At 40.4% G+C, this 72,089-nt stretch overlaps 3 protein-coding genes and 1 pseudogene across 3 annotated transcripts; all 4 read right to left on the minus strand.

Moving 5' to 3' along the window:
- Positions 1–3,296: 3,296 nt before the first annotated feature.
- Positions 3,297–10,387, minus strand: LOC106098852 (ADP-ribosyl cyclase/cyclic ADP-ribose hydrolase 1-like). Its single transcript, XM_019362858.2, is given in 8 exon segments — positions 3,297–3,514; positions 3,616–3,699; positions 3,849–3,935; positions 4,217–4,290; positions 5,102–5,184; positions 5,794–5,932; positions 6,029–6,155; positions 10,341–10,387. Coding segments are annotated over 8 exon segments (699 nt in total). The 3' UTR covers positions 3,297–3,456.
- An 89-nt stretch (positions 10,388–10,476) lies between these two features.
- LOC109203482 (uncharacterized) lies at positions 10,477–14,651 on the minus strand (annotated as a pseudogene).
- A 5,347-nt stretch (positions 14,652–19,998) lies between these two features.
- LOC109194449 (ADP-ribosyl cyclase/cyclic ADP-ribose hydrolase 1) lies at positions 19,999–30,977 on the minus strand. The gene is made up of 10 exons (XM_019363038.2): positions 30,816–30,977; positions 30,338–30,450; positions 30,100–30,223; positions 28,545–28,671; positions 28,286–28,421; positions 21,799–21,881; positions 21,594–21,667; positions 21,423–21,515; positions 20,936–21,022; positions 19,999–20,727 (listed from the first exon to the last, which is right to left on the minus strand). The coding sequence occupies exons 2-10, from the start codon at positions 30,435–30,437 to the stop codon at positions 20,628–20,630; spliced, it is 924 nt and encodes a 307-aa protein (XP_019218583.1). The 5' UTR covers positions 30,438–30,450; positions 30,816–30,977; the 3' UTR covers positions 19,999–20,627.
- A 19,770-nt stretch (positions 30,978–50,747) lies between these two features.
- LOC102077908 (ADP-ribosyl cyclase/cyclic ADP-ribose hydrolase 1-like) lies at positions 50,748–56,296 on the minus strand. The gene is made up of 8 exons (XM_013277627.2): positions 56,118–56,296; positions 55,451–55,577; positions 55,216–55,354; positions 54,247–54,326; positions 51,912–51,985; positions 51,234–51,320; positions 51,001–51,084; positions 50,748–50,899 (listed from the first exon to the last, which is right to left on the minus strand). The coding sequence occupies exons 1-8, from the start codon at positions 56,219–56,221 to the stop codon at positions 50,776–50,778; spliced, it is 819 nt and encodes a 272-aa protein (XP_013133081.2). The 5' UTR covers positions 56,222–56,296; the 3' UTR covers positions 50,748–50,775.
- Between the last annotated feature and the right edge of the window lie 15,793 nt (positions 56,297–72,089).

Below are 72,089 nucleotides of genomic sequence, written 5' to 3' on the forward strand. Positions count from 1 at the left end.
TTGTATTGTTGGATCTTTTTGCTGCCTTTGACACAGATGGTCAAGGTCTCCTGATTGAGAGACTGAAAATGTGGGTAGGAATCTGGTTTTCAGTTTCTTTTACTAAAAAAGGTGTACTTGTCATTCAAACCCCAGAATGTAGCTGCCCTTTATGACTGCAATAATTTGGTAAAGAACTGGATGGCAGCCAAATATGTGTCCTTCCTATCTGTAACAGGGTGGCCCTTAGCGGCTGGGATCACAGTGAGATGGACCAAGGCAAGTGCAGTGGAACAAAAAGTATTTATTTGCCATACACCTTTCCTTACAAACAATTTACTCATCCAGCTTCTTCACAGCGCATTCAACAATCTCTAATGACAACTGGCAGGCTTAAATACTTTCAGCTGTCATAGACTAAACTATTATTCCACTCTCAGGTAAATTCTTAAATCCCAACCTTCCACCACAGTATACAATACATCAACTTGAATAAATAAATATATTTCACATATTCATGTTAATAAATATTTTATAATTCAATGTTACACCAAACCCAATATTATATCTGGACCCCTGGGGAAACATTTGCCCAAACACCTTGGAGACAACACAGGAAAGAAGGTGAGTAATCACATCTTACAATCACTTCTTTGCACCCCCTATAATTCTAGATTTTTCACACACACATTTGCATTAGTTCCCCTTACTGGTAAACCTTATTTTCTCTCAATCACCATTCCTTTTCACAGACAACACCACATTCCTTGATGAGGAACAGCTGTGCAGGACCTGAAACAAGGCTACCAACTGATTTTAAAATCCCCAATAAATATTCAATAAATAATTAAACTTCTTGTGTGCAAACGTTCTTCTATGCAAGTCCATGCTTAAAGTGCTATGCTAAATAAAGTGTTTGATAAGGTGCTTTTAATAAAGTGGAAGGTGTGCTCCTAAAGTGCTACACTGCAAAAACTCAAAATCTTACCAAGAGTATTTGTCTTATTTCTAGTCAAAATTATCTCATTACACTTAAAATAAGACAAAATCAGCTAAAGAGCAACATTTCAGTAAGCTAAAGGAACTTGTTTCAAGACAGTAAATCTTAAAACTAGAAAAAAACTAGACAATTTTCACTTGTTTCATTGGCAGATTTTTTTTACTTAATACAAGATATTTTAGCTTGAAATAAGTGAAAAAATCTGCCAATGGAACAAGTGAAAATTGTGAAAACTTGGACATGAAACATGACAGATAAACACACGAAGACTTAACATGACAAGCTGACACAGAAGACTTCACACAGGGATGAGACAAATGGGGAGCTTGATAAATAATGAACTAAAACTGTAACCTAGGCATGACAGTATGTAACTAGATAAACTGAAATGAAACTAGACTCAAAAGAATAACAAAAACATCAAGAAGCTCAGAATACTGGGTCGCACGACCCAGTACCATGACAATAGTCTTCAGGAAGTGTTTTCAAGGCTTCTTCAAGGACATTCAAAGCTCTTCTTTGGATGTTGGCTGATTATTGTTCTGTTCTCTGTCAAAATGATTCCTACACTGCTTTACTAATGTTGAGGTTTTGGGCTCTGGGGAGACCAATCCATGCCTGATAGTGTTCCACTGTGTGTTTTTATATCTTGGTATGCTTTTACTGCATTAGCAGCAGTGTTGGTCGAGTTAATTGAAAAAAGTAATTAGTTACAAATTACTTCTCCAACAAAGTAATCCAGTTACTTCACTGATTACTTATTTTCAAAAGTAATTAGTTACTTTTAACTAAGTAACTTTTTAAAAACATGACACACAACCTGAATAGGTTATAAAGCAATAAACCTTTCAGCCCAATTCTATTTTTTCTGCATAATCCATCTTATAAAATTGAATCAAATGAAAAAGTCACTTTTAAAAATTGTTTTATTAGTTTTAATATTTTAATTTTATGCACATGGCATTAAGCAAAAAAATCCATCAATAAAATCAAAGACTCAGCAGCACTGAGTCCTGTCGCTCTTAAATATATTGTCACCTGTGTAGCAGGAGTGGGGGGTATGTCCGGTGCTGCAGCGATCATGTCAGTGGAAGGATCCGGGGGTTTTTCTGTGAATTTCACATTCCTGTGGCAGCGTGCTTGGTGCTTGCTCAGATTTGCAGTTAAATTTTTTGCTGTGGAAAGAAGTTTTCTTTCCATGCAGAGTCTACAGCAGACGCTAATGGTTTTGTCACTTTTTACAGAATCAAACTCAAAGTAATGTCAGTACTTCCAAGCTTTAAATGCTACATGGTTGTACTCTCTCCCGCACTCCATAATATCTATTGTTGATCTACACACGTGTCTGTTGCTATCACGCTCGAACGTCGTTGTAACGAGACACTCTCACAAACAAAATCACGGTTTAATAATGCAGTAAAGCAGTGTGCTTATAAGAAAGTAACAGTAATCTAATTACTTTTTTGGCAATAGTAATCCCTTACTTACTTAGTTGAAAAAGGTAATTGATTAGAGTTTGCAGCAGGGGCGTCCAATTCCAGGCCTCAAAGGCCGGTGTCCTGCACGTTTTGGATATCAACCTAGGTGAACACACCTGAATCAAATGATTAGTTCTGGAGAACTTCAAGACATGTTGAGGAGGTAATTTAGGCATTTTTAATCAGCTTTGTTGGATCACATCTAAAACCTTCAGGACACCGGCCCTTGAGGCCTGGAGTTGGACACCCCTGGTTTACTGTAGCGCCTAACTTGTAACACCTTACTGCCAATCTCTGATTTGGATTCTTCCTTCATTAACACCCATTGCCACTGATTTTCCATCCAGCTTTTTCTTAATCTGCCAAACAATTTTTTAGATTTTTCTAAATAAACTGGAACAAATGATGCATTTATGAGAAAGTCTGTTAGTAACAAAGTGCCTAAAGATCCAATTTATATTTGGTTCTTTGCGAATTGTCAGTGTTGTGTCTACACTGGTTCATTCCCTGACTTCAGCTGCCTTTTTTATGCTGAAGGATCACTGTTAGTAAGTCACTCCAAAGAGCGTCCAAAGAAAAACTGACAGGCCTTCAAAAAAAGCCCGGAGAATTATTGCTGAAGATCTGAAATAACAAGAAATCCTGCCTTCTTGGAAGCAAGAAATAAATAAAAGAATCTCAAGACTTTTGCACAGTACGGCATCCATTTTTAAATTATTCCTGCTGGACAGGAATTTAAAGTCTTTAAAATGACTAGAAAACAACAAAGACATGGTGCACATGGTGCTGGATTAGGGTGTGATTACACAACAGTCAGTATTACACTTTGGAGTCCAATAAAGTTTACAATCTCGTATGTTAACATTTATTTTGACAATAATACATATTCTGCCAACCAGGAGATAGCAGCTGTGTTAGAGACGTTCATTAGACAAATATATTTCACATGTACAAAAATACTCAGTGGTACTGTGTTGTGTCTGATCTAATCACACGTCTTCACCAGCAGGCTCCACACGTTATCTCTGGTTGGGACCCGCATTGCTCAACCCGATGTCTGTTTGAAAGCATTACAAGATAATAAAAAGAGATCAGTTGTGCTTTGTGAGGACAGGTACAAACAGGTCGACAGCTCCTCTGTAACACACATGTACTTACTCAGCCACGTCTTTGCAGGTGTATGTTATGTTTGGATCTAACTGATTCTGTAAATTCTTCAAGGATGCATTTGTACAGTCTGATCTGAAGATGTTAGAAACCTAAATGGAACAGAAGCAGTGAACGTAGGATCAGTTTTAAAACATTCATGCACCGATTGGCTTCACTGATTTAAATCAAACAAATAAAGGACAACATGTGATGACAGATTTGTGTAAAAAGAGGAAATCTACTTGGTGTTCTTCTTCAAGGCCATAACAACATTCAGGCTACTGACCCCAGGGGCTTTAAGCCTCATCACCTCAATGCTTGCAAAAATACTGAAAAGAGGAAAAAAAAAAAAATTAAACCATAACCAGACCACAATTGTGGCTGTCTACAATAATCTTGCAGTCTCGTTGCTTTTAAAATGATTGCTCTGAAGATTAGGATCAGGTCTGTGACCGCTTCCTGCTAGTTGCCATCTTCAAAGCAGCAAAGCATCAAGACGGCGATAAAACAGCAATAAGACACAATCACTGTGCTATCATTTGCTATCAGAGATTTCTTAACTTTTCTACTAAAAGTCATAAAACTGTTAGAGAAGCAGAAGCAGTCCTACCTTGTAGGATCAAATGGTGTGGTGGTGGACCCGCTTAGCATTGCCGTGACATCACCACAGGCAGCATCTGCATACTATGAACACACAGAGGGGTTTTTGAAGAAACACTCACTCGTCTTGTAAGAAAAAACTAAAAACAAAAAACTTTCTTCCAGTTTTTCTTATAGTTCACCTTTGAGTTTACCCAGTCTTTACTGGTCAATACACTCTTTAAGAAACAACAAAATCATTCCAACAACAATTCTAGAGATTTGCTAAGATTATCATGCACATAAGGAAATGGTAGATTGATGAGAAAAACATAACAAATTCCAAGCATAACAATAAAAGTCCTCGATTGTCTTGGGAGAGTTCACTGTTTAGTAGGCAAAAACAGCATTTCATTCATAAAAACATTTAATATATTCTTGCACTCAGCTTTATCTCTTCCTTGCTTTATGGTATGTGCTCTCTAAATTAATGCCAAAGTCAAAAGCTACTTTATTTAAAGCTATGTAGGCCTTGCATTTGCACTCAAATGCATTCAATTTATAAATTCAAGTTTATTATACACAGTGGAGCATGTCTACCAGGGAGCTGAATCTGTTTTAGGGGGGATATTCCCTTTAACTATTGAAATGCATAGCTATTGGTCTCAGGGCTCCTTTGAATGTGTGGGCTGCTGCTCACTCAGGAGAGCGCTCCATGGAGACCGACACAAAGACTCATTGACAGACAACAAGACAGCGTGAACATTTCTTTTCTCTTTCACCATCACTTATACTCAGGAGGGATTTGCTGCACTCTGCAGTGCACTTATGTGCTATTTTAACCAATGCACGACCTCAGGAGTATACTGTTTAAAAGAGAGAAAGAAAAGAGAGCAAATTCATGTTGAAAACTTACAGCAGCAGAGGCACTTCTCCAAAATGAACGAACAGGGTTGTTTTCACACTCTGACCATTCGGGGCACCCACTAGAGAAAGTACCTGTGACAACAACATGCATATTTTCTTGGATTAGCTCTTCAAATAAATCACAACTAAAAAGAAAAAAAAGTAATCTCACAACATTACATAAGACATACATATTACTATTGATTGATTCATTTATTATTATATATCACTGTGAAATAGTCATGCATCTTCCAACAGTATCTGTGCCCTATCTCGTGAGCTGTTTCCTAATGTTTCTGCTTTAATATTCAGTGTACAGATATAATGGCAAGTATAACTCTCAGGGAGAATGAAAACATGTGTTTCTCAAAACATTAAACTATTACAAAAAGTTTATTTTTTGAAAAAAGTGCTATTAATGAATCTTGATATGTCTGTTCTACTGTGGTTTGAATTATTCTTTTTAAAAGAGGAAGCTAGAAAGATGCTCTGCTGACATAGAAAGGCTTGTAGAATTCTATGTTTCTGTTTTCTGTAGCCTGATAGTGTTTAACGTTAGAAGGTTTCTTTATCATTCTTAAGGGACAGCCTAGTGCTCCAGCATGATTTATATAAACAACTGTCGGTGCTCTTTAGCTTGTGTGTAGTTTGTGAACTGTTCAAATAATAAATGTTTCTTATCTACTGCTTTGAGAGTGTTACCGTTTTTGCCTTCTTTTCCACACCACATCAGACCATCCAGGACAGATCCCAACAGAGTGTCCTCCAAAGTGAAAAAACAGTCCTTTCTCTTCTCAGTTAAATCATGGACCAAATCCTTCATGTCGCTCCAGAACATCACCTAACCCACAAACACAGATATCTATGCACTGTTAAACAGATCATGCATGATTGTGGCAGATGGGATGATTGAGATGGTGTAATCATTGATTATTACTTTGTTACAGTCTGGTTTGAAGGGGGCTGCAGCAATCAGGGGATCATAAGCTTCCATTGGAACGTTACATGGATCCTTGTTCACCTAAGCCTTCTCAAAGAGATCCCATAAATTTTGACAGTCCTGTCTGAAAAATAAATAAAGTTTGTTAATGTTTAAGTGTGTTTATATTTAAAGAAATGCTAAATATGCTAAATGGATGGAGATGGAGATGGAAATTAGCCTTTGGGCTATAATCTGGTATGTTTACATTCATGTAATTTTTTTACATTTATGTTCATTAACATGCACTGTCCTAAATAAATAAATTAAATTAAAAAGTGCAATGCATTTACATAACTCGGATATATTTGTTCTTAAAAAATCCAAAACAAAACAAAAAAACAAAAACCTGCTGTCAGCAAAACCAGATGATTAAAAATATTATTGAAAGAAGTTCATGGCAGGATAATTGCCATGGGGTTAGACCGTGGACGCTGAATGTGCACTTGCAGATATCATATTGTGTAACAAGCAAAATTCAAATATCAAAAAAGGAAACAGGCAAAAACACCTGACGGATAACCTGCAGTTTACATCTCATTTACTCAAGACACATTATCATTATGTCTATGTACTGTATGTGCAGTGGTATACATTACTATTAGATATTAACATCGTGCCAACCAGCTGACTGGATACAGAACATCAGCAGATCAATCACTGACTATAATACCGATCCTGCTGTTAAGCAGAGCAGCCTTGCCACTTGATGAGTTCAAATGCAGTCAATCCTGCATTTGTCAAGACTGCTCAAACATGCAAGTGCACATGTACACATTCATTGAGTAATCCTTAACTATTTGAATATTTTTAATAGATATTAATGTATTGATAATGTGTATTGTATCATATGTGCATGCATGTGTGTGTGCTTATCATCAGGCTGAAGCTGCCTTTCTCTTTACAGACATAATAAAAAATGTAAATAAAAAAAGTGTTGAAATATCATCACTTACTCTTTAAACTTCTCACACCTAGAGAAAAATGTAGATTTAATTTTCGTCTGACCGAGAGTCAGTCCCAATGACAAGGCGAGGATTAAAGTAATAAGAGCAGTGATGCCACCCCCAATGAGTACTTTCTTCCACAACACCATTTAAAATGTGTAAAAAGTCATAAAAATGTAGACTTCTGGAGAAGTATGGCCAACAAAATGTTGTTTACTTTCACTATCGCGCGAGCTCGGACGTCTATTTATGGAGACGCAGAATGACCGCGCACACAAACTATTCAAGCTCTCTCCAATCAGAAGTCTGGTACAACCATAAAGGAGGTAAAAGAGCAAAGGACACGTACCAAGTGCTCATAAATGCATGTCATAAAAAACAGTAAAACAGTTAATCTTATCAGAAATATACTCAACTTATTTTATTTCTACTAAATTTTCAACCTGTTGTGACAAATTAATCAACATTATTAGTGTCCAACCCAGCACCAGACTCTGTTTGCATTCAGAACTGCCTTCATTCTTCATGACATACTTTCAACAAGATGCTGGAAACATTCCTCTGAGATCGTGATGACAGCATCTCACAGTTGCTGCAACTTCCATGATTTGAATTTTCTTTTTCACCACATCCCACAGATGCTCTTTTAGACTGAGCTCTGGTGACTGTGGAGACCATTTGAGTGCAGCGAACTCACTGTAATGTTCAAGGAGCCAGTTTATATTATTTGAGCTGCCCATCCCTTTACATATGGGGTTTAGTGAGGGTCAGTACTAAGTTGTACAGTTTTGGTACAAAGTTGTCAAAAATATCCCTCACATCATTACAGCAACACCATCAGCAGCCTGAACTGTTGACACAAGACAGGATGGATTCACACTTTCATGTTGTTTACCAGAGAACTACCGCTCTCTGAATAGTTTCTGTTTTTCAGATCACTCTGTGTAATCTCTAGAAATGTTTGTGGGGGAAGAATTCATAGCCTTTTATATTTTCTTTGTGAGCCCTTAAAGATAGATGCCCAGAATGGTGTTTCAGAGATTACAATGCTGAGGCACCCTGTGTCAAAAAAGAGGCTGAACCCAGTTAAATCAAATATACTTTTTTTTCTATGCCGTGAATATCTGTCTTGTTTTAAGACAGAGCGCTAGTTTTCACTTTTCAGTTAAATTAACACAACCCTGACAGTGAAACAGGAAATTTTGTTTTCAGAAAGCACACTAACCCTGCTAATTAAATGGGATCAGTGCAGTTCAGGGGGCAGAGGGGACTGGAGCACACTGATTAACTCGCAGGTTTTAATTCTACAAATAGACGAACGTTTCTAATGAAGTCACAGCAATACTGACAGATGAGTCTGTTTGCAACATTAAAGGTAGTAGACTAAAGTAGATTAATCAGTTCTAAGGATGACAGTGTTTCCAGTATTCATTATTCCTTTTTTTGGATTTACTTTGAAAGTGACACTATAACCTCTGTGTAAAAAAAAAAGTAGCAATAAAGCACATTTGATGACTTATACCACATAGGGTTAACCAACAACTGTCACATGATATGATGCTTTGGTCTAAGACCACTATTCCAGATTCATAATTAACTTTGATGTCATGAAACTTCCAAACACTGAACATCAACACTGGTCATTGTCTGTACAGGTCCAGTGAAAGCCTCTGGATTGGAGGATTTGGATCAGGTCTACAATGGATCCTTGACTACATGACTCTCTGTCAAATAAAAAATAAAACGACACAAAAAAATAAATAAATTGTGAAGCGCTTTGACTTTTTTTAAGGATCAACACTATTAAGTTGCAGTGACCTTTGACCTCTCAGGCCCACTGCAACTTTCTGATAGGTTGCTATTTACAAGCTTTAAAGGATAACAATTTCACTAAGCAATAAAAATCATATCAGTTATTTGCCAAACTTAAAGACAACCTTTGGGCTCTGAAAAATAGTTATCCTGTCTATTTCAACTGTGTTGCCATTATACAACTGCATGACAACATAGTCCGGTCACTGAGCTCTAGTGCAGTCATAAATGATGTGTAACTGTGGGTTTCAAGTTTCAGTATGTCGTCCTAACATTTAACAGTTGAATATGTTCGATCTTTTGCTGCCTTTGACACAGCTGATCATGGTCTCCTGATTGAGAGACTAAAAACTTGGGTGGGAATCTGCTTTTCAGTTTGTGTCATCTTCTGTCACTTTATCTTGTGGTGTGCCCAAAGGTTAGGTCCTCAGGCGCATCTTATTTGCCTTGTCTATGCTTTCACTTGGACACATCTTCAATAACTTTGAAGCCATCTCATACTACTTTATTTATGCCAATGATATCCAGTTGCAAATGTCATTCAAACCCCAGAATATAGCTGCCCTTTATGACTGCATTGTTATAAAGAAGTGGATGACAGCCAAGTATCTGTCCTTCTTATCTGTGCCTGCGCAATTTCACTTTCAGTTTTATTAACTGTCAGAAATGTTGCTTTTGATCAGGCAGTCAGCTTTGATAAGCATCTTTACCGTTTTGTAGAAACAGTTCTTCTCTTTTGTGCAACATTGCCCATCTTAAACATAGCACAGTGGAAACAATTATTGCCCCCTTCCTGATTTGCATATTTGTCATACTTACGTTTCAGATCTTCACACAAATTTTAATATCAGAAAAAAATTCCCCAAAATAACAATTGAATAATGTGCAAACCAGCACCTTGAATGGTGATGACCAGAAGAGAAGAAGTCATGGTTCAATCAGTTATGTCAAGTTGTCCAAGTCCCAAAGCAGCAAAGGAGCTCTGGAGCATCACACTATAATCACCATATTTGACCGCTGGTATGATGATCTTTTTATGAATTGCTCTGTCTTCCAAAAAGTTCAATCTTTGATTGAAACTATTTAATAATAGTAAATAAACTCAATGAGAGAAAATTCAATTATTTTCTAATTATTTAATTGAATGTTTTTGGATTTACTTAATGAATTTCACTTTCATGTTGACTTGAATTTATGCTCAAAGAAAATCACACGAGACTTTGCTGACACTGCTCCCAATGCATAGATACTTGGAGAGTCCCGTCTTGTTTCAGGAGGATTCTGAAGAAGAATCTCCAAGCTAAAGGCCCACTGGCAAAACCACTGTGTTTCTACCTGTGAGGTAAATACTTTAAAGATGAGGAATTTGTCCTCAGTGTAGTTTTATTCTAGTTCAACCTGTTCCTGTGTCAAATCAATTACAGCTTGCAAAGCTATGCTTTCAAAGTAGCTCTGAAACATACACACACTAAGACAGTTTTGTCCACTCACATTAGCACTTGATGATACACCCTCTGGTGCCCCTGGACACATCATCAGTGATGTAACCTGGGGTCATTGGGGGTTTCGGGTCTTTCAACAATCAGACCCCCTCTCCCAGGTGACCCAGCCAGGGTTGATCAAGCCCCAGCTTGTGTCCAGGTAGCGCTACCCTACATGCCATGCCTCTCCTCTTTTAATCCATAGCCACCTCAACGCTGCTTCTGCTGCATTGGTGACCAACTTGATAGCTCTTCGCTGGTTAGCCCCTACGATGCCTAGAATTTTGTATGCCCTGCAAAGGGATTGACCCGCGAATCCTCAACATCCCACTTCTATGGGTTGGCATCTTGCCAGCCATTACTCCAGCACTCTTCCACTAGCTCAGAATACTTTGCCCTCTTCCTCTCATGAGCCTCCTCCATACGGTCTTCCAAAGGCACAGTAAGCTCCAGAAGGATTACCTGCTTGGAGACAACTGATGTAACAACTATATCTGGCCTCAGAGTTGTCTTGGCTACCGCTTTAACTGCTTTGCCAGGTCAACTCTCAGCTCCCAATCGTGCACCGTTGCCAACAGGCCAGGCGAGGTATTTCGGACTGGTGCTGCTGGCTTCTCCCCAGCTTTTATAAACGTGACTGTATTCTTTACTGGGCAGACGCTGTTATTGTGACTGATCCCACTGCAGATGGACCCTGGTACAGCCTTCAGGACTCGATCGTGTCACCAGCGATGGGCTTTAACGTAGCAGCTTAAAATGTGCTCTAGGGTTCCTCTCTTCTTTTCTTTTTTTTCCGCCTGTCCCGTTTGGTTCTCTTGCCATCAGAATTATTGTCTAAAGGCAAAGAAAGATGCCCAACGGATTTACTTTACCAAATGGACCATCCCGGCCTTGCCGTATTGGTCTATTTGATTCACCTTTGCTTTTATTGTTTATTTTGTTTTATTTTCACTTGCTACACACGGGACAGACATCACTGGGGGAAAGAAAAGGGAGAAAGAAAGAGAGGTAGGGAAAGAAAAACAGCGGGGAAGAGGAACAGTGATAAAGGGCAAAAAACAACAAAACAACAAAACAAACAGACAAAAAATACATATATCAATCACCTGGATCACCTGTTGAGAAAGAAAAAAGAGAAAACAAGCAAAAAAAGAGAGCAATATAATAAACAACATCATCGCGATAATCTATGTGAATATAACAGTAAATACTAAATATCGAATATTAATGTGCAGCATGTAGGATCGACAACGCACAGTGTGCTTTGAGGTAGGAGCCAAAAAGGGTGTAGTTTGTGTCTGTGAGCACCCGTGTGTACACCTGTGAGAGTGAGCCCGCTTGTATTTAAAAGGTTCCTTCATGTAATGATCTGCTAGAGGGTGTGGGGAGCCATAGCCCCGTCCTCCAGGGCATGAAGCAGGTATGGAGGAGATCCAGGCTCCAGACATCCAGAGGCCCCCAGAGCACAAGAGACCAAGGAAGACCAACTGGGGCAACCATGCCACTCTCCTGGAAAGAGCTGAGGAGAGCCCCAGATGAGGCGTCACTCAGCAGCCGCGGAGCAGAAGCCAGGGGGGGTTGCAGTGACGTGCCCATGAGCTCCGCTGGCAGCCAGCTGTGCCAGAGTGACCCAGCCCCAGGCCGAGAGGCCGAGGGCACCCCACCCCCCGAAGGGGCCCGAGTGAGCCCTAGGCTCCAGGCCCCGACAAACAGCCACCAGGAGTGAGCCGGTGCGTACCTGGATGCCCATCCCCGGACACCAAGAACCACCAATGCACCGATGTCTGAGGGCGTCTGCCACTGGCAGGGGAGTGGTGGGGGGAGATCCACCTCCATACCTTGGAGGGTCTGAGATGTCCCTAGAGAGGTGGCATCTGATACCCGACCTGACATATAGACACAGACAAACAGGCACACACAGATACAAACATCCATTCCCACCCCCATGCTCTCATATGCAATTGCTCAGCACTCACCCTACGTGGAGACAGACATAAATAGACACTGTACACACAATCACACTCCCCAAGCGTACTCTATACCCCAGGTCTAAGTACCCTTGCCCCTGGAGGGAGAAACTGCACCCAGACCCAGGTAGTGTTACCCTCTTCCCTGGGGTGGAGAGAAGCAGACCGCCCCGACTCCACAGCAGCAGGGAGGCCCTCTCTTCTGACAGAGAAGACAGCCTGGTGTCTCCACCTTCCCCCACGTGAAGAGATTCGATGGACTTGGTAGCACATCATATACCGCCTGGATCAGGAATTTTATCCGCTGGGGTTCAGCTTTCCATAGCTCATTCTATGTGACCTTGCGCTCTACAGCTTGCTCCCATCTTGTCCAAGCCACCTGTTGCCTCAATTGCACCATTTGGCTGGCTCGCGTCTCCTCAACTCCTGCTCGCACCTCCTCAAGGATCAGCGACCGCCTCTCTTTTCCTCATGCCTTGTCATAGTTAGGTGTTCTACTGCTACCCTGCTACCTCTCCCCTGGGCCACTGTACCCACCAGCACCCTTTGCTGTAGCCTTGATACTGTAATGTCTGCAGCCTCAGCAGCTCTCCACTTCCGCCCCGTCCTAACCTCTATTCCAGCCAGTGCGACCCGGGGGTCACTGAACTCCTGATATTGGAGCAGCTCCCTGGACTGACTCACCATGAACTCCTCACTTAGGCTGCTAAAGGGGAGCTTCAGCTTGTTGTTATAACCATACAGAGCAATGCTGCTCAGGCTTCGTGGCAGTCCCAACCACCTGCGCAGAAACCTGCTGATCCTCATCTTGAAGCCTTCCACTGTTGAGATGGGAACTTCGTAGACTAAGAGGGGCCACAAAATTCAGGGCAGAATTCCATGCTGATAAATCCAGGCCTTAAACTTGCTAGGAAGGCCAGATTTATCCACTGCAGCGAGCCAGGTCTTGAGGTCTTCGTTGGTCGCTTGTATGGAGGCTGCATGTTAAATACCTTACCTAGACTCTTCACGGGCACCTCAGTAAGTGATGGTATCTTGATGGTGCCTAGTGAAAACAAATATTTATCAGTAACGTTTCCTTTCTTCAGCACAAGAGACCTCGACTTGGTGGGTTTGAACCTCATGCGTGCCCAAGAAATCATCTCCTCAAGACCCTTCAGTATCCACCTGCACCATGGAACAAATGTAGTTGTCACCGTCAGGTAGTCCATGAAAGCTCTGACTCCAGACTTCGTGAATGGCCCTCTACACTGGACTTCTGCAGATTTAACCAACATGTTCATGGCAAGAGCGAAAAGGATGGGCGAGATCGTGCATCCAGTGATGAGCCCCTTTTCAAGTTTATGCCAGTCAGAAGTTGTTGTTCCGGAAGAGACTCTCAGGTGGAAGTTGGCATAGTAGTCCAGGATAAGGTTCCTGAGCTTTTCCGGGATGTAGTACCGGTTGAGTGTCTGTTCTACCAGCTTATGGGGTATAGATCCGTAGTCATTTGCGAGGTCGAGCCATAGTACTGCCAGGTCCCCTCTGTTCTCCCTGGGTTCCCTAATGAGCTGTGTGACCACGCCTGTATGCTCCAGGCACCCTGGAACTTTCGGGATCCCTGCTTTCTGGACTGAGTTATCGATGTAAGAGTTCTTCAAAAGATTTTCTGTCAGTTGCTTAGCGACGACACTAAAGAGAACCTTCCCTTCAACACTCAGCAACGAGATGGTCCGGAACTGATCGATGTTTTTGGACCTTTCCTCCTTTGGGATCCACACCCCCTCTGCTTGTCTCCACTGGTTTGCTACTTTGCCCCTCCTCCAAATCACCCTCAGGATTTTCCAGAGTCTAGTCAGTAGCCTCGAACAGTTCTTGTAAACCTTGTAAGGTACCCCACTGGGCCCCGGAGCGGAGCTTGCTCTTGCTCTCTTTACCACTTCCTGGATCTCCTTCCAGCTGGGCTCCTCCCCATCAAATTCCTGCTCTGGTGTCGATGGGTTGATCAGGGCTTTACACGGACCAAGATCTTGCTCTCTACATTCATCACTGTAGGTCTCCTTGAGGTAGTAGTGGACCTCGCTTTTAGGGCAGACAAGATGCCCACTGCACTTCTCTTCTAGCAGGTGTTTTGTGACCCCAAAAAGATTTGCTAGGAGTCTCCTGGCTCTCTCCTCAAGGTCAATAACCTCTTGCGGATTATGCTACGTAATTCTGCAAGGGGTCCCCTCTCCTTTTCACTCGCCACCTTGAACTGCTGCCTTAGGCTCTTCAGTTCCTGCCTTAGCTGATGTATCTTGTTGGCTCTGTTGTTCAAGGTGTAAAGAGGCTTTGCCGTCCGCTTCTCCTCTTGTCCAAACCTCTCTACAGCTAGGCTTACTATTATTGTGGTCATTGTCTTTAGGCGTTGTTCAACTTGTCCTTTGGCAGTTGCTTGCAAGATGGTATCAACGTCTTCATCGAACTGAAGTCACTCATTCTCCTTGTGAGCTTGAGGCCACTTCACCCGATGATGTTCTGATGACCTGTGAGCTTCGGGGGCATGCATCACCTGGAGGCTTCGGGCACTGTGGGGTGACTCCGGGCCTGGTTCCTCCTTCGTCTCACCAGGCGTGTTTCCTGCGCGCTGTGATGCCACATAAGCACTCACTACTTTGCAACAATAAACTTGGTTTTAATTTAGCCTATTTAACCCTTTCATTGCTCTGCATACAAAAAATAAACATGGAAAATATTGTGCTTATATTTGACATTACAAACCTGGTTTCATTCATCTACTGAAAGCTGGAACCATAAATATCAGCAAGGCATTATTATTACTTATGGTCCAGTATACAAAAACATGCTTTGTCCAAATTAAATGCTGCAAACACTTCCGCTCCATGTTGACATTGACTGCATCATTATTTAGGCATTGTTTGTCCAACCTGTCAGTGTGCTCATCCACTCCATTAACACTGTTATTATGAAGCCTTCCATTGATTTAGTTTAGATCTTTACAACTTAAAATAAAAGGTTAACTGCTTTCACTTTCACTCTTAGCACTAATTATAATATATCAACCATCTGACATATGTATATATAAATCCATCTGACATTTAAGCCAAGGAGCTGCATTTACTGGGTGAGTTCCTACAAAAACATGCATATCAACTTCTAAAATAAGGTAAACAGATAATCTTATCTGGATGGTAGTGACCGGCCACTAAACCGTGATTAACAATATGAAAGTATGGTATTCATTCTGCTATATTTACAACTTTAAAGGTCAACTGCTTTCACTTTCACTTTCACCCTTTTTGCATTCATTATAATGTAATGTAACCTTTAATGTAACCTTTAGATAAATACATCATACATTCAAATACAATATATAAGGCAAGAGTTTTTACAATTCTAATGACTTTGAAAGTCAATATTTGGAATGACCACCTTTATTCTTCAACACAGCCTGAACTCTCTTAGGTAAGCTACTTGTTATTTCTTTAAATACTCTCCAGGAAAGGTTTCAAGGCTTCTTCAAGGACATTCAAAGCATTTCTTTGAATGATGGCTGCCTATCATTTTGTTCTCTGTCAAGATTGCCACGCTGCTTTAATAATGTTGAGGTTTGGGCTCTGGGGAGACCAATCCATGACTGATGGTCTTCCACTGTGTGTTTTTATATCTAGGTACGCTTTTACTGCATCAGCAGTGTGTCACTTCTTTTGTCTTCTTTTGTGCTCCACTTGTCCAGGTTCCTCAAATTCTTAAGGACACATTGGCCCACCCTACAGACATGTGCCAAGTTTGCTTTGTGAATCACCTTGTTGGTGCAAAAATACAATTATATTTCAGCCGAACTGTGTTATGTTTGGAATTTGTAGATTTAATATAAAAATAAAAATAAATGGGAACAAAATATATGTTGTTCAGAAAGTCTGCTATGGGTACTTTGCTGATCAGTGTTGTGTCTACACCAGCTCATCCCCTGACTTAAGGTGGCTTTTTTATGCTTGAAGCATCACAGTTAGTAAGTGGCTCCAAAGTATGTCCAAAGAAAAGCTCTGACAGGCCTTCAGAAAGCCTGGAAAATTATTGCTGAAGAAATAAAGAGAATTTCTCCCTTCTTGGAACGAAAATTAATAAATGAGGGGAGTCTCAAGACTTCTGCACAGTACGGCATCCATTTTTAAATGATTCCTGCTGGACAGAAAACACCTAGAGACTTTAAAATGACTAGAAAACAACAAAGACATGGTGCACTTGGTGCGGGATCAGGATGTGATTGCACAACAGTCAGTATTACACTTTGGAGTCCAAATAAAGTTTACAACCTTCTATGTTAAGATTTATTTTTAAAACACTGCATATTCTGCCAACCAGGAGATAGCAGCAGTATTAGAGATGTTGATTAGACAAATATATTTCACATGTACAAAAATACTCAGTGGTACTGTGTTGTGTCTGATCTAATCACACGTCTTCACCAGCAGGCTCCACACGTTATCTCTGGTTGGGACCCGCATTGCTCAACCCGATGTCTGTTTGAAAGCATTACAAGATAATAAAAAGAGATCAGTTGTGCTTTGTGAGGACAGGTACAAACAGGTCGACAGCTCCTCTGTAACACACATGTACTTACTCAGCCACGTCTTTGCAGGTGTATGTTATGTTTGGATCTGACTGATTCTGTAAATTCTTCAAGGATGCATTTGTACAGTCTGATCTGAAGATGTTAGAAACATAAATGGAACAGAAGCAGTGAACGTAGGATCAGTTTTAAAACATTCATGCATCGATTGGCTTCACTGATTTAAATCAAACAAATAAAGGACAACATGTGATGACAGATTTGTGTAAAAAGAGGAAACTGACACTTAGCTGTTTGTATTCACTGAACTGTGTTCTTCTTCAAGACCATAACAACATTCAGGCTACTGACCCCAGGGGCTTTAAGCCTTGTCACCTCAATGCTTGCAAAAACACTGAAGAAAAAAAAAAACAAATAAAAAATTTAAACCACAAACAGATGTATTGTGAGTCTCTACAATAATCTTGCAGTCTCGCTGCTTTTAAAATGATTGCTTTGAAGATTAGGACCGGGTCTGTGACCGCTTCCTGCTAGTTGCCATCTTCAAAGCAGCAAAGCAGCAAAAAAAATTTACATTAACTACTTACATGCAGAGTCCAGTCAGCCTTGCTTTTATATAGAACCCAGAACAAAACCCTTAGGCAAACAGGTGAGTCGAGTCCTCTTTTGGAAAGAGACAGACTTACTGCAGTTTGGTGAGAATCCGTCTGTGTTCATAAGTTAGGTGGTACTTATTTGCAAACCTTTGCCAATCTGTCTGAGTCTGCGACTGTTTAGAGCCAGGTCAGCCACCAGCAGGTGACCTTTGCTAATGCATTTCAATCAAAATTGGTCCCCCAGAGGTTGTGGGCTATGCATCCTCAACCGTCAATCCATGTAATTATTTCCTAGACGCTGCCCTCTTTTTACTCTAGTGTGACTGAGATATAAAAGAAAATTTCTTCTCATGTAACCTAAAAGCAAAACTGGACCATAGAGATAGAGCCCAAAGGAAGCAACATCAAAATGATCCCAAGTGGAGACGGAAACATTTAAATCTGACTTGGTTTGTAGAGCAAGAACATATTTTTTACAACAGCCTTTGACCTTGTGCAACAAAGACAATAATAACTGTTTTTTAATTGCACTTTTCATAATCTACGATGATAAGGCAGACACAAAAGTTATTTTTTTGCACCTAGTCATTGAAAACAATTGTGGAAAAATAAATTGATGAAAAAAGAACTAAGTACAGTTCAGAGCAAATCCTTGCGATAACTTAGCTTAAAACTTGGCGCATATGCCAGTGTTACATTGGTGGCTCTAATTATGATTAAAAGAAAATAAATTTCTTAACGTTTCTCACTAAAAGTCCTCAAAGTATTAGAGAAGCAGTCCTACATTTCAGGATCAAATGGTTTGGTAGTGGATCCGCTTAGCATTGTCGTGACATTACCACAGGCAGCATCTGCATACTATGAACACACAAAGAGGGTTTTCAAGAATCAGTCATCTCATAGTAAACAACTAAAAACAAAAAATTTTTTGAAAATCTCTGAGTTCATCCAGGCTTCACGGGTCTGTACGCTCTTTAAGAAACAACAAAATCATTCCAAGAACAATTCTAGATTTTTGGTAAGATTATTACACACAAAGATTTAGGAGTAAAATTCCAGTGTAAACCCTCTCTAATCTCTGGAGTGGTCACTGTTTAGTAGTAGTGGTATAATCCAACAAAAATAGCATTTCCTTCATAAAAACATTTAATGAATTTTTTTACTCAGCTTTACCTCTTCCTTAATTTATCGTATTTCTGTGCTCTCTGAATTAATGCCAAAGTCTAAAGCTACTTTATTTAACCTGTTAAGCCCCAAAGCGCTTTCTGAGCTTCTTGCCGAAAAATGAATAGACTATTTCTCTGCAATTACAAACTCTGTGTAAAAATCCTTGGTATCAAAATAAAGCTAACACTTGTGAGATTTCATCAGAGGGACTGCACGGCGCTAATGCGTTGACGCTGTGCAGCCCTCGCATATGCAATCCACGTTAACTCGCTAAAGGAGATTTGACGTGTTAATGGGGTTATGGCGTTAACGTCATTTTAACGAGATTAACGCTGACAGCACTAACTGGGCTAAATCTTGCTTGTGCTGGGTTTTACACTGTTTGCATTCAGAACTGCGTCCTTCTTCATGACATACTTTCAACAAGATGCTGGAAACATTCCTCTGAGATCGTGATGACAGCATCTCACAGTTGCTGCAACTTCCATGATTTGAATTTTCTGTTTTACCAAATCCCATAGGTGCTCTTTTAGACTGAGCTCTGGTGACTGTGGAGACCATTTGAGTGCAGTGAACTCACTGTCATGTTCAAGGAGCCAGTTTAAGATTATTTGAGCTGCCCATCCCTTTACATATGTGGGTTAGGCGATGCTCAGTACTAAGTTGTACAGTGTTGGTACAAAGTTGTCAAAAATATCCCTTACATCATTACAGCAACACCATCAGCAGCCTGAACTGTTGACACAAGACAGGATGGATTCCCGAGAACTGCCGCTATCTTGATATTTTCTGTTTTTTCCGATCACTCTGTGTAATCTCTAGAGGTGTTTGTGTGTTAACATCCCAGTGGATCAGGAGTTCCTGAAATACTCAGACTACTACTACTACTTGTCTGTCACCATGCCTAAATGCATAGAATTACTACCATGTGATCTGCGTTGTTATACAGATTTAAACAGCAGCTGGGGTTGATATTCATTCCTCCTTTTTGAACAATTAAATTAAAGCTCTGTTTGCAGTGGTAGCTGCAGCACTAAATGCGTGAACCTCTCATGGGCATTCAGTGTGAAACTAATTCAAAATGCACAAGAATGTGTAAGTAGGTAGGTAGGTTAATAAGAACGTTCATAGCAGCAGTTAAATGTCAATCATCTGCTGTAAGATGGTTATGGGCTCTAGTTTAGATGTCACAGAATAAGTGATACTTATAAACATGTTGAGAAATGCCAATGACCTTTGAGTACAAAGAAGGAAATTCGAAGGAAATGTTTAGCAATGCAGAAAACCTCTTTGTCATCCCTGTTGTGGGCGTATTGGCATATAGTGGCAGACATGAATTGCCTACTGAATTTCTACCTTGGACCACACATAAAGTGATGATAAATGCAATTATATGTTAAACTGTGTATACTTATATGAACACCAACGTATGGCCTTGGCAGCTTCCTGTGACACAACAAAACAAATCATACAACTCATGTTAGTGGGTGTTTAATGAACACTGAGCACGCTACACAGGCAAAATGCTAATAATGAAACCACAATTAAACAGTGCAATAACTTCATAGCTTTTTATATTTTCTTTGTGATCCCTTAAAGATAGATGCATGCACAGAATGGCGTTTCAGAGATTACAATGCTGAGGCACCCTGTGTCAAAAAAGAGGTTATTGAACCCAGTTGAATCAAATATACGTTGATTTCTATGCTGTGAATATCTGACCACATACAGGTCATCATCATGTGTCTTGTTTTAAGACAGAGCTCTAGTTTTCAGTTTTCAGTTAAATTAACACCCTGACAGTAAAACAGGAAATCTTGTCTTCAGAAAGCACACTAACTCTGATAATTAAATGGGATCAGTGCAGTTCAGGGGGCAGAGGGGACTGAAGCACACTGATTAACTCGCAGGTTTTAATTCTACAAATGTACTAACGTTTCTAATGAAGTCACAGCAGTACTGACAGATCAGTGAAGTGTAGTGGGTACGCAAAACATTTACTTTGAAAGATATAGATTTTACAGCAGTCTGTGATTTAATCAGATGTAAGGCTGTTTCTGTTTAACAAAGTGTTTGCATATGTCTGGCAGGATGAGTGTTGCGGGTTCCGGATGCATTGCAAGATCATCAAGGTCCTGTGAAGAAAAAAGACCTGTTACTGATTGATGGTTTCATAAAAGTGTTTCCTTTTAAGGCATGGATCTCTGCGTAAAAAAGGAGCAGTAAAACACACTTGATGACTAACAACTGTCACATGATATGATGCTTTGATCTAACACCACTATTCCAGATTCACAATTAACTTAGATGTCATGAAACTTCCAAACACTGAACATCACGTACTGGTCATTGTCTGTACAGGTCCAGTGAAAGCCTCTGGATTGGAGGATTTGGATCAGGTCTACAATGGATCCTTGACTACATGACTCTCTGTCAAAGAAAAAACAATAAGACAAACCTCTCAGGCCCACTGCAACTTTCTAATAGGTTGCTATTCACAAGCTTTAAAGGATAACAATGTCACTAAGCAGTAAATCATATCAGTTATTTGTCAAACATAAAGACGACCTTTGGGCTGTCACACTCTGAAAAATAGTTATCCTTTCATTTAAGTTCAACTGTGTTGCTGCTATACAACTGCATGATAATATATTCTGGTCACTGAACTATAGTGAGGTCATAAATGATGGGTAACTGAGGGTTTCAAGCTTTATAACGTGTCATCCTATCATCCTAGCAGTTAAGGTGCTAATTAATGAAATTTGGACAATGTGAACTCATCAGTAGTTACTTTTTTTAAAACACAAGAATATCCTTTTATTATCCTCACATATGGGGTCCGTCTAGACTGGTCACCACCTTAATGTTGACATAATTCACCCTTTGTGGATCCAGGCTGTCCAGTTCAACACTTCCAAACATGCTGCATGAGAAAAAAAGATCGATTTAATATGTAGTTCAGAAACTGCACCAACCTACTGAATTATTCATTATTTCTTACCTTTTCCTATTGAAGGCATTAACAATAGATCCATTCAGTAAGATAGTAATGTTGCCACACGCCATCTCTGCAAACTAACAAATGGATGAGGAAAATCACAGAAGAGCAATAAAGCACTGCCGGTTTTGGAAAGGTAGATGATAAATAACACAGCTGTTTGCAGAACAGAGATGGAGCCATTCCAGAGTTTGGATATTAAACTCACATTTTGTGAAGCTTGCCTCCACAGGGAATAGACCGGATGACTTCGACAGGCCGACCACTCTGGACAAGAGCTGAAATCAAAACCTGTGTCAAATTCACAAGTGTCATTACTTTAGATATGAGATATTCAAGAAAGACATGTGCTGTGTTGACATGCAAGAAGACTAGTTATATAAGAAAAGTCTTAAAAGTTCTGTAAAATGTTTGGGAACACAGCTGCAGCTGTCTGATTTATAATGCTTTTGCTGAATCCCGTTGCTACCAAACAATCTTTCTTAATTTGTCATCATTCAATCCACGTAGCGATGTTTAAAGCAAGAGTTTGATACCACTCTTACACCCAGCAGTTTGCTAGCTTTGTTTATCTAAAAGTGTAAAGTGAAACAGCTAAACTAAATGCCAGACACATTTCATAAAGGGGCTATGAAAGCAGTGAAAACAAATTCACCATCTGGAGAGGCTGAGACTGGGAAGCAAACATGGAAACTACCAACTTCAACACCTCATTGGCTGCTTTATTAGATACACCTGTTCAGCTCATTAATGCAAATCTAATCAGCCAATCACATGCTGCTCATCGTGCTGACAGCAGCCACCATCTCAAACTGGCTTCTTGGACTCAACAATGAGTTCACTGTACTCAAATGGCCTCCACACTCACCAGATTTCAGTATAGAGCATCTTTGGGTTGTGGTGAAGAGGGAGATTTGCGTCATGACTGTGCAGCTGACAAATTTGCAGTAACTTTGAGATGCTATCATCAAAAACGGTCTTTGAACAAGCTGTTATTCATCCGCTTTTGAAAAAGCACAGCGCTGGCCCATCACCTCGCTCAGAATTTTATGTTGATAAATTTGCCTTTTATCTCCACAACCAGCTTACAGTGGCTGTAACTAAACATAATGTTTTAGATACATGTTAATTAACATCACATGCACTTTACTCATACAGCTCTAAGAAACAGCTCTTCCTAGAGTTTGAAGTAAAATTTAATTTCATAACGACCCAGTTGAAAATTCTGTTTTTGTACTGTTGGATCTTTTGCTGCCTTTGACACAGCTGATCATGGTCTTGTCATGGTCCTGGGTCGGTGACCCAGCGCTTTGAGTTTGTTATTATCAGTTCTAGTTTATTCTGATTCTGTACGTGTTCTTAGGGTCTAAGTTGTGTGTTTCTGTCATACCTACCTGTGCCTGTCCTCGGTGCTCTGTTCATGTCCCTGTGTGTTGTAAATCAGCCTGTGGGTTCCCTGTTTTACTTTGAAGGTTCGTGCTCTAGGTTTCCTGTCTATTTCTGAAGGTCTGTGTCTGTTATCGTGTTCAGCTTGTATCCTCAGGTCGTCGTGTGTATTAGGATCAGCTGTTCTCCCCTCCTGTTTGTGATTACCCAATTACCTGGTGTGTGTATATTTAGTAGGTGTCGGTCTGTGCTCGTTGTCGGCTCGTCTGCGTTCTTCTGCGTTAGTCTGTGTATCTCTGTGTAGTCTGCGTTAGTCTGTGTACCTCTGCGTCTCTCTGCCCCGCACCCTGTTCCGTATGCTCTCGGGTTTGTTATTTAGTTTTCCCAGTTTAGGTTTCTTTAGTCATTTGTCATTCCTCACTGCCTGTTCTGCCACTGCCACCTGTAAATAAACCCTCACTCATATCACCAGTCGGCTGCTTGCATTTTGGGTCCTCATTCATCCTCAACACGACTGCTGCCCCAGCCGTGACAGTACGAGCCGACCAAACATGGACCCAGCAGCATCCGCATCCTCCCAGGAGTTTCGGGAGGAAGTAATCGACTCTGTCTCACGATTAGTCAATCTGTGGCTCGAACGTGAGGGAGACGAATTACACCGCGCTGTAGAAGCCAGGCTACAGCAGTTAATCTTTGCTCACCACTGGCTACTGGACTGTCTTCATCCGCTCGCACAGGACTTCATTCTGAACGAGCTTCACCTTCACCCTTCAACCGCTACCGCTTCCCAACCCAGCCCGGCGGCGAATGTTTTGCTCTGCCCGCCGGGGAATCTGCGGCCCGGCCCGCCGGATGTGGAATTACCCGGCCGGTCGGTGCTATCCCCAAGGAAGCGACGTTCACGCCACCGACGCCCATCGCCACAGCCGGAGCCCGAGACTTCTGAATTGCCGGCTGTGGTGAGTAAAAGAGACAATAACCACGAACCTTCCAATTTAAGGACTGTTTATTCTGGGGCCGTTTTCTGTGCCGCCAATAAGGACTATGGTGTTTTCCCTGGCTCACCTGCTACTGTCGATTATAAGAATGTGTTTCCTAAGACCGTAGCTGCCCAGCCAGTAGCTCACTTAGCTGCCCAGCCTCTAGGAGCTCACTTAGCTGCCCAGCCTCTAGGAGCTCACTTAGCTGCCCAGCCTCTAGGAGCTCACTTAGCTGCCCAGCCTCCAGGAGCTCACTTAGCCGCTCAGTCGTCACCTCCATCACATTCAGCCTCACAACCCATAGCCCAGTTACAGTCACAGCCAGACCTGTTACAAACTATGTTACAGTCCATTTCCCAGTCTATAGCTCAGTTGATAAAAGAATCATCAGCCTTATCATCAGCTCAGTCTCCAACTTCACCACCATTGTCGTCCCAACCATTATTTCAGTCACCCTCAGTCCAGCCTCCTCTTCAGCAGCCACTAGCCCTGCGTCCTGTGTCTGTTGCTCCACCTGTACAACAAGCGAAGCCAATCCAACCTGAAAAGAACTGTTTTTCATCTGTTCGGTCTAAGCAGAGAGACAAACCACACAATATTGTAATCAGTCCTCTAAAGCTGGTCATCCCAGAGACTGTGACGCACTTCAGGGCCTCCCCAGAGGCTGAGTTTCAGCCCTCAGCCCACTCTGGACCCCTGAAGGCTAAGACTCCAGCTGAGGACTGCACCCAGCTGTCGCTGCCTGAGCAGGGCCAGTGCTCCGCGCAGCTGCAATCAGCCCGATGTGTGCCAGGGGCCCCTGTGCCCGCTGGTTCTGTGACCGTGTCCGCTGGGGGTTCTGGAGAGCCCGGCCAGCCCATTCTAGTCTCCGCTGGGGGTTCTGGAGAGCCCGGCCAGCCCATCCTCACGTCCGCTGGGGGTTCTGGAGAGCCCGGCCAGCCCATTCTCGTCTCCGCTGGAGGGCCCGAGGAGCCCGTCCAGCAACCTGCCTCGTCAGCTGGAGGGTCCGAGGGACCGCTCCGGCCTCCTGTCTCCGCTGGAGGGCCCGAGGAGCCCGTCCAGCAACCTGCCTCGTCAGCTGGAGGGTCCGAGGGACCGCTCCGGCCTCCTGTCTCCGCTGGAGGGCCCGAGGAGCCCGTCCAGCAACCTGCCTCGTCAGCCGGAGGGTCCGAGGGACCGCTCCGGCCTCCTGTCTCCGCTGGAGGGCCCGAGGAGCCCGTCCAGCCTCCTGACTTGTCAGCTGGAGGGCCCGAGGAGCCCGTCCAGCCTCCTGACTCGTCAGCTGGAGGGCCCAAGGAGCCCGTCCAGCCACCAGCTGTTCAAGCAGCAGCTTCATCCACGCTGCCAGCACCTGCAGCAGCTTCTTCCACGCTGCCAGCACCTGCAGCAGCTTCTTCCACGCTGCCAGCACCTGCAGCAGCTTCATCCACGCTGCCAGCACCTGCAGCAGCTTCATCCACGCTGCCAGCACCTGCAGCAGCTTCATCCACGCTGCCAGCACCTGCAGCGCCTCCGTCTTCGGCTCCCACGCTGCCTGCAGCAGCGGCTTCGTCTTCGGCTCCCACGCTGCCTGCAGCAGCGGCTTCATCCTCGTCTGGTCCAGCCTCCGAGTCCGCTTCGTCTTCAGCGTCGCCTGGCCCAGCCTCCGCAACGCCTTCAACCTCGCCAGCTGCAGCCTCCGCAACGCCTTCAACCTCGCCAGCTGCAGCCTCCGCAACGCCTTCAACCTCGCCAGCTGCAGCCTCCGCGCCTTCAACCTCGCCAGCTGCAGCCTCCGCGCCTTCATCCTCGCCGCCTGGTCCGGCCTCAGCATCTGTTCCTGCCTCGCCGCCTGGTCCGGCCTCAGCATCTGTTCCTGCCTCGCCTGGTCCAGCTCCGGCTGCAGCCTCCGAGTCAGCCTCAGCCTCGTCAACACTGCCGTCAGAGCCAGCTCGCCCTGTGCCACCTCATCCTTGTTGGCCGCTTTCCAGGCCTCTAAGCTGGCATCATGGCCATCGAGGGTGGCCTCCTGAAAGAACTCGCCGCCACCGCTGGCTTCGCGGCCAACCTCCGGACCTGCTCTGCCACCGCCGTTGCCGTGCGCACGGTCGGCCACCTGAACTGTTTGCCCGTCGCCGCCGTTGCCGTGTGCACGGACGGCCCCCTGAACTGTTTGCCCGTTGCCGTGTGCACGGACGGCCCCCTGAACTGTTTGCCCGTTGCCGTGTGCACGGACGGCCCCCTGAACTGTTTGCCCGTTGCCGTGTGCACGGACGGCCCCCTGAACTGTTTCCACTTCGCCACCGCTGCCTTCCGCGCGGTCGGCTTTTGGATTTGTATCGCCAACGTGGCCGGCCTCCGGAGGTGAACTGTTTCAGGCTCCTGAGTTGTCAGCCTCCGGGCCGGCCTCCTGAACTGTGTTTTGGGACCCTATTCGAGAACTCCAGTGTATGAGTATGTTGTGTTTTGGACAGTTCCTGTAACTCGCTGGAGCTTCTTTTGTTTGGTGTTGGTCCCTCCGTCCTGGGCCCCCCGCCGCCCGCCCTGGGTTGGTCGTCTGTTTGTGTTTTGGGCTGTCTGGAGCCAGCCCTTGGAGGGGGGTGCTGTCATGGTCCTGGGTCGGTGACCCAGCGCTTTGAGTTTGTTATTATCAGTTCTAGTTTATTCTGATTCTGTACGTGTTCTTAGGGTCTAAGTTGTGTGTTTCTGTCATACCTACCTGTGCCTGTCCTCGGTGCTCTGTTCATGTCCCTGTGTGTTGTAAATCAGCCTGTGGGTTCCCTGTTTTACTTTGAAGGTTCGTGCTCTAGGTTTCCTGTCTATTTCTGAAGGTCTGTGTCTGTTATCGTGTTCAGCTTGTATCCTCAGGTCGTCGTGTGTATTAGGATCAGCTGTTCTCCCCTCCTGTTTGTGATTACCCAATTACCTGGTGTGTGTATATTTAGTAGGTGTCGGTCTGTGCTCGTTGTCGGCTCGTCTGCGTTCTTCTGCGTTAGTCTGTGTATCTCTGTGTAGTCTGCGTTAGTCTGTGTACCTCTGCGTCTCTCTGCCCCGCACCCTGTTCCGTATGCTCTCGGGTTTGTTATTTAGTTTTCCCAGTTTAGGTTTCTTTAGTCATTTGTCATTCCTCACTGCCTGTTCTGCCACTGCCACCTGTAAATAAACCCTCACTCATATCACCAGTCGGCTGCTTGCATTTTGGGTCCTCATTCATCCTCAACACGACTGCTGCCCCAGCCGTGACAGGTCTCCTGATTGAGAGACTAAAAACTTGGGTGGGAATCTGCTTTTCAATTTGTGTCATCTTCTGTCACTTTATCTTGTGGTGTGCCCAAAGGTTAGGTCCTCAGGCACATCTTATTTGCCTTGTCTATGCTTTCACTTGGACACATCGTCAATACCTTTGAAGCCATCTCATACTACTTTTTTTATACGAAGATATCCAGTTGTAAATGCCATTCAAACGCCAGAATATAGCTGCCCATTATGACTGCATTAATGTTATGAAGACGTGGATGGCAGCCAAGTATCTGTCCTTCTTATCTGTGCCCATGCAATTTCACTTTCAGTTCTTCTAACTGCCAGAAATGTTGCTTTTGATCAGGCAGTCAGCTTTGATAAGCATCTTGACCGTCACTGCCCATCTTAAACACGGTGCTGTAAAAACGTTTTTGCCAGGAAGGGTCCCGATTTGCATATTTGTCATACTTACGTTTCAGATAATAAATGAATAAGGTGGGACTTTGCACAACACTCTGCAAGAATTGCGAGAACTGCAATCAAGCATTTGTGATAAAGGAATTTTGGCCCACTCTTCTTTGCAGAATTGTTTAAATTCAGCACATTGGAGGATTTTCCAGTATGAAATGCTTGTATTTTTTTGTTTTGCTTGATGGTTTTTGCGGGTGTGTTTGACTTATGCTGTTGCGTAACTCAAGTGTGGTTGAACTTCAATTTACCAACTGATGGCCAGAAATCCTCCTTTAGGATTTTCTTATGGAGAGGATGGAGCCTCGCTCCATCACACCACCACCACCATGCTTGACCGTTGGTATGATGATCTTATTATAAATTGTTGTGTTTTCCAAAAAGTTCAATAACATATAGCGAGAGAAAATTCTAATATTAATATGTATGTAAAATTCAAGTATTTACTTGATTTTTTAAAATTTACTTGGACCAAGTTAATGCAGTGGCACCAAACCTCGGAGAGGTCAAAACCTTTTGTCTCTGATCATTTTTCTCGTGAAAATAATTACATTACACAATCGTTAATGATTTCCCTCTTGTTGAAACAAAACAAAACAAAAAATACAATACAACACAAAAAACCAAAACACAATCGTCTACCAGAATCCTCTTCTTGGCCACACCAGATGAGGTCGTTGAACATATAGCCAACCAGCGTGTCTTCCAGTGTCCAGAAGTGACGAAAAACTGCAGCATAGCTGTGCATCAGTGTCCTGGTTTTACTCCAGAAGAGGAACTAAGAAAAAAAAGGTAAATACAAAGCAGGTTAACAAAAAGACTTTAATTTAAAGTAGTATAATTATATTACTATAAATAAAAAAATGTATATATAAGGCACCAAAATGCCAACACAGCTCACGTTATCACAGGGCCAGATTTGTGGCATTGCGTTAAACATGTGAAAATAATCCTCGACGGTCACATTGCAAGAAGAATGACTGATAACAGCCTCCTCAAACTGCCTCCAGATCTCCTCACAGTCATACCTACACATAAAAAACAGAAAATGACTTTAAGCTTTTATTTCGAGATGTGTGGCTTTTAAAGGGACAGTTCGCTGAAAGTCAAAGTGTTTTTTATCATTGGCCTGTCGTGCTATTTTTTTCAGTTTACATGAATTCAGCATGAACTGCACAGCTTTAGAGATATTGGCTGTATATCTGTCAGAGGTCTTTGTTCAGTCTTCCTCCCCTCACCCCCAACCAGTCGTGGCAGATGGCCACCCCTCTGTGAGCCTGGTTGAGCCAGAGGTTTCCTCCTGTTAAAAGGGAGTTTTTCCTTCCTTACTTGCTCATAGGGGCTCGTCTGATTGTTGGGGTTTTCTCTGTTTTCTCTGTATTATTGTAGGGTCTTTACCTTACAATATAAAGCATGTTGAATTGTTGTAGTGATTTGGCAATATATAAATACAACTGAACTGAATTAAGTTGAAATGCAGGACTTCTCTTGAATACAGTGGAGCCAAGTTTACAATGGCACTTTCCTTGTAAACTTGGATGCATTAATTAATATGGTAAACAACTGTATGATTAATCAATAATGAAAATAACAATCTTTGATGGATCTGTGCCATGATTTGGGGAAAAAATGAGTCTTATTTGCAATTCACCTGTACATTTTAAATGATTTGTTGACATTCAATCCACATCCCTTCCGAACAACTAACTATTTTATTACTTATGTGGGATTCTTTTTGAAATGAACAAAAGAAGGAAGGAAGGAGAGCCAGCCGTTACTGTGGCTGTTCCTTTATTCACAAGGGTTCATCAGGAAGCTCTGCATAGTTGATTCGGTGAAATTTTTACACAGATGTTCTTCCTGACACAACCACAGAGAGATTAGCGTTTCCTCCTGGGATTAAACGAGGATGTTTTGCTTATTAGGCAACTGTGTAAACAGTTACACTATGAAATTACACAATGAACAAAATGCAAACAAAAATTCAGTAACAGTGCTTCACACTGCTAAAGCGTAATCCATGTGCCTCAGCCTTTTAAATATGCCGTGAATTGCCTCAATAGCGATTTGTTTTTGTATACTTTAAGTAAGCAGTGAAACATATTAGGAATTCCCATGAAATTTATTTGCAAAGCACGTATATGGCCTTTGTCTCAGCTTCTTTCATCCTTTCTAGAAAAGTCAAACCGATAAAAAGAAAGGAACTCACTAAACATCATTTATTGAACCCCACATCAAAACTTCCCTTCATTTGTACTTGAGCGCTAGCCTCATAATGTGCTGTCGGTGACAGCCCAAACTCTTTTGCTCTGGCCTTTAGGAGCAAATCAGATCTTTCAAGCTCTGAGGCTTGACTCAAATCACAGATAAGTTGTGAATTTATGACGAATCTGCAAACTGATTCCCAATCAAGACTGGAAATGTTATGACATGACAACAGATGAGTCCACATTTACCTTAAGCTGGGGTTAACTAGTGTGGTGTAAGTGTAACACCTCCCAACCACAATGTGTTTAATGTTGGGGGTTGTCCCGAGCTGTGCTCTGAGTTGACTCGGACAGAAGTGAAGCATAATAAAACCTTTGAAATGGAGAAAGAGATAAAAGAAAATAGGGTGTAATCTATCAAATTTCGGAGCAGCACATTTAAAGGAAGACAGAAAAAAATGTAGGAATATCAGAAAGAATTGCTTACAAATTGTGATGCTGGTTATTGCAAAGGACACAGATGTTTTTGTGACAGTGACAACTTGCTGTGCTTCATTGCTCTTCAGTAGAGATTCGTGTTTATACATTTTGATTTTCCGCCTATAGAAGAGTCAAAATAAATAAATAAATAAATAAATAACTTATATCACCTTTGATGCAAACCAACCTCACAGAACTAGTTCTATGGTAAATGATCTTGTGTAATGCACAAAACAGCTTCCCCTGTCAAATCTTAGACAACAGTTATATCAGTGGAACAAACTGAGCAGCACACTGATAAAAGTAAGTCAAGCACTGACTCACCCTAGATTAAATTTCTAAGAAACAAGATAGCTCATGTTAAGGCAACTCTAAATCTATATATTTAAATATCACACACAGTAAGATCATCATCTACAGGCTGTAGCGACAATCTTAAAACCTTGTGTGAATAAAAATGAAAAAGTGTAGACATGCTCACTTACTTCTTTCATTGCATAAAGTCAAACTGCAACAAATGGCTCCATGGCTGTGATGCTGTCGGTTGGCTCCGGTCGGATTTTTGCCTAACTGGATTCAGAATGTATCCTCTTTCCACAACATGCTCAAAAGCCTGGTCTTAATGGGTCGGCAGCACATCCCATCTACAATTGAGAACCTTTTTAAAAAAAATAGAGATGTGCATGTGTTTTTTGTCCCTCCAGGCTCCTCTTCTGAAGAGTAGATCCACATGACTCTTATTATGGTGGCGTTAGGAATCTTGATAAACAGAGAGTGCACTGTTCTCTGTGGCATGGTTCCCCTGAGCTAGAGGGCAGAATATGCTGCTGTTTATGTTATTGGACATATGTGAACTTAGTTGTAAGGGTTTAAATAAGCTTTTATCAAAATAAGCCTGACGTAAGAAGTATAAATAACTATCAAATGGCCAGATGGGTGAAACTTTTCTGGCAAACAGATACAGAATAAGAAGCTTTATTAATTTTCGGAAACTTTGATCTCTCATGAGTGTGCAGTTAGTTGTCTATGGGGTGTAACATAATTTTATTTTGGTCAAGAGAAACAGGATGTCTGTGCTCTGTGAAATTATCCTCACAGTATAAGAAAATAACATCAGTTGCAACATAAACGTCTGACGCTTCTCACTGGATAGTGCAACAGTTATGAAACATGGGAACATTGCAAATACTGAAAATCTACTGCAATGTAACAGTTTTGCAGTTTACTACTAGAAAACATAAATGAATAAATCATGCAGAACCTAAAGATAAAATAGTGTTTAATTCTGTTGCAATGCTGCTACTTTTATGAATGTAAAAACATAACTTTATTGCCTGGTTTTGTTACTGATTCATGATGCTAACAGTTTGAGTACTTTACAGTTTTTATTAGGCCTCTTGGTCTGACTGAAGAAGGAATGTAAAGTATGTGGTTAGTTCTCCATTTCTGGCAGTAACACCCACTTTACTCCAGACTGAAATATCTCAACAACTATTCCCCGACTTTACCTTTATGAGTCAGACATTTGTCACTTCACTTGCCAGCTACTTGGATGGACTGACATGAAATATGCTGCAGTGTCCAGGTTTTTTCATTTACTTACTTTGTGGGGTTTTTTGCTAACTGGAAAATTCCACCAGCTAAACACGAACATGACTGTCATCATGAGCCCAAACTAGCCCAACTTACTGTTGTACCCATTTAAGTTTGGAACCATTGTTCCAGTTTATATGAGGAACTGATGCATTTCACTTCTGTTCCCATCCTGTTAGCCAAAGTGACATAGTACAATTAATATTAAAACCATAAATACATGGTGTAAAAGTCTTGAGCCATCTCCCATTTCTTTATATTTTTCTTCCAGGAACCCAAACTTGAATGTATTTTTTTCTAAAGTGTAGCCATAGTTCTACAGAATTTCTGAAGGTCCTTAAGTTCTTCTTTGGACATTGGTTGCTTTTTAATTTTCAGCCCAGTCCTTTTAAAGTTTTTTTTAAGCCAATTAACACTGACCTATGAGTGATTCAAGCATGAAAAGGGTACCTAACGTGAGAGATGAAAATGTTTTGTGCCTGCAAACATCCCATTTAAAATTTATCTTTAGGCACTTTGTTATGTGTGGCTTTTTTTTTAGTTGGATATACAAATAAGCGCCATAGTGGAGGCGTAAAATAGTATTTTTGCATCAGTATTGTGATCCCCAAAGAGCTACTAGCAGAAAACTTGGCACATCTTCGCATTTTTTCTCAGTGTGTCCTTAAAAAATTGAGGTAACTGAACAAGTGGAAGACAAAAGAAGAGATTTCAGGTCTAAAAACCATCTACAGCAGATAAACACTATCTGTAAGTCGTACTCTTAAGAAATAAGAAAAAACCCAGCAAAGACCTAATGCACGACTCGAGAGATGCATCTGGCCTTTCAGCTGAGCCATCCATCGTTCACTGAAGGCTCATCAGAAATGATCCCAGTGACACCGTGACAATGGTCCCAAACACACTGCCAGTGCAGTAAAAGCGTATCTGGGTAGAAGTGATGGATTGGCCTCCCCAGAGTCCCAGTGTCAACATTACTGAATCATGGAAAAAAACAAAAGAAACCTGCAGAACTATTCCTGAAGACTATTTAAAGAAATTACAAAATAGCTTGCCTAAAAGAGAAAGGCTGTTTTAAAGAATAAAGGTGGTCATATCAAATGCTGACTTTCTGCTTGTTGCAACTCTGTTTACTGATTTTTTAAATGACCTGTTTGCTATCAATATTGTCAAATAAATGAACAGTCTTAATGGCCATCTTCTTGTCTTGTACACTGAACGATGTGAGAACTTCCAACAGTGACACACACTGATTCTGTTTAATATATGCAGCATCCACAGAAAATATGTAGGGAGCTGGAAAGTATAATGCATCCCTAACTGTTGCCAGACATTCACATTAACTGCTTAAAGAAAATGATGATTTTCAATTTCTGAGGAAAGGGTCACTTAAGGTTAAATCTTTAAGACAGTATGAATGAGGTTGTGCCCTCGTGCCTCTCAAGCTAATTGCACTGTTAGCACTCTGCACGTGACTGCTTGAGCTTAATGATCCAAAGAAAGAAAAATGCTGAGAAAATGATGCTAAACAAGGCCTAAACCTAATCCAGATGTTAAAGTAAGAGCTGTGAGCTGTGAAAGCAGCAGATGAAGAGCAAGCACTAATTCCATTCCTACATTAAATGTGCCAATATTTCTTAAAGCTTGCTAAAATAAACGCAGACCAAAATAAATATTATTAAATACAGACTACTTCTGTCTGTGCTGCATTTAAAACAGAATACAAAGCAGAATAATCTGAAATCTCTTACATAGATATAGAAAGTTGAGTAAATTACCATATTTTATGCCATGTTTTGGAAAAATTAACATTTTAAAACTGCTCTCTCATCAACTTGATGTGGGTTGTAGATTCTGTAACAACTCACAGAAATATGTCGGTAACAGTTATTTGCATGCAGACAGTCAGTCTAGCGATAGCTCAAGAGACCACAATTTGTATTCTCGATGCATTCCACTCCCCCCAAGGAGGACGGTATTATTTGGCAATTTCTTGCCCTCTTGAGGTAAGGGGCTCCTATCTGAGAATGTGAGTTAGTGTATGGAAATTAGCTGTGGGCTAGAAAGGAACCAGTGCTATAAGGAGACATTATCAGCTGAGTAATTTACTGGCTGACAGGGTGCAAGGGTTGAAGTGTTAACCTGTGTCGAGATGAAGTGTCACCAAGCATGACGCTGAAGTCTAATTTGATCTGTGTTTGCTGCCCTCTTCAGCAGTGGACCTACGGGAAGTCCTATTAAGTATGCTCTTCTTCTTCTCTCTTTTTCTGTTTATGCGTGAAACTGAGACTCAACACGCACACCCTGGACTTCCGAAAGTGCTTTAACAGGGCGGCTACTGCAAACATAGTTAAAAAACTTTGCGAGATGCAGACAAGCAGGCATTTCCTTGGATGTATGAGGCTGCCAATTGTTTTGGATAAGTAAAGCTGTTTCTCAAGTTTGAATGAGAGGAATTGCATGCAGATGTACACCTTAAGCTTTTCAGGCCAGACTAAACAGAATTTGATGTGGACCATTAAATGTAATTCACAATTAGAATTTGCATGCAGCTGAAAAACAAAAATAAACAAACAACTGAAAAAAAAAAAACCCTTAATGTTTGAGGAGTCTACCCTTCCTCATGAGAGCAAGTGCTCTTGCTGGTTGCTGCATCACTTAGAGCACATGTGTCAAAGTCAAGGCCCGCGGGCCACATCCGGCCCGGCGTACATTTATATCCGGCCCGCAAGATCATTTTATATAGATGTATTATTATTGTTATGCATGGCCCGGCGATATGAGGCGCTAATAATATACAAACTACAGATCCCATAATGCAGCGCTACAGCCTCCTAACTGGGAACATTCCAGCTAGCCGCTCACAATGGTGGAGAGAAAAGTTGATTCTGAAAGCAGAGCCTTTCAGCGCCAGTGGGAGACTGGATATATGTTTACAGACAATGCTGGTAAACCCGTGTGTCTTATTAGTGGAGCTAATGTGGCTGTAATTAAGTAATTAAGGAATTTAATTTAAGACGGCACTACGAGACAAAACGTCAGGATAAGCTGAAAAACCTAAATGCAGAGCAGAAACTACAGAAAGTAGAAGAGCTAAAGAAGAATCTGACATTTCAGCAGACTTTTTTCACCAGAGCAAAATCACAAAGTGAAGCTGTTGTGAAAGCAAGTTTTATTGTAGCAGAGGAGCCAAATCAGCCCGGTACCACTCTGAAGAGCTGCATGATGAAGCTGTGCGACGTCTTGTGTCCAGACAAAACACAGATTTTGGCAAATGTGAGCCTGAGGAGAAATACGATTGCTGATCGGGTTTGTGAGATGGCCACTGATTTAAGAACACCGTTGTGTGAAAGAAGCAAAAAACTTTATTGCCTACTCTCTTGCTGTGGATGAAAGTACAGACATAATGGCCATTGCACAGCTGGCCATCTTCATCCGTGGAGAGGAAATATTGAACATTAAATCGATGCACGGGACAACGACAGGAAAAGACATTTTTTAAAACGTATGTCAAAGTGTAACCGACATGAAACTGCCCTGGGACAAACTTGTTGGATTTACAACAGATGGAGCGCCGGTGTTGTGCGGTGAAAAAAGCGGACTAGTCAGCAGGATGCGAGTAAAGATGCAGGAGGAGAACTGTACTGAACTGTGAGTTAACAGCATATATACACCAGGAAAGGCTGTGTGATAAAGTCCTAAAAATCGAGCATGTAATGATCACCGTAACGTAAACCGTAAATTTTATCTGAGCTAAAAGTTTAAATCACCATCAATTTCAGTCTTTTATGTGGGAAATAGATTCAGAGTTTGCCGACATTCCTTATCATACAGAGGTCCGTTGGCTGAGTTGGGATAAAAGTTCTCAATAGAGTTTTTGAGCTCAGCAAGGAAATCTGTCAGTTCATGGACATGTATGATGTATGATGTATGATACGCATTTCAAGTGAAGCTGTCACAAATGCACCAGTGCAACCTGCCTCACTTTCCCTGTTGCCAAGTAATGTTGAACCAAGTCAGCGGACTTTGCTGAACTGCACCTGTGCAGATTCAGATGGGGCTGCAGTGTAACACTGACACTGAATGGCCCGCACAGTTTATTAGTTCCATTCCTGAAGCAATGCCCCAGCTCCGTCTGCATGCGGCTCGAACCTTGTGTATGCTTTCATTTATTTTTTTCTGGGGTTTTTGGCAGCATGTTCATATTTCTAACTTGCATAATTTTGACAGGATATATTTTTATGAAGAGAAAAATATTTAAAGTTAAAGTTTATTTTTTAAGTTTATTTATTCTTGAATTATATTCCTGTCTGTTTTTATTCATATTTATGTTTAAAAAACATTGTTTTAGTGTGTTCAATAAATGTTTATCTTGTTTGGCCCGCGACCTAAAGTTTGCCTTGAGTTTTGGCCCCCTGTGCAATTGAGTTTGACACCCCTGACTTAGAGTGTTGCTGCTGCCACCTTCTGGCCTAAAGGGGCGCTAAATATTTATTGGCTATGATCGATACTAAGAGTGTAACACCATGTCAGACTTTCAGAATAGTAGTATAGTCAACTTTTCTGCTTTAATGTATTTCGCAGATATTTCCAAAGATCTAGGTCCAGCACCTGACCAAATGGTGTTCAGACAACATGGTTCCGAACACCAGCAAGACTAAGGAGGTCATTACGGACACATGTTGTGTTCAGAAAGAGACAACATGCTCCTGTCTGTCCTCAGACACAGGCAGGAGGTGGAACAGGCGAACAACACTAAGTTCCTGAACATTCACATCACAGCTGACCTGGCCTGACCTAGCCTTACATTAATATTGCTTATACTATTTCCCTATTATGTGATATTATTTATTGTATGTTTGTGTATTGTAAATACTGTCTGTTTTAAGTTGAGAAGTAGTGCAAAGAATTTTGCTATGTGACTCCATAATGACAATAAAGCATTCTGAATCGGTTTACCTCCATTAAAAATAAATAAATAGAAAGTGAAGCTGGGTGTAAGAAATATGATCTCACATCAATTTGGAGGGAAATGACACTATTTCAACTGATTTTTCGCTGTCATTTTGCATAGTGAGTTTTATTTCGCGTGAAAGCAAAAGCACCTTGAACTGTGTTCTTCAGATTTAGCAAGTATTCGTTGTGCCTTCTTTGCAGTGCTTCACTGCCTTTATATTTTGTAAGCCGGCGAGGTCAGTCTGGGGAATTGTACTTATTTACAGTTATTATTTATTTTACTTTTTTGTCAGTTTGATAAATTTTCTTTGTCTTCTGAATCTAAAATCCCAAATTTCAGCCATTATTGCTGCCTCTTCTGTTCAGGTTAGAAAGTTGGGTACTCGTAAAGACATTTTCCTTTCTCGAGGAGACCCACTGTTTCCTGTAACAACACGACTGAAGAAAACACATGACAGCCTTCTAGCCAATGACAGCGAAGATTGTTAAATCAAACGGCACAGATTGACCAATTAGGCTGACAGTTCGGTTTAGCCCCACCTTTCAGTGGCGAAATGTCATTGCTGAGAAGTCATTCATCTCTAGAAGTCCGTTAAATTAGCTCCCGGAACTGGTATGCTACTATATCTTTTTTAAAAACACAAATTAAAGTAATGATATTGAATTGTAGCAAAGCCGTCAAGCTTATGTTTGTCATTAGGTATCATTAGCGTTACCTCCCGCGTACATATCCCTCTCTCCCCCTTTAAAAGCTAGCATAGAGGGCTAATTTATGCTATTTGACACTAGCTTTCCAGCAGCTAACTCGCCTCGTATGTCGGTAATTGCAACGTACCGTCATATGCCGGTATATAATTGCACCTTGCTATTGTAAATGACGAAAGTTGTGCTTCTTCCTACAGCTTTCTTCCGTCCATATTTCTGTTCTGAATATCGCCTCATCTTCCCTTTATCAGTATGAGTGATCCGTGGCAGGAATGCATGGATTATTGCATAGAGGTCACTAAACGGGCCGGAAAGGTAAGAGGGCCATGTTACCATATCAGGACTATTTTTTCCTTCCACCTATGAAAATGTATTTAAAAAAAAATAATCCATGCACACATTACTAAAACACACGTTTGTTGAGTCACACATTCTGTGGGATAACATGTAAACCTAGCTGTCAAAAATATTTGAAATGCAATAAAACTGTTGGAAACCCCCGTAAATGGGATTTTTATTTTGTTTCTTGTCCCAACTTATTGATTACCAAACTTCTACCCAAAAAATAAATTTAATATAAGTTACAAATTCAATTTCTTTTGTTGTGATTCTGCTGACACATTTATTATATTTCAAAAACACAATTTTAAGAACAGTGATTAAATTGCACTGCAAGTTGAGTCCTATTATGTATGTGAGACCTTGTCACCGAACCCTATTCAGCCTGGAAAAGTAAGAGACTAACAGTGTGTTGGCATAACAAAGAGGAAGGGACATGATTGAGTTGTGTGCTAACACAACTCTTTGACATATTTTGTACTTTTCCAGTCTCTTCTTACTAGATTGAGTGCGTCACTCTCACCAATGCAACCCTGTTACCCAGATTACCAAAACACAACAAATTCAGTTCATTTCCTTTATCTATGTAACTCCATTTATCCCTGACTTTTGCAGTGCAGTACATTTCACTAGTGATGCGCGAATCATGAACGAATCGTTCAATACTCGAGAATCACTTTACTGACTCGTGAATCATGATTCACAAGCGCAGCTGACTCACTGACTCATCCCTGTTGCTGTTAGCAAACTAATTTCATTAGTAGAAATATATCTAGCTTATAATTCAAATTGTGAAGAAAAACACAACATCCAGTATCTTAACAAAAACATTTCTGCTCTGAACTGGAAGAAAAAACCCTGAGTAGAAGCTCACATCAAGACAATAGCTCCTCAGTTCACAGTAGCATCGCTCTGCTAACATGCTAACAGCACATTTGAGCTACTCACCCCCTCCCTTTCTGCGCTGAATCATAGGGGAAGCAAATCACTCATGACTCACTAACCCCCTCCCTCCTGTGCTGAATCGTAGAGCGAACGAATCACTGGCTGTGTCCGAATTCAGGGGAAGGATGCTCATAAGGACACTACCTACCTACGTCACAAGGTAGTGTCCTTAGACCAGGGGTGTCCAAACTTTTTTCACTGAGGGCCACATACATACAAATATAGCAGGGGCTGGGCCACTTACTAGAAATTAGGTATATAACCTTAACTGTAGCGTATTAAAGTTAGAAAAATCATTTAAAAGTGGTCAAATGTGTTATATTGTTGAATATAATTAAAGACAAAACTGCCTTCATCACAGCTTTCCATAAATGGATCTTTATTGATTTATTCAGAAAAAGCTTTGGTAGCTCATTCTCAGAACAGCAGCAGATTTCTTCTTGGACAGAAGATTTACAGCACAGAGAAAAAACAATAAAGGGGAAAATGGGACGGGTACATTTCAAATTTGTTATTTAAGTTCTTAGGCTTAGCAACACACCTGTTAACGTTCGTTTGAAACGATTATCAGCATTAACAGACTGAACTGGACTTAATAACATGAGTCCATATAATTTTAGTGAATTATTCTGGTGAGTATCAGCTGCGCTGGGTATGTAAATCGGGCCATCCAGCTGCGGTGCTGATCTGACGCCACTCGTGCCAAAAATCCGGACAAATGTCACTTGATCAAGGAGCAAATCTGCATCAGATGAGATCAGCTGACTTTGCGTGTGCGTGCGCTGTGCACAGCGGTGTGTACTCTGTGTGTTAACAAGAAAAACGCATATAAGAAAGTGGTGCGCAAAAGCAGGGTAGTGACAGAATTGATGCGCATTATTGATATTTGAAGCATGTGTACCTGCACATGCATGCTTATTAACACACCGGTACTGTGGAATATATTTTTTACTCACCTAAAGCGCTCGTGCGCTCATGCTCTCGTCCACTCCCCGCAAAAAAAAATTAGCAGCTGTGCGGTGTCTGTGGCAACGGTGCTCGGATCGCATGCGATGGAGTAAAAATCAAAAGCACAAGCTTTATCAGACAGTTGCAGTTTAATGATGGCTGACGAGTCTTCAGTGCGTCGCACAACTGTATTTCTGGACATGCTGACGTTGTTGAAGTCCTGCACTTTTTCCGGGCACATTATTTTGGTGACTTTAACGAGGCAGCGTTTTATGAGGTCTCCATCTGAAAAAGGCTTGCCATGTCTTGCGATGAGTTGGGCGACCTCATAGCTGCTATTGGAGCCTTTTCCTGGACAATTTGAGCACGAAAAAATACTGTTGCTGACCCTTTGCCTTAATTTCTGCTCTCGCTCAGCACCAGTGTAGGATGCATAGGCCTGTTTGGTTTCATAATGACGTACATTATACTCTTTCATAACTGCCACAGTTTCAGTGCAGATCAAACAGACACACGTCCCCTTGAATTCTTTGAAGAAATATTTACTCTCCCACCGTGTCTGAAATTTTCTGCACTCACTTTCTACCTTTCGCTTCTTTGGTTCTGCCATGTTTGGTAACTTGGGGTAAATTTCTTCTGTGATTGTCCTTTTTGGTGGAGCAACTGCCTTGATCAACAGTAGCTCCCCCTGGTGTTAAAACTAAGAAGTGCAATACACTCAAGCAAAAGTTGAAGTGCGGGCCATATTCTATTCTATTTATAAAATTACTTGAGGGCCAATTAAAAATGGGGCCGGACTTTGGACACCCCTGCCTTAGACGGACGGGTAGTCAGGAAGTGAGCGGCTTGGACAGCCCCCTTTTTTTCTCCATAGAAACTTTATTGAACAAACAATGAGTATCCAACATAACAGATGGGCTGTGGACAGCCTCCTAGCCTTCAACTCCGCCCTTACTTGCGTGTTTTTCCGGACGCTAGCGCCACAGCGCGAAAACTTTAAAATGGACCCAGAAATGTCGCTCCGTTGTTTGGACAATTTTATTTCTCGAGGAGCTAGAAAAACCTTATCGTCGTCGCCCGCACGTTTTGTACCTTAGGCTCATCAGAGACAATCATATCCAGGTAAAATAATTTCTTTTAATCTACACGCATTTAGGAATTCCTTAGCTAATTACATGGATAATTGAAATATCGCCGGCGTTGTGCCAAAAAAGTGTTCGCCTGCCAAAACTGATTTCCAATGTTTCCGAGTGTAATATGTGTAATATCTTTATGTATGTTGGTAAATAGACTTAGGTGAACATGGTTTACTAAGGGGTTTTATATATATAATAATTACCTGTTGTTCAAGTATCTTTATAACTGTGGTTATAATGTAGGTACAATTGATATATTTGTTGCACTGTCTGCTAGGGCTGTTCGATATAACGATATATATTGGATGACGATATAAAAACGTCTATCGTTTCATTTTACACTATCGTTTGTTTCGTGGTGTCGCAAAATAAACTGTTTACGGCAATATTTTTTCATTATTTTGATGGTCACTGTAGTGGCTATATTAATTTCCTAAAGTTCTCTCTTTCTCTTATATTTAATATAACCACACTACAGACGGACAAGCGCTTGTTTTTATGCGTTGTCGTTAGCAACAACGCCGGTAAAACCACCTTGTGTCCGCTTGTTTATTTTCCACATAAACCTTTCACAATAAAGCTCAAGATCCTGTTGAGACTTTTCAAAATAAACTGAATCACGTGAAAGATGCAGAGTATTTACGGATGAGAAGCAAAAAAGAGCCGTCAGGTGCTAAAAAATAAACCTTAGACTCAAACGTTAGAACAGGCTTTTCCCCGCAGCACGCTGTGTAATAAATACTCACAAAGAAAACGGCGGCCGTTACAACTAATGTCTAAAAATGTATCGTTTCATGCATCAGTTAAAAAACTCGACTCCAGGTACGCGACGCCCAGCTGGAAACACTTCACGCAAGTCGAGCTGCCCGAGATTCACAGAATTTACAGAAAATGTTACATTTTTGTGATTTATATCGTTATCGGACGATAGATGTCTTAATATCGGGATATGAGATTTTGGTCATATCGCACAGCCCTACTGTCTGCTGTCCTGTTGGCCAGATTACTCTTAAAAAATAAATATCTAATGTCAATAAGATTTTTTTTTTTAGCTGGATAAATAAAGGATATATAAAAGTCACTGCCAAAAACTGATTGCAGCTTCTACCTTGTTACAGGAATGTTGCTGGTGGCTCAGAGTGACTTGATATCATTAATGAGGGACACATTTGATATGTTTCACGTATTATAGACCAACAAGTTATTCATAGCAGGTTAAATACGAGCAATCAGTTTAGGGCAAAAACCGGAAATCAGTTTTTGGCAGACGATCATTTTTTGCCACAACATCGGTCATTCTCACACATGTACTGTATCATATAAAATATATAAACTAAATATCTTTGAAACGTATAGAATCTAATCTTTTGGGGTTTTTTTTACATAGCACTTTATCAAACTGTTGTCTGCTACAGAGTTACAAGTATTATACTAATAATATAGGATCCACCATCTCCTGCTTGCATATTTCTGTAAACATCTTAGTGGTGTGGCAGCCATGAGTGAGCCAGCCCTGCAAACCCTGTGGATGGACAATGCAGTGGACAGTGGGAGGAAGCATCCTAAACTGCCTTTCACTGTTCTTGTAACAGTGACAATAAAAAGCTATTCTATTCTATTCTATTCTATTCTAAAGCTCTCTTTGCAGACACCCTGTGTGATTCTCCACTCGCCGACCAGAAAAGACAAACCGCAGGTCTCAGTTGCAGCAGCCCATCCACGTCTGATCTTGCTCGGGCAGATTCAGCAACACTGCCAGAGACTTCCTGTAATCTATTACAGTTGTTAAAGAAACGGTCCAGGAACAGGTCACTCAGGTTAATCCTGTGTGAACAACTGAAAATATTGTTTTTCCATCTTTACATACTGTGTATTTGAAATATTCTTGTTTAATTGTTATTGTTATTTATTTTATTGCTATCAAATAAATATCCAAGTAACATTGTTCAAAGTTAGCGTTATGTTCACACGTGTTACAAATGCCTGTAAATCAAATTGAGTTCAGTGACAATTACTGTTTGTTTGAATCAATTTATTAATAACATAAAACCTTTAAACTAATGCAACACATAACAATGTAACAAATATATTCAAATAAATAAATTTCTCAATACTTAACTCATTTGGGAACTAATCTTTCTAGAAGTGAAAACAATCTGTCCGTCCTCTCCCTGCTCTCCTCTCCTCAGCCTCTCTTTGCTGCCTCATGTCCTCTCTGATGAGGTCTAGCAGCTCATCATCCCTGTCTCTTTTCCTCTTTCTCCCTGTCATAGGTGGCTGAGCCGCTTCGTCATCACTGTCGTTTTGGTGACCCACTGCTGCGCTTGGCCCTGGAGTGTCCTCAGGGATAGAGGAAATTAGGACAGGAGGCTTAATGGAAGGCATCTGTCCTAGCACCTCATCCATGAGGGCAAACCAGGGCCAAGTAGCAGCAGTGGGCTTCCCACTGACCCCCTCTCCTGAGCCTGGATACTTGCAATCCTAAAGGCAGAGGAAATCAAAAATGACAGCAGGCAAATAAAAACACCACAACAACTCTTAGTAATTGCACATTTATTAACTTGTGTTCTTAAGAATTATCTTCTTGATAACACACATATGCACTTTGTATTCTTTAAAGTTATCTCATGTCTTCTGGCCTGCAAGGGGGTGACTGTCCCCTGCAGGCCCATCTTCTCCAGAATTGTCCTGATCACACACAACAAATAAGAGAAGAAAGGACACCATGGCAACTATGTTAATCCCTAAGCCCAAAGGTTTTCACAGCAGAACACCAGAGGAACACTGTCTGGACATCACAGGTTCTGTACAGCAGCGGTCCGTGAGTCATTTGGTACCGGGCCACGAGAGTTAAGGCTCCGGTGTGAAATTTATGGTTTTCAGGGGTTTTATCGTTAACTCTGTTTCCCTGAGTCTTTCCCTTGTTGTAGTTGTGTGTCTTATTTTGAAAGAAATATTTACACGTTACCATAGCGACCAGAGAGCATTAAGCGGCAGAGAGGAGGATGTTACTGTCAATATTGGTGCATTTTCAGGACGACGCTGCTAATAAAGTTAGCAGACAACTGATTATCAGAAGTGTGAGATGCTCGAGAATATACTCCGGTGTCCTGTTATATTTTAGATAGCAAGGAGCAGACGGCTGAGTTTATTAAACTTCACTGAAACAACTTGCAGATTTCATTAAAATTTAATAAACTATCATCTTGTCTTTATTTTTAGTTAGCACATACCTTAAACACTTAAAGCTGTAACCCAATGATAGTTATTTAAGAGCAGATGCATGCTGGTGCAATAAGCTGTAAGTTTTACGTCCAATGGATGCATGATCTGATTAGTCGACTAATTGCAAAAATAATCGGTGACTAGTCGACTATCAAAATAATCGTTTGTGGTAGCCCTAATTGTCATTGCTTATAGTCCAGTATACAAATAAGATGCTGTGTCCAAATTAACCCCTTAATGCCTAGTGTATCATATTTGATACATACTGTTTTTTGAAAGGTTTTGGGACTTCGACATAATCAGTGTGAATTTCCCCTCCCTGAAAAACCTAAATAAATTGCACAATATATTTTTAAGTAATTAAAAAAAAACAGATAAGCAAATATGATACAAATTAAATGTCATATATGGAAATTGAAATGTGATTTCATTTTTAAACAATTAAATAAAATTAAACAAAAGAAGCTTAAATAAACACTATTTTTAGAAAAATTTTATTTTCTGGCAATTATATCATGATTCAGGTTTTAAAGGGTTAAATGGTGCAAACACTTCTGGTGCATGTTGATACTGACTGCATCATTATTTTGTCATCATTTGTCAAACCCGTCAGTGTGCTCATCTGCTCCATTGACACTGTTATTATCAAGCCATCTGTGGATTTAGTTTAGATCTTTACAACTTTTAATAAAAGGTTAACTGCTTTCACTTTCACCCTTTTAGCAATAATTATAATAGAATGACCTTTGGATAAATCCATCTGACATTTAGGCCAAGGAGCTGCATTTACTAGGTGAGTCAACTGCAAAAATGGGGTATGCAGCTAATCTTATGGAAATGTGTTATGGAAGCCAGTGTTAGATGAACAAGGCATGACACGGCTTAGCTCATTGATGTGAACCTTTTTCAAGCATCTGTCACAAGAATAAAAGAACTTCCAGAGAAATGCAGAATAAAAGCTGGGAGGCTCAGTTTTGGTTGTTTAAATATTTGTTTGAGTAAATCAAAAGTCTTGAGTTATCCCACATTTCTTTATATTTTATAATTTGTTGGGAAAACTGGAAATAGCTCCAGTTATTAAAATATGTTCAAATGTACATTAAAATACATTGGTCAGAGTTTATACAATTCTACTGTTCATGAAAGTCAACACAGACTAAACTTTTTTGCCACTTTTGCTACTTTTTTTCTTTAAATAGTCTTCAGTAGTTTTTTTTTTGGATGTTGACTGCATTTTGTTCGGTTCTCTGTGAAGATGATCCCACCCACCTTTAATAATGTTTAGGTTTTGCCTCTAGGGAGGCCAATCCATGTCTGATAGTGTTCCATTATATGTATTTTTTTTTTTTTTTATCTAGGTACACTTTTACGGCATTGGCAATGTTTTCATGATCATTGTCATGCTGAAAAATGAAGCTATTGCCAATTAGACATTTTCCACATGGTATTACAAAATTTGCTGGTATTTTTCTGTGTTAATAATTTCATCAATGTTGACAAGATCCCCAACATGACTTGCTGAAATGAAGCCTCAAACCATGACAGAGCCTCCACAGCGTTTTATAGATGGCTTTAGACACTCAGTGTTGTATGTCCTCCATACATACTGACAGTGTGAACTAAAAACTTCATCACGCTACAAGAGCTGTCGCTACTGATTTTCAGTCCAGTTTTTGTGTAATCTTGTGTATGTCAACCTTTTCTCAATTTTTCTTCATAAAAATGGCTTCTTGACAGCCACCCTTCCATTGAGACCATTTCTGTCTGTTTAAAAGACGACTCTCTCTGGACCTGTGCCGGGTCTTTGCTGGATTTGTTAATGTTTCTTAAGGACATGATCTTGTTGGTGTAAAAATGCTATTCTATGTCTGACAAACTGTTATCTTTTGAATTTGTAGATTTATATAAAGAAATGGGAACAAATTGTGTGTTTATGAAACAGTTTGCTGTTGACAAATTACCTAAAGATACAATTTGCTCAGTTGTCAGTGCTGTCTACACTGGTTTCTTCCTTAAAGAAACCAGTGTACTCAAGGTACACTGAGCATTTTACTCAAAATGCTCAGGGACAAGGAGTGGGCTTTAAATCCTTAAAAACGCAGCCAATATCCAAAGAAAAGTTTTGACGGTTTTCAGAAAGCCTGGAAAATTATTGTTAGAGACTGTAAGGAAGAGGACTCCCTTACTATATTTATTTATATTATATTATCTGTATAGCACTTTAGAGCACACCTTTCACTTTATTAAAAGTACCTTATCAAGCACTTTATTTAGCATTGCACTTTAAGCATGGATTTGCACACAAGAAGTTTAAATATTTATTGACTATTTATTGGATTTTTAAAATCAGTTGGTAGCCTTATTTCAGATCCGGCACAGCTGCTCCTCATCAAGGAATGTGGTGGTTGTCTGTCAGGAGAGAAGAATGGTGATTGAGACATACCAGTAAGGAAAACTAATACAAATGTGTGTGTGAAATCTGGGAATAAAAGTGGTGCTAATAAGTAGTGATGGGACGTTCTGTATTGAGGCTTCGAAGCTTGTGTCGAGTAATGGAGGGGGCGTTTCCGCGATGCGCGTATCGAGGCATGCTTCATTTATGGGAGGAGCTGAAAATGATGACGTCCGAAGCCTCGCTGCCCGGCTGTACCACGTGACTGGTTCAGGAAGTGGTTCGAACTTTGCCGCGAGCTATGACAGCGATATAAACCCCTCAGACTTCATTCAAAATGTGGGTGTTTGATGGAGAGTTGCGGTTAGTGAGAGTTTGGAGAGAGTTTGGAGGTTTAGGAGAGTGAGGAGAGAAAGTCAGGAGAGAATGGAGCCAGCTAAGAAGAGGAGGATGTCCTCCCCTGTGTGGGAACATTTTGATCTTATTCCTCCCAACAAGGTATGTAAATTTCTACAGAAGATGTATTTTCATAATACTGATGGTGCAATACAATTTATGTTAAGCTGTCTTTACTTTTGTACAAGGTGAAGTGTTTGCTATGTGCCAGGGAGCTGGGATATAATAACAACACCTCATCCATGCTTAGGCACTACAGAGCTTTGCATGAGAATAAGGGGAACACCCATTGTGGAGCAAGACCAGGTGAGCCATCAAATGCCATGATAATATAGCATGCCGTAATGTTACTAAAGGATATAACAATATTATACAACTGTAATAAATTACTTGTGTGATATTTATATTTGTGCTTTGTTTTTTATTGTCTTTCCTCAGGAGAACAATCTCAAATAGATGAAGATCTGGTTAGCATGGTGATTGAGGACTCCCAGCCATTTAGCATTGTGGAGGACAAAGGATTTAAAAGATTTGTTAAATCATTAAATCCTAGCCCACTAAAAAGGTCATAAAAGCAGTGAAAATTTAGTTTTTACAGAATAAAATGTGAACAGGCAGGACTGAGGCTCAAAGCCTCAGTGTGTAGCTGTCCATACCTCAACGTTACAAAAGCACAACCACTGTCCATACCCCAACCACACGTCACCTCACAGTAAGTGATCATTTCCATTTTAAGCATTTCCAAATAATCATTTTCCATACTGCCAGTATAAATATACACAGTATACTGCCATCACTACAATATACATGTTTTACACACTCCTTTTGTTGTTGACATTTACAGGCTGTGTGCAAAATGGCACACTCTTCAAATTCATGCCAACTAATATTTTTACGTCCAGTAGATGTCCTACTAGAGCAAATGAAGCTTCAAGAAGCTTTGCGCTGGGGTGAACCAATTGGATGAAAAGCTTCAGTGCTTCATGAAGCTTCATCTGCCCATCACTACTAATAAGTGTTTGTAAGATAATGATTACTCACCTTTCTTGCCTGTGTCCTCTTCAAGGTGTTTGGGCAAATGTTTCCCCGGGGGTCCAGACACCATTTAAAGGTTCCGGGAGAGACCATTGGTAAAGAGAGTGTAGTGAATCTTTTTGTGCTTGGGTTTCTGGGTTTTTATAATATTGGGTTTGGTGTAAAATTAAAGTGTGAAATATTTATTAATATGAAAATGTGAAATGTATTTATGTATTTATTTATACTAATTGATATATTATATACTGTGGTGGAAGGTTGGGATTTAAGAATTTACCTAAGAGTGGAATAATGGTTAAGTTGGTGACAGCTGAACATATTTAAGGCTGCCAGTTGTCATTAGAGGGGGGATATTGTGCTGTGAAGAAACGCGATAATTTAATTGTTGTAAGGGAGCTGTGTCGTAAATAAATACTTTTGTTCCACTACACTTGCCTTGGTCCATCTCACTGTGTTTCCAGCCGCTAAGGGCCACCCTGTTACAGAGACTTTAAAATGACTAGAAAACAACAAACATATATGGTGCACTTGCACTTAGTGCGGGATTAGGATGTGATTACACAGCAGTCATTATTACACTTTGTAATCCAAATAAAGTTTACAACCTTGTATGTTAAGATTTTATTTTGAAAATAATGCATCATTAATATTCTGCGACAAGTAGAATGATCCTATGTTATGTTTGACATAATTAGGCATCTTCACCACCAGGCTCTATTGCAGAGTTGGAGGTGCAGTTCGTAATCTCTGTTTGAAAACATCAGGCAAAACAGGAACGACAACTAAACTGTAAGCTAAACTGGGAAAAATAAAATGACTAAACTGTGATACTACGAAACTACTATTAAAAACTGTGGCACTATGATTACTATGAATGGTATGATGAGGTGTAGAGGTCCTTTGTCAGAAGATTTCCTGACAAAGAGTAAATGACAACACAGAGACTAAATACACACAACAGCTGATTAGAATGAACATAATGACGACACAGGGGAAGTGAACCTAAACACAAAGAACATGAAAACAAGACTTTCAGAATAAACAGTAAACATAAAAAGACGCAGACATGACAACATGAGAGACCAAATCACAGGGGTGAAGACAAGAGGAATCTACTAAACAATGAACAGCAACCTAGCCACAATAGAAATTAACTTGATAAGCTAAAATGAAGCTAGAACAGGCGTGTCCAAAGTCCGGCCCGCGGGCCCAGTTTTAATTGGCCCGCAAGTAATTTTATAAATAGAATAGAATATGGCCCGCACTTCAACTTTTGCTTGAGTTTATTGCACTTCTTAGTTTTAACACCAGGGGGAGCTGCTGTTGATCAAGGCAGTTGCTCCACCAAAAAGGACAATCACAGAAGAAATTTACCCCAAGTTACTAAAAATGGCAGAACCAAAGAAGCGAAAGGTAGAAAGTGAGTGCAGAAAATTTCAGACACGGTGGGAGAGTAAATATTTCTTCAAAGAATTAAAGGGGAAGTGTGTCTGTTTGATCTGCACTGAAACTGTGGCAGTTATGAAAGAGTATAATGTACGATGTCATTATGAAACCAAACATCAGGCCTATGCATCCTACACTGGTGCTGAGCGAGAGCAGAAATTAAAGCAAAGGGTAGCTATCCTGCGGGGTCAGCAACAGTATTTTTTTTTTTCGTGCTCAAATTGTCCAGAAAAAGGCTCCAATAGCAGCTATGAGGTCGCCCAACTCATCGCAAGACATGGCAAGCCTTTTTCAGATGGAGACCTCATAAAACGCTGCCTCGTTAAAGTCACCGAAATAATGTGCCCGGAAAAAGTGCAGGACTTCAACAACGTCAGCATGTCCAGAAATACAGTTGTGCGACGCATTGAAGACTCGTCAGCCAACATTAAACTGCAACTGTCTGATAAAGCTGTGCTTTTGATTTTTACTCCATCACATGCGATGAGAGCACCGATGCCACAGACACCGCACAGCTGCTAACTTTTTGCGGGGAGTGGACGAGAGCACGAGCGCTTTAGGTGAGTAAAAAATATATTCCACAGTACCTGTGTGTTAATGTGCAGGTACACATGCTTCAAATATCAATAATGCGCATCAATTCTGTCACTACCCTGCTTTTGCGCACCACTTTCTTATATGCGTTTATCTTGTTAACACACAGAGTACACACCGCTGTGCACAGCGCACGCACACGCAAAGTCAGCTGATCTCATCTGATGCAGATTTGCTCCTTGATCAAGTGACATTTGTCCGGATTTTTGGCATGAGTGGCGTCAGATCAGCACCGCAGCTGGATGGCCCGATTTACATACCCAGCGCAGCTGATACTCACCAGAATAATTGACTAAAATTATATGCACTCCTGTTATTAAGTTCAGTGCAGTCTGTTAATGTTGATAATCGTTTCAAACGAACGTTAATAGATGTTTTGCTAAGCCTAAGAACTTAAATAACAAACTTGAAATGTACCCGTCCCATTTTCCCCTTTATTGTTTTTTTCTCTGTGCTGTAAATCTTCTGTCCAAGAAGAAATCTGAGGCTGCTGTTCTGAGAATGAGCTACCAAAGCTTTTTCTGAATAAATCAATAAAGATCCATTTATGGAAAGCTGTGATGAAGGCACTTTTGTCTTTAATTATATTCAACAATATAAGACATTTGACCACTTTTAAGTGATTTTTAATACAGTAAAGTTAAGGTTATATACCTAATTTCTAGTAAGTGGCCCAGCCCCTCCTATATTTTTATGTATGTGGCCCTCAGCGAAAAAAGTTTGGACACCCCTGAGCTAGAACATAAACAAAAAACAAAGTACAATGAAACTCAAAACACTGGGACGCACGACCCAGGACCCTGAGAAGCAGTCGGCACACAGGATCGATTCATTGTTGATACAATCATCAATCTGAGACCTGTTTGAAAACATTACAGGATAATAACAAGAGGTCAGTTGTCCTTTGTGAGGACAGATACAAACAAGTCTTCAGCTTCTTTGTAATGGACATGTACTTACTCAGACACCTCTTTGCAGGTGTAACTTATCCCTCCCTTTAACATTTCCTTTAATTTATTCAAGCATGTATGGCTACAGGTTGATCTGCAGATGTTAGAAACAGAAATGGATCAGTAGCAGTGAATGTAGGATCAGCTTTAAAATATTGGTGCCCTGATTGGCTTCACTGACTTAAATCAAATAAATGAAGGAGAACGTGGTGACAGATTTGTGTAAAAAAGAGAAAATCTTACTTGGCTTTGTTCTCTGAAATAATAACAACATTCAGCCTTTGGACCTTTTTGGGGTCAAGCTTTGGCACCTCAACACATGCAAAAACACTGAAGAGAGAAAGAAAATTCAAACCACAACCAGGTGTATTGTGACCATCTACAATAAACTTGTAGTGTCTCTGCTTTTAAAATGATTACTCTGCAGATGAAGACCAGGTCTGTGACCGCTTCCTGCTAGTTGCCATTATCAAAGCAGCAACTCAAAATTGGTCACCTAGAGCTTTAGGTTCATGCTTAACTGCTGGATGACCAATTATTCACCGGAACTACAGTTCTGGTGAAGACACAATAATTTAAACCCGTATTGGTTTGTGGACCAAGAATATTATTTTTACAACAACCTTTGAACTTGTGCAACAAAGGTCAGTAATGACTGTTTGTAATAGCACTTTGTATGATCTGCAATGACATAAAAGTGATTCTTTTGCACTTAGTCATCTAAAACAAATATGAAAAAATAAGTTAACAAATAATGAACTAAGTACAGTTCTTAGCAAAGCCTTGACATAACTTAGATTTCATCTAAGTGTGTATGTCAGTGTTAAATTAGTGGCTCTAATTACAATTAAGAGAAAAGACATTCCTTTACCTTTCTCAGTAAAAGTCATAAAACTGTCAGAGAAGCAGAAGCAGTCCTACCCTGAGGGATTGAATGGTGGGTCGGTGGATCCGTTTAGCAGTGCCGTGACATGACCAGAGGCAGATGCTGCATACTATACACAGACAAAGGGGATTTTGAAGAAACACTCATCTTGTAAAAGAAAACTAAAAACTAACACAAGATTTGAATTTACTTTTAGGTATTTGTGTCTTCCTGTAAAGTGAGGTTTATCAATCATGAAGAAGTCACTATAAATGGGATAATTGAACATTGGGCATTTCTAAAGTCCCTTATTCTGAGAAAAGACTGCACTTCATATTACACAGATTGATATTATGTGAACATCATTATATTCATAACAGGAAGTATGAGGCCGCAACATATCACTGAGATTTTACCATTATGATGCAATGTTGTATTTAAAATTATTTTACTGTCGAAATGTTGCAATATTTCACAGATGTGATTTTTAATGCGACTGTGGCCATTTTTCCAGTCATTTCTTATAGTTCACCTTTAAGTTCACCCAGGCTTTACAGGTCTGTATGCTCTTTAACAAACAACAAAATCAACAACAAAGGAGCAAAACAAGTTATACTGCCTTGGAAAGATTTGCTAAGATTATCACACACACAAGGAAAGATTTAGGAGGCAAACGTAACAAATTCCAAGCGTAACATTACAAGCCCTCGCTAGTCTCGGGAGAGGTCACTGCTTAGTAGTAGCAGAGTAACCCAGGAAAAAACGGCATTTCATTCATAAAAATGTTTAATTAATTCTTTCACTCAACTTTATCTTTTCCTTACTTTATGGTATTTCTGTGCTCTCTGAATTAATGCCAAAGTCAAAAGCTACTTTATTTAAAGCTATGTGGTACCTGCATTTGCACCATGTGTCCCATAATTAAAGCATCTTTACAAATTAATTAAACTCAAATCCCTACAATGATTGTGCACAATCCAGAATCCCTACTAGGGGGCAGAATCATTTTTTGATATTCCATTTAACAATATAAATGCATAACTATTGGTCTCAGGGCTCCTTTGAATGTGTGGGCTGCTGCTCACTCAGGAGAGCGCTCCATGGAGACCGACACAAAGCCTCATTGACAGACAACGAGACAGCGTGAACATTTCTTTTCTCCATCACCATCACTTATACTCTGGAAAGATTTGCTGCACTCTGCCGCCCACTTGTGTGTTATTTTAACCAATGCATGACCTCAGGACTATATCCCACATAGCAAGCAGGTCTGGCCCGGATCTGGTATCAAGCCGGCACTGCTGGCTGACTTCTGGCATGATAAGACGCATGTCATCCAGATATGGGCCAGGCCTGGCATAGATGGCACTGTCTATGTGTTGGCATGCCATATCTGGCTCGATTGTGATTTGTTTTATGTGCCCCAGGCTCGTAGAAAACAGGTCTAGCCCAGATCTGGCATCAAGCTGGCACTTCTGACTGACTGGTGTCATGGCAGGGTGTATGTCAACCAGATGTGGGCCAGGTCTGGCAATGATGGCACTATTTATGTTCCTATTTTCCTATTTTAGTTAGAAGACCCAAATGCCATGTTGCAATACTATACTGCTATGGTAGCCAATGTCTCAAATGCAGGTTTGACAGGTTTGTGAGCGTACACTTTATCCAAAACCTAGTAACGGTGTAGTCATCGTTGCCAGTGGGTGGCTGTAGCTCAGGCGGTAGAGCATGTCACTTACTGATTGGAAGGTTAGTGGTTCGATCCCTGGTTCCTCCAGTCTGCATGTCAAGAGTGTGAGTATGAATGTAGTTAGGAAGCACACAGTTAAGAGAAAGTGTGTGGTTGGGTGAATGTGGCATGTTGTATAGAGCGCTTTGAGTAATACGGGAGACTAGACAAGCGCTATAAAAGAATCAGTCCATTCACTGTCTGAACAGAGTTTCGTCATGTTACTTTTGCACTGTTTTGCATGTTCTGACACATGTTGTTTTTACATGGCTTGATTAAGGTACACATTAGGCTGACATCTGGGACCAGAGCTGAAACTGTTCTGGGCCAGCACAGGGCCAGCAGTGTGTCTACAACTGGCCCCTGGCTGCACACCACTTACAGATGGCCCACATACCGCAAAGAATGACGGCCCTTTGGTGGCCCAGATCAGGTTTGCCAGAGGTAATCCACACATGGGCCAGCACAGGACCACCAGTGTGTATGCAACTGGCCTTGTGCTGGCCCATGTGTGGACCACCTCTGGCAAACCAGGTCTGGGCCACCAAAGGGCCGTCATTCTTTGCGGTATGTGGGCCTGATCCGGGCCATACTAATTTTGCTATGTGGGTACCGTTTAAAAGAGAGAAAGAAAATCTAGTAAATTCATGTTGAAAACTTACATCAGCAGAATCACTGTCCGAAATGGAGTTACACTGGATATTACAATTGTCCTTTGGTTCGCGCATCGTAGCGAAGGTATCTATGACAACAATGTGCATATTTACTTTGGTGAGCTCTTCAAATAAAATACAACAAAGAGAGAGAGAGAGAGAGACAGAGAGAAAGAAATCTCACAACATAAGCACACTGGACTAAAAATAATAATTAAATAAAGCCCTAGCTGTCCAACCTCAGCCACTTAGCCAAAGGGTAGACAGCAAAAAGATTCACTCATGATAACTCAAAATTGTTTCAGTCTGCTCTGAGTAGCAACTATTAGCATTTTTGCTTAGTCAACGATTTTCACAACTAGAAACAAAGTGTAACCTTTCACACCTAAAACGCATCCCTGATCACTAAGCTTATGGAGATAACATACAATATTTCAAAGCTTCTAAAGCAGCCAAAACTTGCTGTTCCATACACTGGTTGGTTTTTGCAAATACACATAAATACTATATAGTAGTTTGTAAAATTCTACATTTTTACTTTATGTTATGTGTATGTGAGTAAAATTATTGAATTTGTGTGAATTAAATTATTTTGAATTCATTTGCATTTACTTTGATTCTGGAAGAATGGTTTGTGTATCTTAACTTACTTTTGTTTGCTTAGTTTAAAAGGATTTATGTATGTATATGTTGATTGAATAAATGGTAGCTCAGGAATAAGTTTAAGAAAGTTTAAGAAATTCTCCTTTAACGTTAGGGCTCAAAAACTTTGACATGACTTGACTTGCTGCTGCTATGTAAATTTAACAACAGGCCACACAAATAACAAATCATGTCTTGCACAACAAATTACCTATATTTAGAGATTCTAGCATAATTTTTATAAACAACTGTCGGTGTTCCTTTGCCATTGTGTAGTTTTTTTGCACTGTTCAAATAATAAACTGTTATTCTTATCTACTGCTTTGAGAGTGTTACCCTTGCTGCCTTCTTTCCCACACCAGGTCAGACCTTCCAGGACAGATGCCAATGGAGTTTTCAACAAAGGTTGAAAACATTCCGGTCTACTCGCCTTTAATTCACGGACCCATTTCTCTGTAAGGCTCCATAACATCGCCTGACCCACAAACACAGATATTTATGTATTGTTAAACAGATTTTCCATGAATGTGGCAGATGGGATGATTGAGATTGTGTAATTATTGATTATTACTTTGTTGCATTCTGGTTTGAAGGGGGCTGCAGCAATGAGGCGATCATAAGCTTCCACTGAAATGTTACATGGATCCTTGTTCACATGGGCCTTCTCAAAGAGATCCCATAACTTTTGACAGTCATATCTGAAAATTAAATAGAGTTTGTTAATATTTAGGTGTATTTGGATTTAAAGAAATGCAAAATAGTGCAAAACATTGACATAGCTCTTAAATATTTGATTTGACAACGAAATCAAATCATTAAAGATATTGTTGAACGAATTTTATAGCAGAGAAATTGCCATGGGGTTAGACTGTAGACACTGAATGTGAACTTTGTGCTCTCATGATTTTAGTGACGCACTTTGTAAACTTTTTTTTTTAAAGTAAATTTCAAATATCACAAAAGAATATCTCCATTGACTTAATACACATTATCATCATGTCTAGTTACTGTATGTGCAGTGGTATACATTATTATTATTAGATATTAACAATATGCAAACCAGCTGACTGGATGCAGAACATCAGATAAGTCACTGACTATAATACAGTTAAGTTGCAGACCTTCTGCTATTAAGCAGAGCAGCCTTGCCACTTCATGAGTTCAAATGAAGCTGCCTTTCTCTTTACAGACGTAATAAAAAGTGTAAATAAAACAAGTGTTTAAAAAACATCACTTACTCTTTGAACTTCTCACACCTAGAGAAAAATGTAGATTTAATTTCCTGTCCCAATGCCAAGCAAGGGATTATAATAATAAGTAGTAGTATCTTCAGAGACCCCATTTAAAATGTGTAAAAAGTCATAAAAATATACACCTCTGGAGAAGTACGCCCAACAGAATGTTGTTTACTGTCACTATACTGCGAGCTTGGACTTCTATGTATGGAGACGCAGAATGACAGCAGACACTAAATACTTAGGCTCTCTCCAATCAGAAGTCTCGTACAACCATAAAGGAGGTAAAAGAGCAACGGACACGTAGCAAGCTCATGAATGCATATCATAAAAATATAAAAAAGAATCTTTTCAGAAAAATACTCAACTTATTTTATTTCAACCTGTTAACAAATCAATGAACATACATTCTCTTATTAACTCTTTATTAGGTTCACCTTGCTAGTGCTGGCAAGCACAAAGGAAGCTCACACAAAAACAACAAACAAAATAAAAACAAAATGGAAATGGTTTGGGGGAGACAATAGGGCGACGTGGCTTCTGAACAGACAAGATACAGTGAACTTAACAAAAACGTATCTATAGTATTGTTTGTATCACACAATTTAAAATAAACATCACTGTACTTTAAATGCTTTTCTCCCTCACAACACTGGTGAATCTTTCACTTCTTTGAAGCATGTCAAAATACTTTTCTTTCTATGTTTTGATATCTGTCACTCCTGCAGCTCTCCTGCCATGTTATTGTCTCCCCAAAAACACTTCTATTGTGTTTTGTGAGATTTGTGATGTTTTCTACTTCCTCTGTGTATCATTCAGCTTCTGTTGTGTAGTCAGTGTGCGGAGTAACGGAATACATGTACTGACATTACGTATTTAAAATACAAAATATGAGTAACTGTATTCCATTACAGTCTCCGTTTAAAAAGGTTACTTTGTTGAAATAAAGGGATTACACTGCGGTCTTTTCCTGTTTCATATGTTAGGCTATGCTCTCTCTATTTTTGGTAATTCCATGCCGGTGGAAACCAAAACAAAACACGCAAAAAGAGGCTCAAATGCCTGTGTCTCAATCTCGTGGCCCATGTCACGCCTACTTGTGGCCGCATAATGACCTGAAGAAATATTTTTTTAAATTATTATTCAAAAAATTATTTAATATGAAGGCAATAGGCGAAGTGTTATAGGCATCGCTCTAAAGAATCTAGCCTCATGGGCAGTGTAGCTCAGTTGTAAGTAAGCTATTAAGACTCGACTGTACACTGGGTTCGTGTTTTCCTCTGAAACAATAAGTTCCGTTGGAGCAGACTTTCAATGCCTCTCTCTGTCTCTGGCTAGTAAAGTTGACCCAGACAACAAAGTAAAGCTAGTTTTCGGCTACAAGCCCAACACAGAACCCGACGTATTAGCCAGAGGTCCTTTTACTACGGTTCGGAGCTGCGGACCTGTTTTATATACGCGCGGAATATTTTTCTATACGAGATCGCTGCAAAAAGTGCAGCCTTACCTAATGTCCACCCTACTGTTACTCATTTTATATTAAGATTTAAAAATCTAGTTGGTATTGATAAGGCGAGTAGCCTTCAGTACTAGTAATAAATCACACAGCAACAGTACATTCATGTAGTTGTAAAAAGCTTGACAATATATTAAGTAATCCAAAGTATTCAGAATACGTTACACTCATTGAGTAACGTAACGGAATACATTACAAAATACATTTTGGGGCATGTATTCAGTAATCTGTAGTGGAATACATTTTAAAAGTAACCTTCCCAACACTGTGTGTAGTGTGTGCTTTTTGCAGTGTTTTTCTACTTGCTGTTGTTTTCTTTAGTTGCAGTGTGTTTAACCTCTCAGGGACACTGTAACTCTCTGATAGGTTGCTATATACAAGCTGTAGAAGATAAAAATATCAGTAAGCAGTAAATTGTACCAGCTATTTGCCAGATATAAAAACAACCTTTGGGCTGTCAGGCTCTGTCCTTCATGACTGCAATAATGTTATAAAGAAGTGGATGTCAGCCAATAATCTGTTCTTCTTATCTGTGCCTGTACAATTTTGCTTTCAGTTCTTCGAAATGTGAGAAATGTTGCTTTTGATCAGGCAGTGAGTTTTGGTAAGCACTTTGACTGTATCTTACAAACTTGTTTTTCTCTTCTATGCATAATTGTCCACTGTGTTTGCCCCATTCCTGATTTGCATATTTGTTATACTTGTGTATCAAATCGTCACACAATTTTTAATATCAGAAAAAAATGAGTTAAAATAATTCTTCAAGGGTTGCAATTTGTAAGAACGCATTGCACAACACTGGTTCACTCTTCTTTGCAGAATTGTTTAAATTCAGCCACATTGGAAGGTTTTCCTGTAACAATGACCTGTGTAAGGTTTTTTTTACTTGTTTTTTTGTTGTTGTTTTGCTTGTTGCATTTTACTGCTGTGTTGAACTTCAAGGTGCCAACTGATGGCCACACATTCTCCTTTGGGATTTTCTGATGAAGAGGAGAAGTCATGGTTCCATCAGTTATGTCAAGTTATCCAAGTCCTGAAGCAGCAAAGGACACTTGGACCATCACACTAGCACTACTATGCTCAACCATTGGATTGAATTTTTTTTCATAAATTGCTGTGTTTTCCAAAAAGTTCAATAATCTATTATTGAAACTATGTAATAATAATAATAAGTCAATAACAGAAAATTGTAATATTTTCTAAACATTTAATTGAATTTGTTTGGAATTACTTAAAGAATTTCACTGTCATGTTGACTTGAAACTTTGCTGACACTGCTCCCAATTCAAAGATACGTGCAAAGCTTACTAAAGTCCTGTGATCTCCTGTCATATAAACAAGACAGCATCACACAGTTGCTGCAGATTTGTTGACTGCACAGCCATGATTTGAGTTTTCCATTCCACCACATCCTACAGGTGCTCTTTTGGACTGAGATCTGCTGACTGTGGAGAGAATTTGCGTGCAGTAAACTCATCATTATCTTCAAGAAGACGATGCTCAGCACTAAAGACTTCGGAGTTGGTACAAAGTTGTCAAAATATACCTCACATCATTACGGCAACACCACCAGCAGCTTGAACTGTTGATACAAGACAGGATGGATTCACACTTTCTTGTTGTTTACCAGAGAACTGTTGCTTTTTGTATAGTTTCTGTTTTTCAGATCACTCTGTGTAATCTCTACAGATGTGTGTGTTGGAAAATCGCAGTGCATCAGGAGTTCCTGAAATACTCAGACTGGCTAGTCTGTCACTGTGCCTAAATGCATAGAATTACTGCCTTGTGATTGGATGATTAGATATTTGTGTTGTGATACAGATTTAAACAGCAGCTTTGGGGTTGTTACTTATTCCTCCTTACTGAACAATTAATTTAAAACTGTACTTAAAAATTTATTTTCCTTTGTCTTTAACATCAACAAGATGAATTACACAACAAATTTACTTTTTTGCCAAACGTCCAACACAAGTGTTTCCTTTTGGATGATTTTTCTTTGAATTTTCAATTTCTTTTTATTTGTTATAGGGTGGTTATGTATATAGCTATAGCATTCTATAACTATTATTTTTGCAGCACTAAAATTTTAGCATTTTCTGCAATCAACATATAATATTTCCATCTTTGTAGCTTTGGAGATGAGCCTCCTAAAACTCCAGGTGTTTAGTTCCAGTCAGTGGTAGCTGCAGTACTATATGCATGGACCTCTCATAGGCTGCACTGCATGTCAGTGTGAAACTAATTCCAAAAACACTCAAATGTGCTTGCAGTAAAAGCATGAGCACAATTTGAATCCTGAAAAGTACTTGCATTCTTCTTGTAGGAGTATCAGCATATAGTGGCAGACATGAAGTATCTACTGAAATTCTACCTTCGAGCACTCATGAATTGGTAAATATGGGGCTAAATGTAATGATTAATTGTGGATGTATAATAAAAGGAGATGCTAAAGTATGAGTTTGTCAGCTTCCTGTGAAAAACCAAAACAAATCACACAGCTCAGGTTAAAGGGTGTTTAGTGAACACTGAGCACACAACACAGGCAAAATGCTAATAGTGAAAACAAAAATCAACTGTCTAATACATTCATAGCCTTTAATATTTTCTTTGTGATCCCGTAGATATAGATGCATAGAATTTTTTAACATTACAATGCTAAATGCACCTGGTGTCAAAAAAAGACGTTATTGAATCCAGTTAAATAAAATATTTTTTTTCTGTGCTCTTAATATCTGGCCACATACAGGTCATCATCATTGTCTGTGGTGTTTTAAGACAGAGCCCTAGTTTTCAGTTAAATTAACACAACCCTGACAGTAAAACAGGAACTCTTGTCTTCAGAAAACACACTAACTCAAACAGACCAACGTTTCTAATGAAGTCACAGCAGTACTGACAGATGAGTCGGTTTGCAACATTAAAGGCTGTAGATTAATCATCCTCCTCTCCAACTGTTTCAGCTCCATTTCGCTTGTAGTTACGTGGGGATCAGTGAAGTATATTGAATATGCAAAACACACACATGCATACTGCTTTTTATTCAGGTTACATTTTTGAGAAGCCAGTCTCTGACTTTTATCTAAGGATGTCAGTGTTTACAGTATTTATTGTATTTACTGTTTGTTGCACTCTGGATTTACTTTGAAAGTGACACTATATCTACACGTGGCAGATACAGATTTTTACAGCAGTCTGTGATTCAATTAGATGTAAGGCTGTTTCTGTTTAACAAAGTGTTTGCACATGTCTGGCAGGATGAGTGTTGTGGGTCGCGGGTGCATTGAAAGATCATCGAGGTCCTATGAAAAAAAAGACCTGTTAGTGATTGATAGTTTCATAAAAGTATTTCCTGTTAAGGCATGAACCTCTGTGTAAAAAAGGAGCAGTAAAACACACCTGATGACTTATACCGCATAAGGTTAAGCAACAAATGTTACATGATGTGATGCTTTGATCTAAGACCACTGTTCCAGATTGATAATTAACTTTGATGTCATGAAACTTCCAAACACTGAACAGTGTGAAGAGGTTTAAAATGTCACGTACTGGTCATTGTCTGTACAGGTCCAGTGAAACTTCTGCATTGGAGGAGTTCGAGGAGTCAGTTCTACAATGGATCCTTGATTGTCAAGTTGTGTAAAGCACTGTGTGAATGTGTGTGTGAATGGGTGAATGACTGGATGTGTAAAGGGCTTTGGGGTCCTTAGGGACTAGTAAAGCGCTATATAAATACAGGCCATTTACCATTTACTTTGAGTGCTCAAAGTAGGAAAATACTATATAAGAACCACTCCATTTTACATGTCAGTGAGGCATTGTTATGATTTCATGTCCACTGTACTACTGTGCAAACAAGATGCTTGTGTAACAATATGTAACAAGATGTTGCACATTCTAAAAACTTAAAAAGCCAGAACAAAGCACAATGATTCAACGTTCTGGGTCACCATGCATGAGACAAAAAGTCGACTCGCAAGCCACTTACTGCTGATGGGAAAATGCGAAGCAGCAGCACTTCTGTAAACATAGCTCTTAAAAACAGTAGTGGTCTCACTGTAAAGCTTTCAGACGCCCACCCAGGCCCAGACTTCCTGTATGACATGGTTCGACTGTGTGGCATGCAGGATAGGACCCAAATGCAGGACTCACGAACAGAGATGGGCAGTAACGCATTACAAGTAATCCGATTACTTTTTTCAGGTAACGAGTAAAGTAAGGGATTACTATTGCAAAAACGGTAATTAGATTACCGTTACTTTCCCGTAGGAACGCTGCGTTACTGCGTTACTAAAACCGTGATTTTTTTTGTGAGAATGTCTCATGACAGTGACGTAAGCGAGTGCGACATTCGTGACAACAGCTGTGTGCTGATCAACAATGGATAATATGTCGAGTGCGGGAGAGAGTATGAGCATGCAGCGTTTAAAGTGTGGAAGCACTGACCTTACTTTGAGTTTGATTCCATAAAAAGTGACAAAAACATTAGCGTCCGTTGTGCGTGGGAAGAAAACTTCTTTTTACAGCGAAAAAACCCCCCAAACTTCCAAGCAAGCACCGAGTGCGCTACGACGTAATGGGAAATTCACAGAGAAACTCGCGGATTCTTCAACTGACCGCTGCGGCACACCTGGACCAGGGCAAACCTTTGCCTACCCCACTCCTGCTTTACAGGTGAAAACAGAGCAACAGGACCGCTAGTCTTTGATTTTATTTATTTTCTGCTGTGTTTTACTTGCATCTATTTGAAAGAGTGAGTGTAAAAACAAAAAAATATTTTATTTTATGTGCTGGAATGTGCAGAAAATAGGTTTAAATGTTAAACAAATTTCTTCCAGTCAGAGAATTTTACATATAATTAAATTTTTGCTTGATGCATAAAGTTAAAAGATTTAAAGTTTAAAGTTTTAAAAAGAGACGTTTCCATTTGATTACATTTTGTATGATGGATTATGCAGAAAAAGTAGAATTGGGCTAAAAGATCTATTGCTTTATCACCTATTCAGGTTGTAAATCGTGTTTTTAAAAAGTAACTAAGTAACTAATTACTTTTGAAAATAAGTAATCAGTAAAGTAACAGGATTACTTTTTTGGGGAAGTAATCAGTAATTAGTTACTGATTACTTTTTTCAAGTAACTTGACCAACACTGCTCACGAAAGGAATAAGTGAACTAAAAGTAGTGATGTGCGAATCATGAACGAATAGTTCAATACTCGAGAATCACTTTACTGACTCGTGAACAATGTTCCCTCTAATTTTTCATGTGTCTGAGCGAACACACAAACTCCGTGAGCAATCTCTTGGACCACTATGAGCGACATCAGACGTGTGCACTGTAGTCACGCCATCTAATCCATCCAAGTTACATGGTTTATTAAAATAATCACATTACAGCATTTACATTTATGTTAGACTACTTTTAAACTGCTTTAGCTCATTTACAATGAAAATGTAAAAAGAATTGTAGCCATTGGCCTGTGTAGTATGTTAACACTACTGGAAGTAAAAATAACTTTAACTCCAATTTCGAAAACACAAATTTCTTTTTTTTCTTTTTTTAATAAAGCTCTGACTTGTATTATGAGTATGAGTCTGTGGTCTGGGAGAGAGTCCGGTAACTCTCTGTCTGCAAAATATAGTATATAAAGACCAATGTTGGGCAATTAATTATATAGTTACTTCTTCAAAAAAGTAACTCAGTTTGGCAAACAACAAAGTTTTTTGCAGCTATTTTTTTTAAATGCAGCCAATGCATTTTTAAATAAACATTTCAAACTATTTACAGAACAATCAGCTGTTCTGCATCAAATTTGATGCCACACAAATTATCTGTGCCACTCCAAAAAATAATTTCTGTCCACTATGAGATAAAGGAGAACAACAGCCTGATACCTGCAGGCCTGACAACAGGAGATGTATCTCCTGTAACACCTGTAACATTCAGCAGTCGCCTCATTGTTCTGACACACACAACAAAACTATTGACTACACTACACACTAACTACACAAGATTTGCGCTAAACGTCTCAAATCTCTCACATCTCAAAACACCGCCGTCACTCCTAAAACTTCCCCCTGTTTCTTAACAACTAGATGCCACGTTGCCATATCATTTTTTGATTGGTCGACATGGTACTTTTTTGGATGAATAGGAAAGAGAGATAAGGTGGCATCGTTCTAATCCCATACAGGAGCAGCCAGTCACTCACTGGCTAACACTGCAGAACAGAATTGTTAAAGTATCAATTTTAATTTCAGTTCAGGTTAGATTTTTTTTTTATGCGCAACACAGATTTTCTGTGCGCAGAGACCGTGCCAGCAGTGCGCAATTGCGCACGTGCGCAGCTTAGAGGGAACATTGCTCGTGAATCATGATTCACAAGCCCAACTGACTCACTGACTCATCCCTGTTGCTGTTAGCAAACTAATTTCATTAGTAGAAATATATCTAGCTTATAATTAAAATTGTGGAGAAAAACACAACATCCAGTATCTTAACAAAAACATTTCTGATCTGAACTGGAAGAAAAAACCCTGAGTAGAAGCTCACATCAAGACAATAGCTCCTCAGTTCACAGTAGCGTCGTTCTGCTAACATGCTAACAGCAGATTTGCGCTACTCACCCCCTCCTTTCCTGCGCTGAATCATAGCGCGAACCGATCACTCAGGACTCACTAACCCCCTCCCTCCTGGCTCACAGCTTCTTCTTCTTGTGGAAGGTCGCCAAGTCTTAGAAGTGGAAGGTCCTGCATTGAACAAATATTCACGCTGATATCAATTATTGAGCAGAGCCTCGAATTCCAGCAAAGGCTATGCGTGAACTTCGTTGACTTTAAAAAGGCTTTTGATAGCCTTAATCGAGACATGCTCTGGAAAATCATCAAGTCTTACGGAGTACCCGACCGCTTCGTTACCGCGTTCCAAGCATTGTACCGCAACTCTAGTTGTTGCGTCCGAACAGACAACGGCATATTTTAACATCAATACTGGTGTGCGACAAGGCTGCGTCCTATCGCCATTCCTCTTCAACATCGCCATTGACCATGTCATGCGCCGAGCAATTGGACCAAACACGATGGGCATCGCCGGACGTGATCCCTTGCAGCAGTTCACAGATTTGGACTTTGCGGACGATATAGCCTTACTTGCACCAACACTCCGGGCTCTTCAGAAAACAACCTCATCTTTGGAAAGCGAAGCAGCACCGATAGGACTCAGGATCAGCGGTGAGAAGTCGAAGATTATGCGAGTTGGTTACGCTACACCATCAAACACAGCGGTTACTGTGAAGCAGCAGCAGCAGCTAGAAGAGGTGGACAGGTTCATGTACCTGGGTTGCACTTTTAGCAGTGACGTGGAGCATGACGTTAAGTGCAGAACTGGGAAAGCATGGGCAGCCTTTCAACGACTACGACCTATATGGATGACCACCGCACTGCCTTTATCAACCAAGTTGCGGCTCCTGAAGACCATCGTTATACCGACAGCACTGTATGCAGTGGAGACTTGGAAATCAACTGCAAAGATCAACCGCCATCTTGACGTCTTCCAACAACGTTGTCTTCGACGGCTGCTCAAGATCACATATCGGGATCGCGTTACCAATGAAGAAGTATATCGCCGTGCGGGAGTAGAGCCGCTCCATGTCCAAGTCACCAAGCGTCGGTTCAGATTTGCCGGTCACATCCTTCGGCTACCGGACCCGAGACCTGCCCGTGTCGCGGTTCTGTGGAACCCGAAGAATGGAAAGAGACGGCGAGGAAGACCCAAAATAACATGGAGGAGGACTTTCCTTGAAGATTTACGTTCAGTCGAACTGTCATGGGATGAAGCAACAACTGCCGCGATAGACCAAGTTCGATGGCGTTCTCTTGTCACCCGATGCGCCGATCGGCGCGGGAGGATCTAAGTCTAAGTCTAATAGGAAATAATGAAAAATTCTGCCTTCTCGGAAGCAAGAGATAAATAAATTAGGGTGTCTCAAGACTTCTGTACACTACTGCATATATCTTTTAATTATTCTAGGTGAATAGAACACTTGGTGCTGAATTAGGATGTGATTACACAACAGTCAGTATTACACTTTGGAGTCCAAATAAAGTTTACAAGTTACAAGTTAAGATTTTGTTTAAAAATTAATACATATTCTACCAACAATGAGATGGCAGCCATGGTACTCAATGTGTTTAGTCAAAAAAAAAAAAAAAAAATCAGATTCCACAAAATATTGTCATAACGGAATGTATTAGAAACCTACATGTTTAGAAAAATAAATTTCACATGTACAAAAATTCTCAAATTTTATTAAAAAAGTTGCAAGGAAACGAGAGAAATGTTTCTGTGGCTAAATGCTAGTATGTTGTGACCAGTGTTGGTCAAGTTACTTGAAAAAAGTAATCAGTTACTAATTAGTGATTACTTCCCCGAAAAAGTAATCCCGTTACTTTACTGATTACTTATTTTCAAAAGTAATTAATTACTTAGTTACTTAGTTACTTTTTAAAAACACGATTTACAACCTGAATAGGTGATAAAGCGATAGATCTTTCAGCCCAATTCTACTTTTTCTGCATAATCCATCATACAAAATGTAATCAAATGGAAACGTCTCTTTTTAAAACTTTAAACTTTAAATCTTTTAACATTATGCATCAAGCAAAAACTTAATTATATGCAACATTCTCTGACTGGAAGAAATTTGTTTAACAATTAAACCTATTTTCTGCACATTCCAGCACATAAAATAAAATATTTTTTTGTATTTACACTCTTTCAAATAGATGAAAGTAAAACACAGCAGAAAATAAATAAAATCAAAGACTAGCGGTCCTGTTGCTCTATTTTCACCTATAAAGCAGGAGTGGGTTAGGCGGAGGTTTACCCTGGTGCAGGTGTGCCGCAGCGGTCAGTGGAAGAATCCGCGAGTTTCTCTGTGAGTTTCACATTACGTCGTAGCGCACTCGCTGCTTGCTTGGAAGTTTGGGGGGTTTTTTTCGCTGTAAAAAGAAGTTTTATTCCCACGCACAACGGACACTAATGTTTTTGTCACTTTTTATGGAATCAAACTCAAAATAAGGTCAGTACTTCCACGCTTTGAACGCTGCATGCTATACTCTCTCCCGCACTTGATATATTATGATCTGCACACAGCTGTTGTCACGAACGTCGCACTCGCTTACGTCACTGTCATGAGACATTCTCGCAAAAAATCACGGTTTTAGTAACGCAGCGTTCCTACGTGAAAGTAACGGTAATCTAATTACCGTTTTTGCAATAGTAATCCCTTACATTACTCTTTACTTGAAAAAAGTAATCAGATTACAGTAACGCGTTACTGCCCATCTCTGGTTGTGACTGACATCAGACATCTTCACCAGCAGGCTCCACACGCTATCTCTGGTTTGGCACCGCATTCCTGAATCCGAGATCTGTTTGAATACATTACAGGATAATAACAAGAGGTCAGTTGTGCTTTGTGAGGACAGATACAAACGAGTCCTCAGCTCCTCTGTAACGCACATGTACTTACTCAGGCACGTCTTTGCAGCTGTATGTTATCGCAGTATCTAGAGATTGCCTCAAATTCTTCAAGGATGGATCTGTACAGTTTGATCTGAAGAAGTTAGACGCAGAACAGAAGCAGTGAATGTAGGATCAATATTAAAATATTGTATGCACATTGTGGTGACAGATTTGTGTATAAAGAGAAAATCTTACTTGGCATTCTGCTGTAAGACCATAACAACATTCAGGCTTTTGATCCTAGAGGCCTGAAACCTCACCACCTCAATGCTTGCAAAAATGCTGATGAGAAAAAAAAGAACAGCAGCTTAGAGTACAAAATTAACTAGATATTGCTGTCACCACAACACAACACCACATTTTTCTGATATATTCATCTATCTGGCACTTGAGCCCACTTCTAAATAATTTCCAAGGTGCTAAAAGGATCAGTAGTCACCTCAAAGAATTATTGTCGCTGCAGATATGATAGGGTCACACTAAGGAAAAACTGTGGTTGTAGACCGTGGCATTACTGGAAGTATTGTGACCATCTACAATGAACTTGAGCCATGAGACTGCTTTTGAAACGGTTGCGCTTAAGATGAGGACCAGATCAGTAACAGCTTCCTGCTAGCTGCCATCTTCAAAGCAGCTCTGATGTATCAAGATGGTGATAAAACAACAATAAGACAGAATAAGTCTGCTATCAGTTTGTGATTAAATGAGGCCAATCTAGCAATTACAATGTGTTTGTGATAAATTGGTGAAAACCACAAATCTGTTACCATTTCTTGCAAGTTTATTGCTGTCACAGTATTTTACATTAGAAGAAAATCTATATTATGGTAAATGGCCTGTATTTGTATAGCGCTTTACTAGTCCTTAAGGACCCCAAAGCGCTTTACACATCCAGTCATCCACCCATTCACACACAGGTGATGGTAAGCTACATTGTAGCCACAGCCACCCTGGGGCGCACTGACAGAGGCGAGGCTGCCCGACACTGGCGCCACTGGGCCCTCTGACCACCACCAGTAGGCAACGGGTGAAGTGTCTTGCCCAAGGACACAACGACCGAAACTGTTCAAGCCGGGGCTCGAAGCGGCAACCTTCCGATTACAAGGCGAACTCCCAACTCTTGAGCCATGATCGCCCATATTATCTACTTACAATCAGAGTCCAGCCAGAATTTCATAGATTACATAGATTAATATCACAAACAGTGATATTTTGCTGATGGACAACAATAGTGTGTGTTATCTGTCTGCGTTCATAAGTTAGCTGGTACTTATTTGCAAACCTTTGCCAATCTATCCGAGTCTGTGATTGTTTAGAGTCAGGTCGGCCCCCACCAGGGGACCTGTGCAACTGCCTTTCTATCAAAATTGGTCTCCCTGAGTTTGTGGGCTATGCACGCTCAACCACTGAACAATGAATTGTTCACGACATCTACTTTATGCGTTGACTATTTCTTCTTCAGTCACCTTTCTCACTCAGTATATGTTAATAGACCTCTCTGCATTGAATCATACTTGTTATCTCTGGCTGTCTTCCACAGCATGTCTTTTGTCCTGTCTTCCTATCAAACGGTTGCAGCAGATGCCCCTCCCTGAGCCTGATTCTGCTGGAGCTTTCTTCCTGTTAAAAAGGAGCTTTTCCTTCCCACTGTTGCCAAAGTGCTTGCATTGTGCAACAAAGACAATGATAACTGTTTTTAATAGCACTTCTCTTAATCTGCAATGACGTCTTAACTTAGCTTGAAACTCAGCACATATATCACTGTTAAATTATTTGGTGGCTCTAATTACCACTAAATGAAAAGAGATTCTTTTACTTTTCTCAGTAAAAGTCATAAAACTGTCAGAGAAGCAGAAGCAGTCCTACCTTGTTGGATTGAATGGTGTGTCGATTGATCCGCTTAGCATTGCAGTGACATCACCACAGGCAGCATCTGCAAACTATGAACACACAAAGGGGATTTTAAAGAACCACTCACTCATCTTGTAAGAACTAAAAAAAAAACACTAAAAACAAAAATTAACATAATATTTACTGAATTTACTGTTAGGTATTTGTGTCTTCCTGTAAAGGTAGCTTTATCAATTATGAAGAACTCATTATAAATGTGATAATGGAACTTTGGGCATATCTAAAATCCCTTATTCAGAGAAATGACTGTACTTCATATTCCAAAGATCAATATTATGAACGTCATTCTATTCATAACAGGAAGTTTGAGGCTGCCACATCACTGAGGTTTTACCATTATGATGCAATGTTGTATTTAAAATTATTTTACTGTCCAAATGTTGCAATAATTTCACAGATGTCATTTTTAATGCGACTGTGGCCATTTTTCCAGTCATTTCTTATAGTTCACCTTTAAGTTCACCCAGGCTTTACACACGCTATCTCAACAAAGGAGCAAAACAAGTTATACTGCTTTGGAAAGATTTGCTAAGATTATCACACACACAAGGAAAGATTTAGGAGGCAAACGGAACAAATTCCAAGCGTAACATTACAAGCCCTCGCTAGTTTTGGGAGATGTCACTGTTTGGTAGCAGAGTAATCCAGGAAAAAACAGCATTTCATTTATAAAAACCTTTAATTCGTTCACTCAACTTTATCTTTTCCTTCTTTATGGGATTTATGTGCTCTCTGAATTCATGCAAAAGCTACTTTATTTAAAGCTATGTGGTACTTGCATAATTAAAGCATCTGATTGACCATTTTGGTATTTTTCCCTTTACACACAGTACAAATCAATTTTTCTGGGACTGCTGCACAATTCACCGAACTGGAAAACATTATGAATCAAAGAATATTTGTATGTTTGTTTGCTTTTTTTTAACTGTTGGGAATAGTTAGTTGTTGCACAACAGAGTAAAACCCAGCCAAACTCAACCAAAACTGAGCTCCTTTGAATGTGTGGGCTGCTGCTCACTAAGGAGAGCGCTCCATGGAGACCGACACAAAGCCTCATTGACAGACAACAAGACAGCGTGAACATTGCTTTTCTTCCATCACCGTCACTTATACTCAGGAGGGATTTGCTGCACTCTGCGGCCCACTTGTGTGTCATTTTCACCAATGCATGACCTCAGGGCTATCCCGTTTAAAAGAGAGAAAGAAAAGCGAGCAAACAAATGTTGAAAACTTACAGCAGCAGAGATACGTCTCCAAAATGAGCGAACGGGGTTGTTTTCACACTCTGACCATCCGGGACACCTAGTAGTGAAGGTACCTATGACAACAACATGCATATTTGCTTGGGTTAACACCTCAAAGTAAAATACAACAAAGGAGAGAAATCTCACAACACTACATAACTACAATAGACAGAAAAGTAAAAAGAAAAACCTAGAGCCGTTTATGTTGTGCCCTAGCTCTCCACCCTCAGCCACTTAATCAGAGGGTTGACTCAAAATCTTCTCTGAGTAGCTCAAATGTAAAATCACTTCTATAGTGTGTTTGCATCAATTACTAAAAGAATAAAGCCTGAAAATGCTGCTTTACTCAAAGCAAGTTTTGCATAATCAGTTATTTCCAAAACTAGAAACAAAGTGAAACCTTTCACACCTAATAGGGAACACATCCCTGATGACCAAGCTCATGGAGATAACGTACTTCAACAGAAACATAATTTCTATCTTGAAGATAAGTGTGTGAGTGTGTGATGTAGTGTAAAGCGCTTTGGGGTCCATAGGGACTAAGTAAAGCACTATCCAAATACAGGCCAATTAACATTTATTTACCATAAACTTATTTTTTTATAAATATACTTGATAAACGATGCTTGCTGTCATAAGATGTGTTTGTCCAATTTGTGCTGAAACCAAAAGTTAAAAAAATCTTTATTTGGGTGTAACCACCTTGACTTTATCATTGCGATTAATTGATATAGTCATTATTACATATATCATTGAAAGGTGGTCGTGCATCTTACTGAATTTCTGTGCCGAACTGAGCTTAAACTATTAGGAAAACTTTATCTTTTTAAAAAGGGGAAGCTAAAAAGATGCTCTGCTTACATAGAAACGATGACAATTAATATTACGCAGCGTTTCCTCCGCCGTTTCCCTAGTCGACGAGACTGCTCATGCTCCATTATAAATGCGTAAAAAGTCGTAAAAATGTAGACTTCTGTCTAACAAGTATGCCCAACAAAATGTTGTTTACTGTCACTATCGCGCGAGCTCGGACGTCTATTTATGGAGACGCGGAATGAGCGCGCACACAAACTATTCAGGCTATCTCCAATCAGAAGTCCTGTACAACCATAAAGGAGGTAAATGCGCAAAAGGTTGAAACGCAGCAAGTGCTCATGTATTTAAAAGTGTGCTGGACTTAAGGTACAACATGAACCCAAGCATATATAAACTTTTATTTCATATAGTCTGCTCAACAAAATGTTGTTTACTGTCAGTATCGTGCGAGCGCGGACGTCTATTTATGGAGATGCAGGATGACGGCGCATGAAATAAGAGGGCTTTCTCTCTTTCTCTCTCTCTCTCTCTCCACATATATACATATTGTAACGATGGTTAAATGTTATGTTACCATGGTGACAGGTGACGCCCTCTTGCTGCGACGGTGTGTCCTTCCGGGGTGAGAGGGCGCCCTGTGTGTGTTGTTGTTGTTGTTGGCTGTGCCTTGGCCGCGCTGGGCAGTTAGCTCGCGGCAGTGTTCTCTGCAATAAACGGCTGTGCTCTCTGACCAACCCGGCAGGAAGCAAGTCGAACGAAACCTCTGTCTCCTCCTTTCCGGAGCTCATTACACTGGTGTCAGAAGTGACGACCGACCGCCTGAAGCGCCCGACACCCTGTTGCTGGCGACGCTGACCGTCACGAGACCGGAGGATGTTGCCGGACAAGATTAAGAGGGAGACGGAGGAGAGGGAGGTTCGTCCGCGCTCGCCTGCCCATAGAGTGAGGGAAACGGCGCTGCGGCTG

This window comes from Oreochromis niloticus, linkage group LG9 (assembly GCF_001858045.2).
Source record: "Oreochromis niloticus isolate F11D_XX linkage group LG9, O_niloticus_UMD_NMBU, whole genome shotgun sequence".
Taxonomy (NCBI): Eukaryota; Metazoa; Chordata; class Actinopteri; order Cichliformes; family Cichlidae; genus Oreochromis; species Oreochromis niloticus.

Excerpts from the sequence above, each read along its gene's own strand:
- LOC109194449 (XM_019363038.2), bottom strand. The coding sequence starts at position 30,437 with ATGTATAAACACGAATCTCTACTGAAGAGCAATGAAGCACAGCAAGTT. Across the intron at positions 28,672-30,099 it reads CTAGTTAACCCCAGCTTAAG|GTATGACTGTGAGGAGATCT; the intron begins GTAAATGTGGAC and ends TTTTATGTGTAG. Across the intron at positions 21,668-21,798 it reads GGAGGCAAGCTTCACAAAAT|TTTGCAGAGATGGCGTGTGG; the intron begins GTGAGTTTAATA and ends TCCATTTGTTAG.
- LOC102077908 (XM_013277627.2), bottom strand. The coding sequence starts at position 56,221 with ATGGGGTCTCTGAAGATACTACTACTTATTATTATAATCCCTTGCTTG. Across the intron at positions 51,986-54,246 it reads CGGACAGTGATTCTGCTGAT|TATGCAGCATCTGCCTCTGG; the intron begins GTAAGTTTTCAA and ends GTCTGTGTATAG. Across the intron at positions 51,321-51,911 it reads CCACCATTCAATCCCTCAGG|TGTTTTTGCATGTGTTGAGG; the intron begins GTAGGACTGCTT and ends TTCTCTCTTCAG.